At 34.9% G+C, this 72,089-nt stretch overlaps 3 protein-coding genes across 3 annotated transcripts; 1 reads left to right on the top strand and 2 right to left on the bottom strand.

The window, feature by feature from the left end:
• Positions 1 to 192: 192 nt before the first annotated feature.
• On the bottom strand, positions 193 to 1,422 carry LOC132254163 (receptor-like protein 7). The gene has a single exon (XM_059738929.1). The coding sequence runs from the start codon at positions 1,420 to 1,422 to the stop codon at positions 193 to 195; it is 1,230 nt and encodes a 409-aa protein (XP_059594912.1).
• Positions 1,423 to 5,111: 3,689 nt separating this feature from the next.
• Positions 5,112 to 9,287, bottom strand: LOC132254197 (uncharacterized). The gene is made up of 3 exons (XM_059739341.1): positions 8,231 to 9,287; positions 5,624 to 5,692; positions 5,112 to 5,377 (listed from the first exon to the last, which is right to left on the bottom strand). The coding sequence occupies exons 1-3, from the start codon at positions 9,285 to 9,287 to the stop codon at positions 5,112 to 5,114; spliced, it is 1,392 nt and encodes a 463-aa protein (XP_059595324.1).
• A 28,840-nt stretch (positions 9,288 to 38,127) lies between these two features.
• LOC104880033 (uncharacterized) lies at positions 38,128 to 44,228 on the top strand. Its single transcript, XM_010655134.1, has 2 exons — positions 38,128 to 38,573; positions 44,126 to 44,228. Exons 1-2 carry the CDS (start codon positions 38,128 to 38,130, stop codon positions 44,226 to 44,228), a joined length of 549 nt encoding a protein of 182 aa, XP_010653436.1.
• The last annotated feature ends 27,861 nt before the right edge of the window (positions 44,229 to 72,089 follow it).

Raw genomic sequence — 72,089 nt, 5'->3', positions numbered from 1 at the left:
ATTCCCAAGTTTTTGAAACTTGCTGAGCTCCACTGTTCCATTGAATTTGTTGGAAGATAGATCAAGGATGTAAAGACCCTGTAGTTCAAAAACAGATTCTGGTATGGGGCCTTCCAGATTGTTGCTACTCAAATCAAGGGTATGCAATACAGATGAAGACGCATTAAGCAAAATGTTGAACTGACCAGAAAATTAGTTGTTGGTTAGTTGTATCGTCTGCAGTGATGGAAAGGAAAACAGTGACAGCGGGATTGGACCAGAAAACTGATTTTCAGACAAGTCCAAGTAAACCAATTGAGTGAGGTCGGCCATGGAGTTTGGGATTGGCCCACTGAAATTACACCTTGCAAGCTCTATCCTGGTCAATATCTTGAGATTGCCTATTGAGTCAGGTACTTTCCCTGAAAATTTTGTATCTGAGAGGATCAGGGTTTCCAGAGCTCCATTCAGAGGGAATTCTGGCAGAGAACCCTCAAGTAACATGTTGTTTTCGATATCAAGAATCTGAAGGGTTGGTACCTGAAAGATCTTTTCAGGAAATGTTCCATATAATCCACAAAAACTGAGCCGCAAGCAAGTCAAATTTTGAAATTTCGCAAGGAATTCTGGAACTGGAGAGGAAAAATTATTGCCATCCAGACGAATTCTTGACAAATACTGAAGCTTCTCCAGAGAAGAATCAATGGGGCCTGAAAGAAAACATCTGGACAAGCTTAGCGCTTGGAGATTTGGCACTGAAGATGATAATGACTGGCACCACTCCTTTCCCTTGGCCGAAATGTTTACACCACTAAGATGAAGTTCCCTAAGCTCCTTGAGGTTCTGGACCAGCGTTGTCAGATTTGGGTTCTCAAGTTTCAGTTCTGGGATACCGGTGATGAAATAAAGGCTAGATAGATCAATAGTAACCAACCTTGTCAAGTAGGAAATCTCAATTGGAATCTGCCCAGAAAAGCCAGCGTTGGACAAATTCAGGTAATTTAAGTTTCCAAGCTTGTGGAATTCTGCTGGAATTTGAGAAGAGAAGGTGTTGTTAGCCAAATTCAAGCTCTGGAGATATTGTAGACTGAAAATGCTACTGGAGCTATTGAGTTCACCAGAAATGAATTCGCTACTGAGATCAAGAGAGACAACACGACCAGTGGCGTCCCATGTTACACCTCCCCAAGAACAGCAGTCCGCGCTTTGAATCCAGGAAACAAGTTTATTCGATGCAGCAGTATTAAATATGAGGCTGCTCTTCAGTTGCAGCAGCAACAACACCTCATCTTCCAGGCATACCCTCCCATCACTCAGACATTCGCCGGACACAGAAGTAACATGCATACCAAAAAAGATCGGGCATAAGGGCATGAATAAAATCCATAAAAAGAATAGAATTCTCATTGGCAGCAGCTGGGAGAGACTGCTAAGCCCAGACATGTTTAAACATTACTTTTACGGATGTTTCAAGAGGAGAAATGAATTAACTTTAGAAAGTGATACTAAATGAATCCAATATCCGCATTATTTCATTTTATTACTAAAAATATCAAAATATCTATAATTATAAAATTTATTAATTTGAATTCAACGGGATAAGTCATTGTCACTTGAGTAGATTAAAGTCTATATTCCCTCCAATGTGAAAATGGAAGTCTCCCTTTAGCCCAAACAACACACTAGTCAATGCTCGAATTCTTTAACAAGCATAACATTTTTCTTGTAATTTACTCAATTTAGTTTATATGTTAATCAAACATTATTTTGCCTCTCCTAAAATAATTGGATGAGGTTTCAATTTATTGTAGCTATCATCTCAAAAATCCATGTTTTAATTATAATTGTTACCTATTATCATGAATAAATATAAATAAGTATACATTTTATAACTATTTATATAGTAGTTTCTCTAATAGGAAGTATTTAAGTTAGTTGGGAGAGTGAAAGAAAAAGACTTGTGAATGTGATGTTTTTGGCATAATTGAGTGCATGACTTGTACATAGTTGTAGACCTCAAAGTCTTGCTACTAAAGGCGTTTTGAATTGGCAAGGTAATTGGAGGAAGAAAAGAGAGAAATTCAAGGTTCTCTACATCAAGTCAAGTTCAACGACCCTTATCTCTTCTCTTGGTTGATCTATTGTGGGAAAAAGAACAAGAAATTTAGATTATGTTTGATTCCCGGAAAGCAATAATGAAAGAAAAAAATATTAAAAAAAAATTGATTTTATCATATTTGATTGTCATGTGAAAAATACTAAAGAAAATCAAATATATATTAAAACTAGTTAGAAAATGATACAATTTCAAATTATTTAATCTTCATATGAAAGAGTTAAAATCAATAAAATAAGTTTGAAGTAGCATATAAAAATAATTTATTAACTTCAAATCTAGTTTTTATTTTCCTTTCTTTTTTCTTTCCTTCTACGTTTCCACTTTTTTTTTTCTCTCTCTCTCTTGCATTTTCCCTCAATTTTTTTAGGAATCAAACATAGTCTTAATAGCTCAAAAAACTTTTGGAAATGATTAAGAAAAAGGAAAAAAATTATTTATAAAGAAAGATAGTTCTTGATAAAAAAAAATAAAAAAAAGGAAAAAATGAGAGAAAAAATTAAAATGGTTAAAGATTTTCTTCTTAAATTCTTTTTAAAAGAATGTGAGAAAATTTTGAAAAAAAAAATTGAATTTGTGTTAAATTATTTTGTATTTTGTTATGGATAAATAAGAATAAAATATTATTATAATAATAATAACAATATTAATAATAATAAAGTTTCAAATTAGGATAAATGAATAAATTTTGAAAATTATATTTAAGACATAAATGAGTGATACACCATATAACTTCATATGATAGAACCTACATAATAAAAAAAATTAATATCCATGAAAATATTGGTAGTTTACATAAATGAAAATATTAATATCAATGAAAATTTTGATTAAAAAAATCTTGAAATTTGATTATATAAACTTTAAATGAAATTATGAAAATAATAAAACAATTAATAATGCACACATTAAATTAGTTTTTTACAAAAATAATATATCTATAGTAAATTGAGTGTCATTGGTTCAAAATAAAATGTCTATCAATAACAAACAAGACTTCAAAAATTAAATTTTCTTTCTGACCACACCCCAAAAGATGTTTCCCTCAAATAAATTAAAAGAAAAACATTCTTTATATTTTATTCTAAGGAGTAAATATTTCATTCGGAGTCATAAAATAGACTAAGTCTACTCATTCTAGTATTTGGGTTGGATGACTTTTGACCATTTGAAAGTGTGTTTGGAATGCTATTTCATAGAAGAACTACTTATGGCTAAATTCTTGGATTAGAATTTCATTTGTAACTAAATGGTGTTTCTCCAAAATGGTTGAAAGGGATTTTTATTTTCAAAATGTTGTTTGCCAAGAAGCGGATTAAAGATACCAATTTCATCCAATTTTATGGTGGTATGGTGAAGAATAGCATTTCAAGCTGTGATTATGAGTGGCCAAAAGTTGCCATCACGTTCTTTAAGATTCATGCTTAAGTGAGGGACAATTCTCTTTGGGACCCTCCATCATTTTGTTACTAGTACATAATATTTTTCTATTCATCACACTCCTCTCTTTTTTCCTTTTTGTGAAAAACAATTTTAACTTAAATTAATTTGTTTACCTTCATTAAACTATTCTTCTTTTATGCTTGTTCAATCTTAGCTTACAAAGAGTTTATGTCCAGTTCCACTTAAGAAACTACTATAGTCATAATTTATATAAACACACTTCCTTAAGATCACCTAATAAGACACTTTATCTTAATCCCATGAGATATGATGGTACCTTAATTAAGAATACCCATTGTTACATGTTTCCATCAATAGTGATCCAATCCATAAAGGAATACATGGTCACTTTAGGATCTCACTTGTAGGTTAAAGTCACTACTGATTTTACTATAAGCTTAATATTCACTCAAGGTTGAAAATAACACAATGAAATAACTTGGTGAAGTCGTGACTACTTTAGAGTCTTACATCATGACTCAACGTAGGTCATATCCAATGTGTAACCATACACACTAATACAAGAAACCCATCTGATAGCCAAAACCGGTAACCCCTATAATTAGAAGGTAATGCACTACAGTCTCTAATGGGTTGTCAAGGCATAGAAACTAGCTATGAACAAGTCATCCTCTTGCAAGGGACTCATAACTTAGATCTTCTGTATAACTCCTAATGCATCCAATTCATATACAATACAAGATATGTAAGCCATAATATATATTCATAAAGTATAATACATGAAATAAGAATAGATATAAGTAAAACTGGAACTTTATTAACAAATAATAAATTCTAAATTTTGTTATATCATGTCATGCTTTTAAAGGATTTATCCTAACATCTTATGAGTTGATGAGTTAGTTTACGATCGTTTTTTAGACTTAGTCAATCCATCAAAAGTCATAGTACACTACCTCTTAAGTGGTGGAATAACTTATATTGGTAATTAGGATAGGTTTACCACAATGAGTGTACTAGTGTATATGGTTACAGATTGAATATGACCTTTGGAGAATCATGACTAAAGAATTTGAAGACTAAAATATGAAGAATTTGAAGACAAACTATGGAGGAACACAGACTCAATTTATTCTATGATACCTTTTTTTTTTTTTTTACAATGAATGAAAGCATAAATAAATAGCCTACAGATATGAGACAATTCCGGAATGGTACACTATCACCGGACGGAATTTCCCTTACATGGAAAGTGAATAAACTCTTACATGGAAAGTGAATAAACTACCTTGCTAGAATTACTCCTAAATAAATTATAATAAAGGCTGTACATTACACTAATTCAGGGAAGTAAACAGAGGATGCTAAATATGGGGAGGAACATGCACAGGCAGGAAGGCGACGTGGGCTTGATTTCCAACACTCCCCCTCAAGCCGCGTTGTAAATGTTGATCATTCCAAGTTTTTCTGTCAGATTTTCGAAGTTAACTCGAGCAAGAGCTTTTGTGAGAATGTCAGCCGTTTGACAGTTTGTCGGAGTGTAGCTGACTTTGAAAACTCCTTCTTCAATCTTTTCCTTGATAAAGTGTCGATCTATCTCCACGTGCTTAGTTCAATCATGATGAACCGGATTCTTAGCGATACTGATGGCAGCTTGATTGTCGCAGTATAACACCATGGGATGCTTCAATGGAACCCGTAATTCTTCTAACAGCCTGTTCAACCAGATTCTCTCGCAGATACCTTGTGCCATAGCACGAAATTCTGCCTCAGCACTGCTATGAGCTACCACTGACTGTTTCTTGCTTCGCCATGTAACCAAGTTCCCCCAGACAAATGAACAATAACCTGAAGTTGATCTCCGATCAGTCACTAAACCTGCCCAATCTGCATCTGAAAAAATCTCAATCTCTTTCTTTGTTGTTCTTTGAAAGAAGAGACCCTTTCCCGGTGTCATCTTGAGGTACCTCAATATTCTGATCACAACAGTCATGTGTTTTTCGGTTGGATTATTCATGAATTGACTTACCACACTAACGGAGAAGCCGATGTCTGGCCTTGTATGAGAAAGATAGATGAGTTTCCCCACAAGACGTTGATATCTTCCTTTATCAACTGGCACACTTCCATCACTTTCTTCCAGTTTGACAGTTGTATCCATAGGTGTTTCTGCCGGCTTGCATACTAGCATTCCTGTTTCATTCAATAAGTCCAGAACGTATTTGTGTTGTGAGACTGCTATACCTTTCTTTGACCTAGCAATCTCCATTCCGAGAAAGTACTTGAGGGTTCCAAGATCCTTGATCTCAAATTCCTTTGTCAATAATTTTTTAAGTAAGTCAATTTTCTCTTCATGATCACCTGTCAAAATTATGTCGTCCACATATACAATGATAATTGCCAGCTTCCCTTCTGGGAAGTGTTTCACAAATAATGTGTGATCGGATTGACATTGAACGAATCCGTACCCTTTCACTACCTTAGTGAACTGTTCAAACCAAGCCCTGGGAGATTGTTTGAGACCATACAAGGATTTTCGGAGTCTGCAAACCTTGTTGAAATTTGATGTCGTCTCAAGTCCAACAGGAATGTCCATGTAAACTTCTTCCTTTAAATCACCATTGAGGAAGGCATTCTTCACATCAAGTTGGTGAAGCGACCAATCGAGATTAGCTGCCAAGGATAAAAGTACACGAACAGAATTGAGCTTGGCAACTGGAGCAAAAGTTTCTTGATAGTCAATGCCATAGGATTGGGTGAATCCTTTGGCGACCAACCGAGCCTTATACCTGTCCACATTACCATCTGCCTTGTACTTTACTGTGAAAATCCACTTACACCCAACTGGTTTCTTACCTCTTGGGAGGTTAGTAATTTCCCACGTACCATTCTTTTCCAGCGCCCGAACTTCCTCATCGACTGCCGCCTTCCACTTAGGATACTTGAAAGCTTCCTGAATATTCTGAGGAACTTGTATCTCTGTGATGCTAGAAGTGAATGCACGAAACGTAGGTGATAGCTTATCATAAGAAATAAAATTTCCAATGGGATGCTGAGTGCATGATCTAACTTCTTTCCTCCAAGCTATGGGCATATTAAGAATATCATTTTCTAACTCGGAATCAACAGTACCATCAGGAGCGTTGTTACTTGGAAGTTTGCTTGGATTAGGACCCAGTTCAGCCTCATGGGTTTGTTGAGAAAGTGCTCTTTCCTCCGTTTCCTCTTGGATGTGCTCCTTATCCCATAAGTCAACAATGGACTCGGGCTGATTAAATGACTCTAGAGGAATGTGATTTTCAGTGGTGATGGGTGACTCATTGAATGACTCAAGATCCCAAAATTGATATTCCTGAGTTGAATTCTCCCCTTGAATATCATTTTTAGGATAGTAAGGCTGGGTTTCAAAAAAGGTGATATCCATTGAATTGTAGAATTTTCTTGTGACCGGAGAGTAACACTTATACCCTTTTTGATTTGAAGAATACCTAAGAAAGATGCACTTGAGTGACCTAGGATCAAGTTTACTTCTATGTTGTTGATTGATATGAACAAAGACAGAGCACCCGAAAATTTTGGGTGGGATGGTGGAGATGAGACGAGTAGTCGGAAAGGATTTTAGGAGTGTTTGACAAGGTGTTTGGAATTTTAGTACCCTAGACGGCATCCTATTGATGAGGTAGGCTGCCGTAAGGACAGCTTGCCCCCAGAATAATTTTGGAACATTCATGGAGAACATTAGTGATCTAGCCACCTCTAACAAATGCCTATTTTTCCTTTCAGCGATTCCGTTTTGTTGTGGGGTATCAACACATGAACTTAAGTGAACTATCCCTTCTTATGCTAGAAATTCTCCTAGAATGGAGTTGAAATAATCCCTAGCATTATCAGACTTTAGAATTTGTATTTTTGACTGGAATTGGGTCTGAATCATATTTTTAAAATTTTTGAAAATTTGACTCGTTTCAGATTTTTCTTTCATGAGGAATACCCAAGTTAATCTAGTGTGATCATCTATGAAAGAGACAAACCACCTAGTACCAGTTACATTTTTTATTCTTGACGGACCCTAGATATCGCTATGAATCATTGAGAATGGACTAGACTCTTTATAGGGTTGAATGGGAAAATGAGACCGGACTTGTTTTGATAATTGACAGATTTCACACTCAAAGGATTTTGGATTTTTATTAAATAATGAAGGAAATAAATGCTTGAGATACATAACATTTGGATGACCTAAGCGATAGTGCCACAACCTAATTGCACTATCGTTATTTTGACATGAAACCGAAATAGAATTACTACCAACTATCATTTGAGGTTGTTCTTGTGGATCGTGGTGCTCCTTAAGGATGTAGAGTCCAGAGCATTTCTCAACATTGCCAATCGTCTTCCCCGAATCCAAATCCTGAAATTCACATGGAGTGGAGGAAAAATTAGTAATACACCTCTTTTCCTTAGTGAGTTTACTAATTGACAATAGATTACAGTCCAAGTTAGGAACAAGGAGAACAGAGTTGAGAGTAAGATCCCTTGATAACACAACTGAACCTGTTCCGGCAACCTTTGATAGTGAACCATCTGCTATTCGGACTGTTAAATTATTTGGAAATGAGCTATATGTATAAAAAATTGTCGCATCTCCCGTCATATGATCAGATGCTCCTGAGTCCACGATCCAAGGTTTTTTACGTTTCTTACTAGCAGTGAAGGCACTCAAAAAATTACCTTTGTGAGCCAAGGTTCCGGAACCAATGACTTGGTTGGAAGATGAGCCAGTTTGTGACTGTACTGACAAAAGAGGAGACAGTAGTTTCTGAAGCATCTCCATTTGCTCCTTATTAAAAGGGCTAGCTTCAGGTTGTGGCGATTGTTCATCGGTAGCCACATGATTGCCTCGTCCTTCTTTCTCAAGTGGTTGATGTGGCTTCCAATCTACTGGCTTTCCATGAATCTTCCAGCAAGTTTCTCTTGAGTGCCCCGGCTTTCTGCAATGATCACACCAAGGTCTACCTCCTTTAATTTTTTTACGGTTGTCAAAAGGAGCGAATTGAGTCTTAAGAGCCGAGCTTTCTGCCATATTCAGTTGTTGATGGGATCCCATCATGAGATTTTTCCGACTTTCTTCGCGACGGACTTCAGAGAATGCCTCTCTGAGGCTAGGTAGAGGTTTTACTCCCATGATTCTTCCTCTGATTTCATCAAGATTTTTGTTCAAGCCTAACAAAAATTTAAACACACGTTTCCCTTCGACAATCTTTTTATACAACAAACCATCTGTAACACAATTCCAGTTATGAACCTCAAACGTATCAAGTTGACGCCATAGACGAGTAAGAGTATTGAAATATTCAGTTACCGTAAGGTTTCCTTGACGCAAATCGTGGAAGATGCCTTCAATCTGGATGATTTCAGATGTGTTTTCCTTGTCTGAGAAAGTTTCTTTTGCAATGTCCCAGATTTCTTTGGCAGTATCAAATGACAGAAAATTTTCACCAATGTCAATGGTCATAGAGTTGACTAGCCAGGACATGACCATATTATTTTCTGCTATCCACTTTTTGTAGGTTGATGCTATGGTTTCTGGTGCCGCCGAAGCTCCGGTGATGTAGTCATCTTTCTCCTTTCCCCGTATAAACATTAATATGGACTGAGACCATTGCAAATAATTTTGCCCATTCAGTTTATGGGCTGTGATTGGAAGATGAGAGGTTTCCATCTGATGAGAGGATGAAGACGATGAGATGATGATATCAGAAGTAGAGGATGATGAGTTGGTAGCCATTCCAAAGGTTGGACCGTATTTAGGCATAAACTAGAAGAATGAATTGAGTAAGAAAAAAAATACTAACTAAAGATGAAGACGATGAGACAGGATTAAACCTGCTCTGATACCATGAAGAATTTGAAGACTAAAATATGAAGAATTTGAAGACAAACTATGGAGGAACACAAACTCAATTTATTCTGTGATACCTTTTTTTTTTTTTTACAATGAATGAAAGCATAAATAAATAGCCTACAGATATGAGACAATTCTGGAATGGTACACTATCACCGGACGAAATTTCCCTTACATGGAAAGTGAATAAACTACCTTGCTAGAATTACTCCTAAATCAATTATAATAAAAGCTGTACATTACACTAATTCAGGGAAGTAAACAGAGGATGCTAAATATGGGGAGGAACATGCACAGGCAGGAAGGCGACGTGGGCTTGATTTCCAACAATGACTAATGATTATTGGGTTGTCATAACTTCTCCAAACTACCAAATATTAATTGCATGGGTTCTCAACCTTTAGATAATATTATGCTAATGTCGAGGTCATCAATTACTTTGACCTATGGGTGAAATCCTAAAGTGATCATATATTCCCAAAGGATTGGGTGACCGACGGTTTTGGCAAGTAACAATAGATATTATGATCAATAGAGACACTATAATATCTCATGGATTTGAGACAATGTATCCCCTTGGACGATCCCAAGGATTTCAGATCATGTAGTGTATATGGCTATAGCAATTTCTTCAATGAAATTTGACATATATCCTTTGTGGACTAGAGTATGTTTAATTGTCATGGTATAGGAGGATTTAAGACTCAAGGAGTGAAAGGTGATCTTTAAAGGTTGATAACTACTACATTTTTTGGATTACAATCATTAGTTTATGGGGAACTTACATATAGTGGATAGTAAGTCATGGACCCAAGTTTTATATCTCAATCTAATATCATAAGATATTGGAGTGCAATTGACTCTCTTTAATGGAATGTTGAGTCAATTTTAGAATTTGATTCTAAGAGAGCTAGTACATACTTTCCAATGGGTTCTGGTGGTCCGACTAAAGCTCACACTTTTTGGTGGCATTTATTGAGAGTGTTTTTTAGTACTTAATTATGAGTATGCATAAGGATGCTTTTGTATTAGCAAAGGTTGTACAAGGACTTATGATTAAATGACTTATGGGTTTTCTTTTTAATCTATTTAATTAATTGAAGCCATTTAGGATAATTTATTAAATAAAACTCACTAGGCTAAGATTAAACAACTTAAGCCTATATGATTAGCCTTAGTCACTTAAACCCAATTAAGAGGTTGTATAAACCCTCTTAGGGTTTAGCGTTAGACTAACTGCTATCTTATATTTTGTTTGGAGAAAAATCATAAACAACACTTCCTCTAAATAGAGTTCCACACTTATTTATAGCCAAGATCCAAGAGAGAGTCATCAAGTAGAAGATCAAAATGAATTTGAGATTTCTACTACAAATTGGGAAAAAGATTTGGGAACATTCGAATCCAAGGGTATGTGTGGATCCGCATTTTTCACATGCGTCCCCACTCGATTAGCGAGACTCGCTTCTATTGGTGAAAATTTTAGTTTTGGAAAAAGTCGGAGTCGCCACTTATTTTATTTTATTTTAAAAAGGAAAATAGACCAAGAAAAAAAAACCCTGAAAAAGAGACTCCATAATTTTTGGAAAAACGTGTCTTTGAAAAACCCGAGTCTAGGTCCAGGGATTAGGTTACCTATTGGGAAGGTACCTCTAAAAATGTAGCACCCCTCTAAGCCTTACAAAGGTCTCTATTGACTAAGTTGAGGGAAATGCGACAATTAATTGGTTGATTAAGGGTGCTTAGGTAAACAAGGTGATTTCAAAAAATAGCATGCCAAACAAGAAAACCAATGACAATCATAAAGAAGATTTAGGGTGTGTACCTAGGCTGCTTCTTAAGCGCTATCACAAGACATCAAAATTAGTTCAAATAGTATATCATCCAACATGCGTTTTATCATAAATAATCGAACAATGAAACATATATATCAAGACACCTAAGCACTATCAAACATAGGTGTGGTTCGTACTGACAATCATATTTACGTAATTTAGAAGGTAGGTGATAGGGGGTGTACCTGGATAGTATAGATAACTTGTAATGTGCTTTCGCAAAACATGAGGGGTTAGATAATAAATAATAAAATAAAGAAATCTTAGCATGATTGTTATCTAATTAGCATAGCAAAAATGATCAAAGTATACGAAATCATCAATTATTACATACATCTTGTATATAATTTCTAAAAAAAATAGATATGATTGCAATCAATAGCAAAGGTGGCAGCAAAGATGAGTTTTAAAAAAATAATTTTATGTAGGGGTTTCACCAATTCCCCGATTGATATACATAAATCTAGCCTAGAATTATCCCATTTATTTAGGACCACTAGCTTGGATTTATGTCTTACTCGAAACCATAATTTTTATTGAAAACCGAGAAAGATGCGAACCAATCAAAACATGGTTGCATATTATTTGAAAAGAAAATGTGATTTTAATTCTAAACACTCTAAATGAATTTTTAAAATAGATTTTCAAAGGGATCTTATGAGAAAAAGTATTTTTACTTTAAAATAAAAGAAATTAATTTGAAAAACAACAGAATGTAGGAAACAAAATATCAAGCAAAACAAAAGAAAACGAAATCACAAAGTAAACTTTTTTAATAATCAACAAAAATGATAAAGGTGAGAGTAGAGGCCAATCTTCATGATTTTCCAATGGCCTTAAGCAAGATCACCAGATATCGATCAAGAACTAACCGTTGGAACTTTAAATGCATTTAAACTTAAGATAAATCAATCAATAGCTTATAAATGAGTTTTAGAATGAAACTAATAATACGAGATTATCACAAATTATCAACTTAGTTTCAAAGAAATAATAAACGTCATCGAGATCACCAAAACAACAACATATAATGGCATAAATCATAAAAAATCAATAACTTATTGCTTAGAGACGAATATAAATTAACATGGATTTTTAAAATTAACTACTAAGGATTCTGGGAAAAATAAAAATCAACATGGATCGATAAAAATTAATAATTTTAAAGGCAACTCAAATTTATGGGTCAATCAATACTAAAGCTAAAAAAATTTAAAACATGGATTTAATCAAATGGTCTAATAAGAATAATAACCTATAATCCTAAAAACGTAACCTAGAAAAATCAAAACTTGGAATCCATACAATGGTAATCCATGCAATTAAATAAATTTTTAAATTTAAACTCAATAAATTAAAAACAGAAACTTAGAATCGAGTCGATAATAATTAACTTATTTAGTTAAAGTTCTCAATAAAAATCAAAACTCAAAACAAAAAATAATCAATCAAGAATTCTTAAATATATCGTGTCGTTACACAATTAGATGGATACCAAAATTTAGATCGCCAAAACAACATATAATAATTTAAAGAACAACATATAAAGGCATAGATCTTCAAGAATTAATTATTGCTTAGAGACGAATATAAATTAACATGGATCTTTAAAATCAACGACTAAGGATTCTGAGAAAAAATGAAAATCAACATAGATCGATAAAAAAAATTTAATAATTTTAAGGACAACACAAATTTATGAGTCAATCAAAACTAAAAACTAATAATTTAAGGAGCAGTATAAATTAATAGGGATACTTAAAGTTAATAGCAAATGATTTTATGAAATGCACACACTGACCTAGCTATTCAAAATTAACAACTAAAAAAACCTCGAAACTTTGAAGCTGAACATAATCAATCAAAACTAAATTTAATAACTTGAAAACATGAATATAACCACATAAGATTAATTAAACTAGAAAAATAAATAAATAAAAAATTTAAAATACATAGGCTAAATGGGAATAATTTAAAACTAAATTTAATAAATTGATAGCATGAATATATTGATATTGGAAATAATTAAACTAAATAGCTAAAATTATAAAACAACTATGAATTGAATTGGATATTCATGAATCAAGACTAAAATAAAAAGAATTAACTTACCTTTTCATAAACGTATGGGCCACCTTCCACCAAAGTGCAAGTAGGATTTTTAAAATCAATTCCAAGGATGCATGGTGTGATGACTGCCAATGCACTGCATAGTTCCCAAAGCACTGCACGTTAATGGAGAGAAATTCCCCTTGACAGCGTGTATTCTCTTGTTATATTCAAAGACCACCCTCTCAATAATCTAGCACGTGTGTTCCCCACTCCATTAACAAAACCCAGATGCATCCCCATTAACAGAAAAGCTGCCATCCATCTACTTCACAAAGTTCATTCCCGAGGCTTGCATCATCCAACTTTAGTTCATCAAAAAACACTCCTCTCTCACAATGGTGCAGCTACACTTCTTTTGGAATCCAATATGCAACCCACCGTCTGTTCCTTGCTCACCCTAGCCGGCTACGTCTCTCACATGTAATGGTGCGGCTACTTCATTTCTTGTTGACTGGTGCTTGCTCTTCGGACAGTCGTGCCTCCCGCGGAAGTTCAATGGTGCGACTGCACTCTTTCCTTATCTCAACGGTGTGACTGCACCTCTCTACTTGTCGGAATCGATGGGTTTATGCTTTGTGAATGGACTGGCGGTGGGTGCAGTCTGTGGAGGTCATGTAGCTGTAGGTTGCAGCAAGGAATTGATGTTGAAAGTATGGACATAAATCTGGAATTTTCGATTTGATGATGATCAATACGGCCTTACTGGTGTTTTCTTGTTATGGTGATCGGTGAATGATCGAGCCAAGCCAACCCTTGAGTAGTGAAGTTGGTTCTCCTTTTCTATCCCCTTTGATGGTGTGGCTCCCTGATGCAGTAGTGCTTCTCGAAGCCTTTTATGGTATGACCCAACTCTCTCTTCTCTCCCAATCGATCTCACTCACGCTCCTAATCGTCATGCTCCCCTCTCCATCATCTTTCAACGATATCCTTTCCTAAAATGCGTCTTGAACTGCCTTAGAAAGTGGCCTGAATACTCTCCCAAACACGACCTGGAGTGCACCTCCAGATTATGGCCAAAAACTTTCCAGATTGTAGCCTAAAACAGTAAAACCCTTCTAAAAACTACCTGAGTCTCTTCCAAAACAAGGTTCCAAACATGGCTTGAATTCCTCATAATCTCACGATCTCAATATCATCAAACTTGGGGCCAAAATATCTCTCAAGACCAGCCTTTGTCCTCCCTAGAACATCTCTCAATATCTTCTTTCACAAATCTTTCAAAGTGTGTCCTTCTCTTCTTTCTTTGGTGCGGTCGTTTCTTTCTCCCTTCCAATGGTGCAACTGTACCTTTTCACCCTCCAGAATGGTGCTCGACTGATCTCTTTTTTCCCCTTAATCCTGCGGCTGCACCTTTCTCTCTTCCTTTTTGAATAGAGCGATGAATATCTCACCCAAAATTAGTGTCATGTCTTTCAAAACGTTCTCTGTATCTTCCCCAAAAGTCATATTAATTCCTCCACCAGCCTGTTATTCTTCTCCTCCACGTGCCGAAAATCATTTTTCTTTCCTCTCAATCATGCGGCTGCATCTCCCTCTTTTCCTTGAACACGACCTCACTCTCTGTCTACATACACGCTGCATCCTGCTCTTTTCACTTGCCAAAACCAACTATGGAAATTTTTCTTTCAGAAGGGAATCTCGCTATGCTCACCGGACTGATTCTCCATTTTCTAAAAAATCACAACCTTACTTCCCATAAACGTTCTATTGACTCCACCAGCTTGGAAATGACACCTCACCATGGATGAATCTAAACCTCTTCTCAAGATGCGTAATGCCTTTTCTCATTTGCAGTAGTGTTTTTTTTTTTTTTTTTTAATTTCCATATGCAGTCGTGGTGTGCCAGAATTTCCATATATCATGAAGCCCCACTGGCAAAGTCCATCTATGCATCCATCATGTGAAAAAGTCTTCACATGCATATTCTCCACCGAAAATCATAATTATAAAAAACCTCTCTAAAATTCCTCTATGGTGGTGCAGCTGCCGAAGAGAATTGAAATAGCATAGGATCACATGTTAACATTTAAGTATGCATTGAACGGCAAAAAATGAGCTGGTTACCTTGGTTTATGCCATGAAAAGCCATTTCTTCCTCCACTGGTATCCAAGAAGCTGCTCTAGGTGCGTGATGATACGAGAATTAGGGTTCAATGAGCTCTTCCTTTTTCTCCCAAAATTTAGTCCAAGTGTGTGTGTGCGTGCAGTGTGTGCTCTCCAAGAAGAAGAAAGGAGACCCCTTCCAAATGCACATATATCTATATATATATATATATATATATATATATATATATATATGTAAATAAATTCATATATATATTACACATTACACACATTATTTGGACTACTTGACTTAATGGCTAGTAAAGTGAATTAGGGTGAGCCCATAAAAAATCAAGCAATAATGTGTCAAATCCCATTATGGACCACAATGCAAAAATTAAATTAACATTGATTTATGATATTATCAAATTGATTATGTAAGTCCACACATAAAAATTCCAACAATTCTCCCACTTGGACTACATAATCAAACATCACAACATATACATAATCATAAATCAATGTCCCATAGAATCTCATCAAAAACAAATAATCAAAAGCAATCATATATGCTTCATTACTTGATTCATAGGGAAATATACAATAATAGCAATCCTTCCAACAATAGCATAATATTACAATACCAAAAGTGGCTCCCACTAACTTAATACAACCTAGGCTTCCAACAACCCCATTTGAGATACATGTTCCTGAAACACAATTATGGGTAAGCGTTTTGTTAATGGATCCGCCAATATACTTTTTATGAACATGTGTTCAATATCAATAAGAAACTTTGGCACTTTCTCCTTAACAAAATATAACTTTACATCAATTTGTTTGGAACAAGAAATACTTAGAGTGTTCTTAGAGAAAGCAACATCTGTGAAATTATCACAAATAATTTCAACGGTTTAGAAATGGAGTCAACAACTCCCAAAGTTGAAATAAAATTCCGCATCCATATAACATGACAACAAGCCTCATAACATGCCACACACTCCGCCTCCATAGTTGAGGATGTTGTAAGTGTTTTCTTGACACTTTTCCAAGATACATCTCCTCCTGCCATCATAAAAATATAGCTCATAGTGGATTTCTTATCATCTATGCAGCCAGCAAAACCAGCATCACAAAACCCAACTACATCAAGTAAACTGGTGTGCCGATATGTCAACATTAAGTCCTTAGTTCCTTGCAAATACCTAAGGACCTTCTTAGCGGCTTTCCAATGTTGACACCCAGGATTGCTCAAGTACCTTCCCAACATGCCCATAACAAAAGCAATATCAGGGCGTGTACATACTTGATCATACATAAGGCTACCAACCATAGATGAATAAGGAATGGTTCTCATTTCCTCTCGCTCATCATCATTTTGAGGACACTGAGCCTTTGAAAACTTATCACCCTTCACAATTGGCACTTTAGAAGATCTACAGTTGTGCATATTGAACCTCTTCAATATCTTCTCAATATAGGTTCTTTGAGACAATTTAAGCACTCCATTAGCCCTATCACAAAGAATCTTTATGCCCAAAACATAAGAAGCCTCACCAAGATCCTTCATGTCAAAATGGGTTGACAACATGTGCTTTGTCTCAATCAACAAGTCAGAATCATTTGATGCGAGTAGTATATCATCAACATATAAAACAAGAAATATGCAACTACTCCCACTGACCCTCAAACATATGCATCTATCAATAGTATTCTCTTTAAAACTATTTTGGGTGATAATCCTATCAAACTTCAGATACCACTGCCTCGAAGCCTGTTTAAGACCATAAATGGACTTATTAAGCTTGCAAACTAAATCTTTCTTTCCAACTTCTGCAAAACCAGTAGGTTGCTCCATATACACGTCCTCATCCAAATCACCATTCAAGAAAGGTGTCTTGACATCCATCTGATGTACCTCCAAATCAAAATGAGGTACTATGGCCATAATCACTCTAAAAGAGTCCTTGGTCGACACAGGTGAGAAGGTTTCTTTGAAATCAATTCTTTCTCTTTGACTATAACCTTTAACCATAAGTCTAGCTTTATATCTCTCTATTTGCCTGCTAGAATCACGTTTGGTCTTAAATACCCACTGCATCCAACTAGTTTACAACCATGTGGCAATTCCACCAAATCCCAAACACCATTCATATACATAGAGTTCATTTCATCATCCATGACTTTTTTCCAAGAAGTGAATTGAGGACAATGAATTGTTTCTTGATAAGTGACTGGATCAGAAGCATCATAACCATCATACTCATGCTCCTGCAAATAAATCATGTAATCATTTGAAATAGCCAGCCTACGAACCCTTTATGATCTTCTCAAAGGAACCCCATCAACAACATTATCATCAACAGGAATGTCAGGTTCCACTTGATCACCATGCTCTCCTTGATTAGTGGCTGGCTATTGGACAATAGGAACATCCACATTTGGAACATGAGACGTAGGAAAAGGAATCACAACATGCTCTTCTCCAAAAGGTATCTCACGAGGCATAAAATTTGGATCAGCATTAACTTCATCCTCAAAGTATACAACCCTATCTGACTTAATGATCCTGGTGGTATGAGATGGACAATAAAATCTGAAACCCCTTGATCCAATGTAATAGCCAACAAAGAAACCACTAATGGTTTTAGATCAAGTTTCTTTGATTGTGGGTTATAGGGCCTAACCTCAGCCTTACATCCCCAAACATGGAAATAATGAAGACTTGGGTTCTTCCCTGACCATAGCTCATAAGGTGTCTTAGGCACAGACTTACTGGGCACTTGATTCAAAATATATGCCGCAATATTTAAGGCTTCACCCCACAAAAATTATGGCAATGAGGAATTAGACAACATGCACCTCACCATATCTAATAATGTGTGATTCCTCCTTTCTGCAACTCCATTTTGTTGAGGAGTGCCTGGCATTGTATATCTAGCATCAATGTCGCATTCCAACAAAAACTTAGCGAATGGTTCATGATTCCGTCCAGTCTCATCATATCTCCCATAATACTCACCACTTCTATCAAACTTCACAGCTTTAATGGGCTTTCCCAACTGCAACTCCACCTTAGACTTAAAGGCTTTAAACACATTTAGGGAGTCAGATTTCTCATGGATTAGTTCAACATAACCATATCTAGAGAAATCATCAATAAAAGTGATGAAATATTTATAACCCCCTAAAGCAATTGGTGTCAAAGGACCACATATATCTGTGTGGATCAAATCTAAAGTGCCTCCACACCTATCAATCTTCTCATTTCTAGTCTTTGTTGTCATCTTCCCTTTTAAGCAAACAACACAAGTCTCGAAGTCTGAGAAATCAAGATTAGAAAGCACACCATCTTTAACCAATCTCTCTAATCTTTGCCTAGAAATATGACCCAGGCGTTTGTGCCACAACATGGAAGAACTCAAATTCATTATAGCATGCTTGCAGCCAACATCATAATTAACAGAAGATGAATCACATAAAGAACCATGATGAAAACTGAGACTATAAAGATTTCCAAACAAAACATCATTGTCAATTAAGACTGAGTTGCTAAAAATATCCACTTTTCCACCTCCAAAGTGAAAAAAATAACCATGTCTATCCAAAATAGATAAAGAAATCAGATTCCTTCGAAGTGAGGGTATGAAAGTCACATTGTGTAACAACAAAAAACTTTATGTGATCAACCTTAGCTTTATCATGTCAAAAAATTCCACTTTCACTTTGCTTCCATCACCCATATACACACTTTCTTCATGCTTTGATGACCTCCTTTTGTTTGTCATCTCCTGCAAAGAATTAGTGACATGAATAGTGGCACCGGTATCTAACCACCAAGAATTGGTATGAACATCAACAATATCAGTCTCAATCATGTTTGCATTCAAATTAACCATAACTGAAATTTCATATTTCTTTTTCTTCTCTAGCCAATTTTTAAACTTGAAGCAATCAGCCTGCTTGTGGCCAATCTTGTGGCAAAAGTTGCACTTCCCCTTGAATTAATCACTCTTTGCAGTATTAGAAGAAACAGATGCATTAGAGGTTCCTTGATTTGAATTCCCTTCCCTCTTGAACTGCTTAAAGCCTCCAAAATTCTTGTGTGAAGGTTTTTTCTTCATATTACTGACTTGCTCAATAACAGGAGCAAGGGAGTGAGTCTCATTTTTCTTCAGTGATACTTCATGTTGCACCACAATGGGACATCAACTCCTCTAGAGTCCATTCTTCCTTCAAGGCATTGTAAGTCAACTTCACTGCATCAAAGGAAACAGGAAAAGACTCAAGTATCAACCATTTCAAGAATTTTTCACCCAACTCCACTTTCATATCATTTGCCTTGTTGAAGTAGTGCTTTAACTTGATGATGTGATCTCTAACCCCACCTACTCCATCATACACAGTGGTTGTGAGAAGCTTCAAATAAGTTGTCATTTATGCCTTATCAATTTTCGTATAATTGGCCTTCACATATTCCAAGAAGTCTTTGGCCCTTTTCGTCTTTAGCACGCATTCTTTGATAGATTTATCCATAGTGTATTTCATCACCATCAAACAACTCCTATTGGAGTGCTCCCATCTTTCATAAAATGATCTTTCATCTACAGAGCTCACATCAGTGGGCCTACTTGGCTCATCAACCCTCAAAGTCAAGTCAAGATTATGTAGAGTCATATGCACATTGAAAGACTCAAAGCGTTCTTCAAAATTATTTCCAGTAAGAAGTTTGATGGCAGACAATTAAAGAGTAATACCAGGATTGCTAGTAGCTAGAAAGTAGCAAAATTCAGCAATATGCATGTTATTACAATATCATGCATTTGCTAGTTTCCAGAATTTCTTAATTTAGCAATAGCTTGGAATTTTTAAAATTCCACGGCAGTAAGAATAATTAATTAAATATCACAACCAAGATGTACTAATTTTATTACCGAAAGGGCAAATAAAATTAGTACGGTTCATAATATACAATTAATTTCCTTCACCAATCTAAGCATCCTACTAAGTATTATTATCATCGATAGGACAATTACAATACCCATATGGATCTTAGTAATCACAATAATAAAGAAACTAAAAGTGGGAGTTAAAATATCTCAACAAAGACAATTTGACACATATAGGATCACGATAGGCAACCACATATATGTTCACTATTGTCATTATAAACTCAAATATTTGATTTGCGCAACTTGACACACTTGGAATTGTGATAGGCAATCACACAAGTGTTATTTATTGCCATAATAAATTTAAATATTTAGCAAAAATGACCTTGGACAACATTATTGGTATAAGATATAAAGATAAAAATTATACCAAAAAAAACAATAATAACAATAATTGTTCCAATAAAGTCAAATTTAACAAATGCATAATAATTCTAACATATGCATAATCAATCCAAGAATACCAAGGCAACCAAAAAAGATTTTGTTTTTTTTTTAATGACGTCATCATGACATCAGTAGGGGCCTGTTCATTTTTTTCTCCAACTGAACATGCCCTAGTTTTGGAGAAGAAAGAAAAAAAAAATTGCCCAAAATTTTGCGCATTTTTTTTTGACAAAAACACATAGATTTCCATCCTCAAATATCAATCCTTCAATCTAAACCCAAAAATGCACAAAAAAACGCATAATAGGAAGAACCAAAATAAGCCCTGATTTTCGAAATCTCATCAAATGAGCTCCAAAAACCACAAAAATGATGGGTTTTGATCCAAACAATATTCTATACAAGTCTCCAACCTTAATCGGGCTTGAAAACCAAGAATAAACACCAAACGAAAAGAAGCCCAAAAAAAATGGCTTCCATAACCAGAAAACGAGAAACCAAAAAAAAAAAAAAAAAACCCAAAATTGTAGCTCAAATGTCATCCATGCTAGCTCTGATACCAATTGAAGAGAATTGAAATAGCATAGGATCACATGTTAACATTTAAGCATGCATTGAACGACAAAAAATGAGCTGGTTACCTTGGTTTATGCCATGAAAAGCCATTTCTTCCTCCACTGGTATCCAAGAAGTTGCTCCAGGTGCGTGATGGTACGAGAATTAGGGTTCAATGAGCTTTTCCCTTTTCTCCTAAAATTCAGTCCAAGTGTGTGTGTGCGTGCAGTGCGTGCTCTCCAAGAAGAAGAAATGAGACCCCTTCCAAATGCACATATATATATATATATATATATATATATATATATTACACATTATTTGGACTACTTGACTTAATGGGCCAGTCAAGTGAATTAGGGTGAGCCCATAAAAAATCAAACAACAATGTATCCAGCCTTATTATGGACCACAATGCAAAAATTAAATTAACACTAATTTATGACATTATCAAATTGATTATATAAGCCCACACATAAAAATTCCAACAACTGCTACTCTCTTAAATCTTTCCATTGGTGTACTTCCTTGGAAAATTTTAAAGGCAATAGATAAAATAAAGTAATAATAATAATCATGATAAAAAAAATGAGTAAAAGTAATAATAATAGTAAGAACAATAATAATAATAATAATAATGATAATGATAATAATAACAATAATAATAATAATAAAACATTTAAACAAACTTATTAAATTAAAATATATAAGGACAAATATTACGAAAAAGTGACAAAATAATAGGAAAATAAAATAAAAGAAGAAATAAACAAGACGGTAAATAAAATAAATAAAAATAAAATAACAAAAAGTCAAGTCATGCAACTTTATAATAAACGAGTCATGCAAGTCATGCAAGCCATACAAAAAATGCAATCCATACTAGCCATGCAAACATGCAAAAATTCCCTGAAAGGTGACCTAAGTGGGCCTAAGGCGGTGCCTAATGGGTCAAGTGTATCTAAATGGGCCTAGGGTGCCTAAGTGGGCCTAAGGTGGTGCTTAATGGGCCGAGTGCATCTAAATGGGCCTAGGGTGCCTAAGTGGGCCTAAAGTGGTGCCTAATGGGTCAAGTGCATCTAAATGGGCCTAGGGTGCCTAAGTGGGCTTAAGGCAGTGCCTAATGGGGCAAGTGTATCTAAATGGGCCTAGGATGCCTAAGTGGGCCTAAGTGGGACTAATGCGGTGCCTTAATGGGCCTAGGGTGCCTAAGTGGGCCTAAAGGGGTGCCTAATGGGCCAAGTGCATCTAAATGGGCCTAGGGTGCTTAAGTGGGCCTAAGACGGTGCCTAATGGGGCAAGTGTATCTAAATGGGCCTAGGATGCCTAAGTGGGACTAATGCGGTGCCTAATGGGCCAAATGCGTCTAAATGGGCCTAGGGTGCCTAAGTGGGCCTAAAGGGGTGCCTAATGGGCCAAGTGCGTCTAAATGGGCCTAGGGTGCTTAAGTGGATCTAAGGCGGTGCCTAATGGGGCAAGTGTATCTAAATGGGCCTAGGATGCCTAAGTGGGCCTAAGGTGGTGCCTAATGGGCCAAGTATAGTAAATGGGCCTAGGGTGCCTAAGTGGGCCTAAGGCTGTTCCTAATGGGCTGAATGCATCTAAATGAGCCTAGGGTGTCTAAGTGGGCCTAAAGTGGTTAAGTGGGCCTAAGGTGGCCTAGAATCACAATGGGGTCAGATGAGTCCCTCAACCAAAGTCTTCAAAGTGGTGTCTAATGGGCCACCAAGGAATTATTGTAAAGTACCAAACGAACACGTAATAGGATATGTGCTATGATGACAAAATGGAGGGTCTACAGTATGTTTATTAAGAACACCTTAAAATAAGTTTTTGAAAAATTAGGCATCTTCCACTACACTTGGGATTTTAGTTGCATGCACTCTTTAATCTAGATCTAGGGGTTGTTTTTCTAATAGTAACATAAAGATAGATGATTCATAGGAATGATGTGCAATAGAACGTTAAATTTCATTTGGTTTGTTTATAAATATTTTGTGTTTAAATTAATTAGAATAATCCTCTACGTGCTTTGGCATAGGTTAAGTATAAGGGATTCTTACTATGATGCTAGTGATGTTTAGGGATACATTGATCACTACTCAACTTGATTTGATCCACTGAGAGAAACTCTAGCAATCAAACATACATGATGGATGTCAGTAATGAAAGCATATAAACTCAAAATTGAAATAATGACATGTTAAATTTGTTTAAGAGAATAGTGCCTTAAATTTAAATATCAATGCTAGATGTAGATTGATCTTAAGATCTAATTCAATCCTGGTGAACTTTGATCTTTGTCTTAGGGTTAAAAGTTACTATCTCTATCTATGAATCTAAAATTAGATTTTTGAACTCTTCAAAAGTTTTTACTATAGATTTTATTATTTTCACCATAGCAATGTGATAAAAAATTAGTTTCATAAAAAAAACTTTGCTTTTAGACCTTTTCAATGTAGATAGACGATTTGCTTTTGTTGAATAGTCTAGCATATGGATCCTAGGGATGACAACCCAGATACTACAAGTCATGGTGATCTCATCTTTAGTTTTTCTTCATATGGGTTACCATGTATTTAGGCTTTAATACATTAATTATAAATATTTAGTTTGAGTGAACTTGGATTAACTTATTGAAGTAATGAAGGTTGATAAATTGAAGATTTCAAGTATGAGGTAATATCTTTGATTTTGGAATATAACTTTAGAATTGCTACACTTGTAATTGTCTTGTGATTGAATGCTATTGATTTCCACAAATTAAATTAATTTTAAAATTAGGAACTACAAGCTTAGATTACCTATTTGCCCCTTTTAAGATAGTTTCATATATCAAGACATAAACTCAAACCCCTATTCATGTCATTTCAAGTCACATAACAATTTATTAGTTTTTCAAGATTTTATGAGAATTTTTTTTGTACGTACTTTTCTTCTTCTTTTTTTTTTTATAAAAAAAAACATGTTTACTATAACTTTTATATCATTTTAATAAATAAAAAATGGAGTCTATACAAATTTTGTGGCATACAACATAAATAATAAATTCAATTTTATAGAGTTTTGCACGCATACATATTGAATTAACTTTAGAAAGTGATACTAAATGAATCCAATATCCACATTATTTCATTCCATTACTAAAAATATCAAAATATCTATAATGATAAAATTTATTAATTTGAATTCAATGGGATAAATCATTGTCACTTGAGAAATTAGATTCAACTCAATATTCCCACCAATGTGAAAATGGAAGTCTCCCTTCCATATTTTTTTTTCTTTGCCACCTTTTCTCTAGCCCAAACTGATTACTACCAAAAAGTGCTATTTTGTAGACCTAATTATAATGGTTTTAAGCACCTTAATTTGAGTAGTAATCATATTCATTTAACCCAATTAATTCATTAAGGTCCTTAGTAATTGGTTTTAACCATTTTGTGGCAAGTTTACATGTTTTTATCAGCTTATGAATCAATTCAAGCATGCCAAATGATGGAGGAGCTACTTGAACAAGTTATGGCAAAGCTTTTAGAAGCTCAAATTCATGAAGAACCAAAGCTTTGAAGTCCTTTGCCATAAGCAAATCCGGAATGCAAGGAGGGAAAGTAAAGAGAAATCTGCCATGAAGCATTCTTGATGACAGTCATGTCAGCCACTTTTGGAGCACTTCCCGAAGTCCATTTTCTACATACTATATACCATTTCAAAGCTCAGGAAGTCAAGAATCCAATGCTTCAAACGGGTTCAATTTGGATTTGAAACGAAGAAGTTACAGCCACTGCAAGTCAATCACTCTAAGCTGAAGAAAGCATTTTGCAAAGTGTTGCGGAATCACCCTTTTCTTGCGAAATGATTTCGCAGCCTTTTTGTACAGTGCTGTGAAATTCCTCCTGAAGTTGCCCGATATAAGCCGCAAGTTGGAAGCTGAGCACCTCAAGATGAAAGCCAACTTCGCAGCCCTACGAGAATAACCTTTTGCTGCGAAGTGATTTCGCAGCCCTTTTTGGATGTCTGCGAAATCTCGCAGACCTCGTTTTCACTTGCGAAATGGTCCTTAGTGCTTCCCGATATTTGCGACCGACACTTTGGGATATTTTTCTTCAGATATTTTTGTATGAATTTCCATTCTTCTCCTTGTAATCCACCAACCATAAGATTTCTTAGTTAGGAAGGTTGGAAAAACGTCTCTATATATATTCCCTTGCATCCACTGTAAGAAAAAGGATGTAATCGATCAATATATAGATATATCATATATAGAATCAACGAACAAAGCACTTGCTCTGTTTTTCTTATATATTCTTGTTTTCTCTTTAGTTTTCTTTCTAGCTAATCAAACTCTGAGGATTTTTCCTCAGAAGATGAGAGGCTAGGCTCTTTGTCTCTTGGAGTAAGGAAAGTCGGGTAAGTTTCCACATGCATAAATTGGAAGTTTTGTTGTTTTAGTTTTTAATGAAGAGAAAGTGTGACCCGTTAATGGTTTTTATCTTTTTAGTTAACTTAAAACGCCTTTAAATCACTTGGGCCAACACTTGGTAAGGCAAGTGATCTCCGTCCATGGAGATGCACTAGTTTACCCCTTGCGAGCCTTTGGGAGGTGACTTGAAGGTAGGATTTTCTAGAATAGCCAACACTTGGTAAGCTTTTGGACTCCAAGGAGACATCCATTAGTTATCTCTTGCGAGCTTTTGAAGGGAAGTCCAAGATTAAAGATCATCTTGAATGGCAAGTGCTAGGTGAGAGGTATGAGTCATTGCAAGGTGCATCAGTGAGAGGGATTTAGTGTTTGAACCCATTAATGGGAAGCATCTGTACAACACCGGTTGGAGAAGGAACTATATGTTAATTCTCTAATGCGAGGGAAAGAAACAAGTGACCGGAACTCCCTTTTTGTATGAGGAATCTGAGCCTAGTGATCCGAACTCCAAGAAACACTTTTCTTTGTAAGTAAAATCAGTTACTATTCTTTGTTAGTTTAAAATCAAACCTTTTTCATTTAAACATCTTTATGTTTTCTTTTAAAGCTAACCTTGAAATGAAAAGGCACCAATTCAGCTTTGAATTAATATCATTTACAAAGTGAAAACCCATCCCAGTGAACGATCCTAGAGCCACTATGCTATAGTAGCTTTGTCTTTGCTACCCTAGTTCATGGTATAATAGGTTATAAATTTTGTTGATTACTCCCTCAATCAAGGAGCACCAGCTGGACACGAATCAGTTGAGACACCAATTGGGCACGAACCAAATGGTGCCGTTGCCGGGGATTGAACCTCGAATCAAATGGTGCCATTGCCACTGCCGCTGCTAGGGACGAATCACAAACAACACACTAGTCAATGCTCAAATTCTTTAACAAGCATAACATTTTTCTTGTAATTTACTCAGTTTAGTTTATATGTCAATCAAACATTATTTTGCCTCTCCTAAAATAATTGGATGAGGTTTCAATTTATTGTAGCTATCATCTCAAAAATCCATGTTTTAATTATAATTGTTACCTATTATCATGAATAAATATAAATAAGTATACATTTTATAACTATTTATATAGTAGTTTCTCTAATAGGAAGTATTTAAGTTAGTTGGGAGAGTGAAAGAAAAAGACTTGTGAATGTGATGTTTTTGGCATAATTGAGTGCATGACTTGTACATAGTTGTAGACCTCAAAGTCTTGCTACTAAAGGCGTTTTGAATTGGCAAGGTAATTGGAGGAAGAAAAGAGAGAAATTCAAGGTTCTCTACATCAAGTCAAGTTCAACGACCCTTATCTATTCTCTTGGTTGATCTATTGTGGAAAAAAGAACAAGAAATTTAGATTATGTTTGATTCCCGGAAAGCAATAATGAAAGAAAAAAATATTAAAAAAAATTGATTTTATCATATTTGATTGTCATGTGAAAAATACTAAAGAAAATCAAATATATATTAAAACTAGTTAGAAAATGATACAATTTCAAATTATTTAATCTTCATATGAAAGAGTTAAAATCAATAAAATGAGTTTGAAGTTGTATATAAAAACAATTTATTAACTTCAAATCTATTTTTTATTTTTCTTCATTTTTTATTTCCTTCTACTTTTCCACTTTTTTTTTTTTTAGCTCTCTTGCATTTTCCCTCAAATATTTTAGGAATCAAACATAGTCTTAATGGCTCAAAAAACTTTTGGAAATTATTAAGAAAAAGGAAAAAAAAAATACTTATGAAGAAAGATAGTTCTTGATAAATAAAAAATTTTAAAAAAAGAAAAAAAAAGTGGTTAAAGATTTTCTTCTTAATTTTTTATAAAAGAATGTGAGAAAAATTTGAAAAAAAAAATCAAATTTGTATTAAATTATTTTTTATTTTGTTATGGATAAATAAAAGCAAAATATTATTAGAATAATAATAACAACAATAATAATAATAAAGTTTCAAATTAGGATAAATGAATAAATTTTGAAAATTATATTTAAGACATAAATGAGTGATACACCATATGATACAACCTACATAATAAAAAAAATTAATATCCATGAAAATGTTGGTAGTTTACATCAATGAAAATATTAATAACAATGAAAACTTTGATTAAAAAATCTTGAAATTTGACAATATAAACTTTAAATGAAATTATGAAAATAATAAAACAATTAATAATGCACATATTAAATTATTTTTTTACAAAAATAATATATCTATAGTAAATTGTGTGTCATTAGTTCAAAATAAAATGTCTATCAATAACAAACAAGACTTCAAAAATTAATAATAAATATTAATGTGGAAATAAAATTTGTATTTCATTGAATTCCAATACATGAAAACACATTAAAATATATTTAATATATAAATACTATTCTATGGCTATCATTTTTATGTTTTTTTAATACATTTTCAAAAATTTTGTACTTTTGTTTTCATGTTATACTTAACTTGAACTCAATTACTACATGAAAGAGATTTAAAAAATTTATTGATAGGAATATCATGATTATTTTTATGTATATAACATGCAAATTGATTAAATTTGATGAAATAATTGAAAATTATTTATATGTGGTTATATAAAGAATTTAGTTTAAAAATTTTTATTTTCTATACATTCAAATTAACCATATTAAAAAAAAAACAGACATTGCTCTTTCAATGAAACAATTTTTTGGTTTGTTGAAATTTGAGAAAAAGATATAGAAGGGGCTATAAAATTGTGGGTCAAAATATAATTCATAGGTTAGCTTTGCAGTAAGGCTACCTTATTCTTCAAGTTGAATCAAAAGAATCTTGCAAGTCAATATATTGATAAGAGTATTTTCCGCTATATAAATCTAAAAGCATGAACAAATTTTTTATTTTTTGGTTCCTTAGAAGGCAAATACTATTGAAATTATTTTGTTAATTTCATTAAAAAAAATTAATATGAAAGCATGGATAATGCATTTAAGATTTCTTTTTCTTTTTTCTTTTTGAGTTACATGGATAATGTATTTAATATAAAAGAAAGTTAATGTTATTCTTAATTTAAATATTAGTATTTATCTATTTATTATATATTAGTTTGAATTAGAGTAGAATATAGAATTTGAATTAGATGAGAAGTCTACTATTAGTTTGAATTATAGTAGAACTCAAATGTATTTCTATAAAAATATTCCTCTATATGGTATCAAAGCCTTTGAATCCTAAACCCTAGTCTCAACTTGGAGTAAATTTAGGGTGTAGGCTTAGGCCCTACATCACCTTCCTCAACCCCTACCACAAATGTTAGAGACCTTACTATGTCTATTTATTGTCAATGCCTCATTCCTTATAGACTCCTATGTAATATCTTGGTTTCAATGTCTCTTTCCCTACAATCTCTAATGCAGTATCTTGATTTCAATACCTCTTGACATCAAGAGCTTCAAATTTTCTTGTTTCAAACCTTCCACAATTTTCTTCTTCTTTGCTTCCTACCAATATTGGTTCCCTTAATTAAACATATACTTATTTATTATCTTCAACTTTGCCTCTCTCTCTTTCTCTAAAAGCTTCCTCAAATATTTGATTGTTTTCTAGCATGTCTTCGAAAAACAAACATGGTCATGTTCCTCTACCTCTACTTGAGATTTGCCTTATACTATTCCTTCCCTTTTAACTCCTATGTCATTTATTGCATTAACTTCTAAAACATTATCTAGTTTAATGCCAAATAAAGCTCTTAATCCTACTCTTCCTTTAACAAACATTTTTTTTTTCTATAAGTTCCTCAAAGATTTTAGAAATTCGACTTAGGAAGATCCCACTACTTTTGCCTAATCTTTTAGCCACGAAGTTGAATCCACTCATCGCCTAGACTCGGGGAAACCACCCTCCCCAAAAAAATTTGAATACATCGCAGTCTATTTATTTATTTATTTCTCTCAAGACCAAGATTTGAATCTCCAATCAATGCTACATCTTGCAAGGGCATATCAAAGAAAGTTAATGTTATTTGTAATTTAAATATTAGTATTTATCTATTTATTATATATTAGTTTGAATTAGAGTAGAATATACAATTTGAATTAGAGTAGAAGTTTACCATTAGTTTGAATTATAATAGAAGATAAAGTTTCAATTATAATATAACTCAACTGTATTTGTATATAAATATCCATCATCATCAATGAGAATTATATGTCATAATTTCCCATCTATTATTCCTCTATATTTAAGTTTTGTTTTTTTTTTGTTTTTTTAACATATTTTTAAGAAGGTGAATTCTCTTGAACTTATTTAGGTAATTTATTTTTATTTTTTAAAAAAAGTTTAATATGAAAGTATGGATAATGTATTTAAGTTTTTTATTTTTATTTTTGAAATAGACATGTTTATAAATTTAAGGCATGGTATAAAATATAGGACAAATTTCTACTTGATAATAGTTTTAAAATGGGCAAAATAAACATTAAATTTTTTATCAGCACCAAAGGTAATGATTTGCTCATAGTTCAAATTCATGTTAATAACATAATATTTAGTGCTTCTAACATCTCTCTTCGTCAAGGATTCTATAAGTGTATACAAAATGAATTTGAAATGAGTATATGATAAAAGAGCTCAATTACTTTCTTGATCTACAAGTTGAGCTATCAAAAAAATACATTATTAATAAAATAAAATATATTAAAGATCTTAAAAAGTCCAAGATGGAAGATATAAAGACTATGGAAACTTTAATGAGTTTATTTATCAAGCTTAACAAAGATGAACAAGGACAATCTATTAACCATACTCTTTTATAGTAACATGATTGATTCATTGTACTACTTACCATTAATAAGTTGGATATCATGCTTAGCATTTGCTTACATGCAAGATTTTATTCATGTCCTAAGAAATCTCATTCTGATGTCATATATAGAATTTTTAGATAACCATACTCTCTTATAGTGACATGATTGGTTCAATGTACTACCTTACCATTAATAAGTCAGATATCATGCTTTGTGTATGCTTGTGTACAAGATTTTAATCATGTCCTAAGAAATCTCATTCTAATGTTATAAATAGACTTTTTAGATATTCAAAAAGAATAATTATTTATTTTGGTTTAAGACATTGTAAGAGTACTAACTTTGACTTAATTATATATATAAGAAACACACTAGTGAAACACTCCTTGGGACCTCACTAGTTTCTTGGTTTAACAAAAGGTAAAATTTAGTTGCATTATCCACATATATAACAAAAGATGAATAAATTGTTGCTAGCTAATTTGTAAAACCAAGAGATTGCCATACATACACTCCTATTATTTAACCATTTGAAAATGCACATTTGGCATCCATTTAATATCAAATAATTTTTTTATAACATGTAAATGCAATCAACATGTTCATAATAGCCTTTAATCTAGAAAGAAAGTAGACGTGTTCTCATAATTTATACCTTTTTCTTGATGAAAACCTCCAATTACTAACCTACCCTTGTTTCTTACCCTTACAACATCTTCATTTATTTTATTTATAAATGCCCATTTGTGCCTATTATAGATTGATTAGAAGGTCCATAAGCTAGTTCTTGTCGTTCATTCCTTTTAAATTTATTTAGCTCTTCTAGCATAACATTTATCCAATTTCATCATTTTCAATCTCATGAATTTTTTTTTTTCTTTTGTTCAATTTGAGACAAGGAAACAAGAATGTTGCAAATATTTTTAAGAGATGATTTAGTTTTTTTCGTTCTAAATGGATTACCTATAATTCATTCTTGAGGATGATGGATGACAAACTTTCACTCTTTTGGAAGATCTCTAGAGTACTTGTCCCTTCTTATGGTGGAAACACAAGTGAAAGTTGCTCCTTTTTATAGGCTTTAGATTTTCTACTTCATGTCAAGGTTGAGTTTTATCCAAGTTGAGTTTGCTTAGCCTTTCTTAATGACTTATCTCATCATTAAGCTTGATGCTATCTTGAGAGAAAGGATTATATATTCATCAAATACAACATGCATAAACTTTCTACTTTAAAGGTCTTTTTGTTGAGAACTATACAACTTTTACTTACACAAGAATAACCAAGGAAAATCCTAATATCTAATTTTGAATCCCTTATCTTTTTAGTTTAAGATAAAACATTTGCACCAAAAAATTTTAAAATAATTAATATTGAATTTTTTATTTTTTCAAAACTCATAGAAATCAAAATGGATTACATTAAAATTTTATTTAAAATATAACAAGTAATATTAGTTGCTTTCACCCAAAATAATTTTGCGGATTATTTTCATTAAGCTAAGTTTTTGTCATTTCTTATAAAGTTCTACTTCTCTCTTTAACAACTCTTTGTTGAGGTATTTTAAGAGCTAAAAAATTATGTTCAATACATGATCACTACGAAAGGTTGCAAAATCAAAATTTTCAATTTCTCCCTTGCGATTACTTTCTCATGTATGTGATTGTGAAACATTTTTCATTTTTAACCTTTTTACAAAATTTTGAAAAAATAAAAATAAAATGTTCATTTTTGTGACTTAAAAATAGAACTCATATGTACCTAAGTCATTCATAATAACAAATGCATAATACTTTCCACCAAGATTAGATATCTTAGAAGGAGCATGTAAATCCATCCATAATGAGCGATTATAAAGATTTTGATGTAGAAATCATGTTTTTGTTTTTTGTTTTTTTTAAAAAAAAATTAATTTGCTTTTCCATTTGTCATGCTCCATGTATTCAAAATTTGATCAATCCTCGAATTGGAAAAGTTATTAGTTCACGATGCAATGATCAAACTACTATGGTCAAACTAATAATATCATAAATATATCATTTATATATTATTAAAATTAAAAATGATAAATGATAAATTCTATAGAATTTTTTATAGCAGCCACTTGTAATGTTAGACTTTCTTCCCCTTAAGTTAAGTATTATCCATTTATTATAAACCCAAAAAAATAATAGAAGTGAAATGGAAAAAGGAAATAGGGTTTCAGTTCTAAATTCTATTTTTTTAATGATCTAATTTTATTGAAAGACAAAGCAAAGTGATAAAACCAAGTCATAATATAAAAATATAATATTCCATAAAACTAATTCACTATTTTAGAGTTTGTTCTTTTTTTATGGACCCCTTAAAAAGGATTATTCATTACCTTGGTAAGAGTGGCAGGATTGTTGTTTGATTTTTTTTTTAAATATCCTTTTTTCTTGGATTAGTAGTCAAACTCATATGTCAAAAGTTCGGTATGAAATAAAAATACCTAAATATATTACATTTCATTTAAGACACTAAATTGGAACCCTTTTCATTTTATTTATTCAATTATTGATATTCATTTTATTTCTTTAATTAATGATAAGAACTAAGAAGTTCAATTTCATTCAAATTAGTTGTTTTGGCTAATTGATTTTACATAATTGATAAGTAAAATATTAGGACCTAGAATGGAGATTGCAATAGCAACAAATGCGAGAGTATTTACTTCCATAATATCATTTTTATTTTTATTTTTGGTAATAACTCGAGATTTAATCTCATAAAGATGATAAATCTTTCAACTATAATGTAAATTCAATGGTATGAATTACATCTCGATGATATTAAATCATATCAATATCACGAATAACAATATCTAAGCTATCAAATTGTTTATTCTTGAAAATTGGATAGTATAACATAGGAAGATCTTTTATCTGTAGCGACTCAAAATTACAACCTAGTCTGGTAATTACGTGTTTTTGAATCTTGAATCCCTTATGGCTTCAGATGTGTTAATTGGGCTGAATATGGGCCTAGCTACCTCAGTTGGTCATATGATGTACCAATCAGGCCCATATTTTTTGAATGACCCAAATCCAGCCAACCAAGTTTGACCCAACTCAAGCCCACATCCAGCCCAAAATTAGAATTTTATTTTGGGCACGTTTAACAACGTTATAGACTATAGTTTTGGCTTTGAATAAGAAGCTTGTCTGCACATGGGTAGAACAGATTTTTTTATTAAATATTATTTATATATATATATATATATATAGTTGGATCTCATGTTCAAACTTTTCCATAGCTTTGATTTTTTTTTTTTGAAAAAAAAAAATAGAGTTTTATACAATGATTGAAAAGGATTTTATGACTAAAATATTATGAAGCCAAAGAACTTTCAAGGTTATTTTTTGTTTTTTTTTTCCCCCGAATTTAAGATTTGATACTTTTGTAGAAAAGCTTTTGATGGGGTGGTTTCAGAATTTAAATTCTTTAATAAATTAAAAAAATATATGTTTAATAAAAGCTGGGAGTAAAGTTATTCGGAAAATCAAATTCTTATGATCCTCAAAAATCTTCACCATTATACCGTCCAAATATAAAGTTATGCATTCACCAGAAATTTATAGAAATCAAACCTAAATATACAATTTTTTCATTAATGGAAATAGACTATGACTAGCAACTACATCCCTCTGCACCACTGCTACATTCTCCGCCTCCCTGTGAGCTCTTCTTCCATCACTCGCTCTTCTTTGGTCTTGGTTATGGAGAATCCTTGAAAGAATTCTATCAACATGTTTGTAGTAGCTTTTCCTCCCATCTCCTGCACAACACTAGAGGCCAAATCACGATTCCCAACCCTGTCACAAATCCTATTTCAGGAGCTATGTATTCCCACTTAATCTCCATTCGGGAAGCTGAGTGCCTGTCATCAAACGTCGGTGATGGTGTTTCCTCTTCGCAATTTACACTCAAAGGTTGCCACACAATCCTTTGTTCCCTTGGAAAGTAGCTTCTGAAAATGTTTGAAATTGATTATCGCTTGGGATTGCCCCCACTAACTGATTGAAGGAGAGGTCCAGGACTGAAAGGAAAGTTAGGCTCACAAACTCTCTGGGGATCTTCCCTCTCAGGTGGTTGCGTGAGAGGTCTAATGACTCGAGCTGTCTCAGCTGCCCTATTGATGATGGGATTTGGCCTGTGAAACCATTACCGGATAAGTTGAGGACATATAGTGATGTGAAGTTTCCCATCTCTTCTGGTATCTGGCCTTCAAAGTTGTTGAAGGAGAAGTCGATGGAAGTGAAGAGAGTCAGGACCTTCACAAGCTCCATTTCTTGACCTTTGCTGGTGACTTACAGCATCCTGATAATACAATTCACTCATTTCTAGGACCTTAAATTGCATGTGATTTAGCTTTGATTGGACTCCATCTTCACTAGCCATCATTGCTTTCCAGGTCAAAAAGCCTTTTGCCGGGAATTTCCCACTAAAATTGTTGTAAGATAGGTCTACAATCTGAAGCTTTGCCCAGGTGGAATTGCTATTTGGACATCCAATGGGTCCATGGAATCTGTTGGCTCACAGAACAAGCACACGCAAACTTCTCATGTTCTTCAACCAGCAAGGGAAGTTGTCATCTATGTGATTATTTCCAAGGTTTAAAACCTCTAGCTCTTTGCAATTGGCTACGGATTCTGGAATTGTCCCTTCTAAAAGATTGCCATTGAGATCTAGAGTCTGTAAATTACAGTTTCCAGGAAAATTCCCAGATAAAGTGTCGCTAAACATGTTTCTCCGTAGATTCAGAACCGCAAGAGCCTCATTCTCAATCAAACATGAAGGTATTCCACCACTCAAAGCATTGTTAGAAAAGTCAAGAACTTGGAGGTAAGTTGCACTGCAGATGGATGCAGGCATGATTCCCGAGATTTTATTCTTTGAAACAGAGAAGAAAACAGTGAAGGACATGTAAGTACCAATATCATCTGGGATGGAAGAGAAGAAGTTGTTGTTTGAGTAATCCACATAGTTGGAAAATTGGGGTGGGGTGGGGATTCGTCCATGGAGCAGGTTGGAATGTAGGTCAAGTGTAGACAGAGATAAGGAGCAAAATTGGAGAAAAGTTGTTGCAGACCCACCAGCAAATTGTGAGAGATTCAAAAGCATAAGGAAGCTACTGCTGATCATCCAAACCCAATTAGGTATTTCCCCTTGAATTTGGTTTTGTGAAAGGTCTAAATATGTCAAAAACTTTGAGTGGTTCCTTAGATCAGGGAATTTTCTCAGGTTGCAAGAAGCCAATTTTAATGTGGTGAAATGCGGGGGTTTAGAAAAGGTGGAATTGAAACCATCCACATTGATTGACAACCTATAGTGTGAAAGACTCAGAATAGTAAGGTTCTCTAGTTTTTGAAATTTGCTTAGTTCAAGGGTGCCATTGAGTTTGTTGAAAGAAAGTTCAAGGATGTGAAGACCCCAAAGATCAAAGACATGTTAGAATAACTATGGACTCACAGATATGAAGCATAGTTTATGATTAAGCTATTTGCATATATATATTTAATTTATATTTGTTATAAAGTATGGGCCACTTTATGTGTAGAACCCAATACCATATGTGTCTCAAATGATGGGCCTAAGACACATATGGCCCAATATCCAAAGGGCATGGTTCCTAAGGCATAGAGGATATAAGGAATTCATCAGGTTGGTGTCTGTTCAAGATATATATATTTTTTGAAAAGAAAGAACGTTCGCTCTCCTGCATCCCATCACTAGAGAGATTAAGCAAAAGGTGGTTTCCTCTCTATTGCCTTAGAAGATCCATACTTCTTCAACACCCACAATGGACTCAGGTTAGTTCGGATTCTGTATGTTCGCATTCCGTAAAATGTTCAGGCACAATTTATTTATATGATTTACATGAGATTCCTATGTAGAATTTGGATTCATAATGGTTTTATTAACAATTGGTATTAGAGCAGCATGTTAAATCATTAAGAAATTGCCATTTTTTAAATCATCAAGTGATCGCCATGCTCTCAATTTCCTTCACCAAAACCCTCAACAGGCCTCTTTTCCGTGCCCCTGAACACCATGCGTTTTAGAAAATGAGCCACACCGTTGGTGGCGTTGCTCTCAAAGCGACTCCCGAAGTAGATCCAGACACCAACAACCGCAACACAGCTTGGGAGACTTGATTCGGTGGCGATTCGGAGGCCATTAGGGAGGGTGGTGATTCGGGTTTCTAGAGAGCAAAGAATGGCGCTCAGAGAAGCGTTGTGGCGTCGTTTGGTGCCTCTACCGGTGATAGTGGTGACACTGCTTCCACTACCCCGCCGCCTTGAGGAGCACTGCAAGCGCTGTTTTGGCAATCGGAGCAGCGCTGGATGCCATTCCGCCAGTCAATGACACCATTTTGGTGTCGTTAGGGGATCGAAAAAGCATTGTTCTAGTGTCGTTTTGGTGCCGTTGTAGGCGTTCCCCGCGATGCCGCCTAGAGAGGGTTGTTGGCGCCGTTTTAGGCGATCGGAAAGACGTTGTGGCCTCATTTGGCCCCACTACTGGGGTATTCGGCGTCGCCATGGGTCCTTCTTTTGTTGGTGTCCTTTGGCTTTAAGGCGCCAATGTCGGCATCGTTTGGAGCTTCATTTCTACAAAACACCACCCAATCAATCATATAGTAAGCCTTTAAGTATTGCAAATAGAAAAGCAACTTCAAGCCCAATAAAGTAATTATTGCCCATTTAAACATGAAATGTTTAAACATGACAACAATTCTATTTTCAAAAGGTACTTACTGCCGATTTTTTAAAAAAAAATGGGCACACAAAATAAGCAAAGTCAAAGTTCATGCCAAAACCAAATTAACTGCACGACACATATAAGCTCAATAAATTGTGCAATTTTGTAAGTACAGAATTCCTAAAACAATTAACAAAAACAAGGATATAAAAATAGGAGAAAAGTTATCCAGAGCACAAAACATGTTAAAGCCTAATTAAGTTTGAACCCACGACCACAAGGTTGAGAGTCTTGCACTCTACCAATTGAGCTACAGAACCCTTATGCTTGTTTATGATTTTGTACCATAAAAAATTATGATTTTGATAAATTTCTGTATTCTCTTTTCTGTACCACATTAAATATACGAATTTACCATTTCTTGTTGCATTTGTGTTTAATATTTTTAAAATAAATGAGTTATGTATATTTGTTGCCAAAGTGACTTATATTATATAATTTTATTTATTTTGAAATATGTAAACATGTTATTATTGTATAAAATAATTGGCCCAAAGGAAGATTATTTTAATATAATAATAAATAAAGTAGTCATAAATATGTGACATATAAAGTTTACCTTGCATGCTGTATGTCAGTCCAAAGATAGGCATATTGCTTTGGTTTTATTGTCAATATTTATGAACTAATTTTGTAAAAGGATACCAATTACAAGTTGATATTTTTGTCCAAAGACTGAATATTAATGTTTGTGCTAGGTATCTTGTAATAAGCCCACATGCATATATATATAAATATATATATATATATATATATATGTTAAATTTTTTATTTATTATGATATTTTTTGTGACTGATTGTGAGATTTAATGTTATGGATTCAGCATCTTCTATATTTGCTAATGTTAATAACATTCCTATGCTTAATGGCACAAACTTCAAGAAATGGAAGGACGACATTGTAATTGTGCTCGGGTGCATGGATTTGGACTATGCATTAAGAGAGGATCGCCCTACAGACCTCACTAGTGCCAGTACTGCTGAGCAAAGGGCTGCTATGGAAAAATGGAAGCGATCCAATCGCATGAGTCTAATGATAATGAAGCACTCAATTCCAAAAGCTATAAGGGGTGCAATACCTGAGAAGACCCGAGCCAAGACATTCTTGGACCAGATAGCAAACCAATTCGCTGCAAACGAAAAGGTTGACACAAGCGTTATTCTTAGTAAGCTTGTCTCCATGCGGTACAAAGGGAAAGAGAATATAAGGGAGTACATAATGGAAATGTCCAATCTTATGACTAGACTCAAGGCACTAAAGTTAGAGTTGTTAGAAGACATACTTGTGCACTTGGTCTTGATCTCTCTACCTACACAATTTAGTCTATTCAAGATCAGTTACAACACACTAAAGGAAAAATGGACTATGAATGAGCTTATTGCTCAATGTGTACAAGAAGAGGAGAGATTGAAACAAGAAAAGATAGAAAGTGCTCACTTGGCTTCCACATCTCAGGGATTTGGTACCAACAAGACAAGAAAAATGGACAATAAAGGAAAACAAACTGCATTTTCTGGGACATCTAAGCAAAAGGTGCAGAAAAAACAAGATAAGGAGATCACTTGTTTCTTTTGCAAGAAGGCTGGTCATATGAAGAAGACATGTACCAAATATGCCGCTTGGCGTGAAAGGAAAGGTACACTTCTCAACTTTGTTTGTTCAAAAATTAATTTAGCTATAGTGCCTATTGACACTTGGTGGATAGATACAGTGCAACTACTCACATTAGTGTCACGATGCAGGGTTGCCTAAGGAGCCGAATTCCAACTGATGATGAAAAATACATCTATGTGGGAAATGAAAATAAGGTTGCAGTGAAGGCTATTGGTCTTTTTAGATTACAGTTAAATTCTGGTTTTACTTTGGATTTAAAAGAGACTTTTGTGGTACAATCGTTTAGACGAAATTTAATTGCTGTATCATGTTTGGACAAATGTGGATATTATTGTTCATTTAGAAATGGAATGGTTAGTTTTTATTTAAATTCAAGTGTTATTGGTACCGGTAGTCTAAAAGATAAGTTATACAAATTGAACATAAAGGTCTCTAATGGTAATGAAACCTTGCATTCAAGCAATTATGGCATTAAGTGAAAAATTAACAAATGAGAATTCATCAATGCTATGGAATAAGCGTTTAGGTCATATTTCAAATCAACGTATTCAAAGGCTTGTGTTAGAAGGAATTCTTGATCCACTTAATTTGTCAAACTTTCAAGTTTGTATAGAGTGTATTAAGGGTAAACAAAAAAATGTGAAGAAAAAGGATGCCAATAGGTGAGGGTGACATCTTGGAATTGATACATACGAACATTTGTGGTCCATTTCCTACCCCTTCTTGGAATGGGCAACAACATTTTATCACTTTCATTAAAGATTACTCATGCTATGGCTATCTTTATTTGATTCATGAGAAGTCTCAATCATTGGATGTGTTCAAGAATTTTAAAGCTGAAGTTGAGAACCAACTAAGCAAGAAAATAAAGGTTGTTAGATTTGACCGTGGAGATGAATATTATGGTAGATATGACGGATCCGGTGAACAACGTCCAAGGCCATTCGCTAAATATTTTATGGAGTGTGGTATCATTCCTCAGTACACCATGTCGGGGAATCCAAGCCAAAATAGTGTAGCATAGAGGCGAAACCGTACTCTTAAGGATATGGTAAGAAGTATGATCAGTCATTCCACCTTACCAGAATCACTTTGGGGTGAAGCTATCAAAACTGCAGTTTACATTTTGAACAGAGTCCCAAGCAAAGCAGTAGCCAAAACCCCATATGAGTTATGGACTAACAAGAAACCTAGTATTAGGCATTTGCATGTTTGGGGTTGTCCAACTGAGGCTAGGCCTTATAAGCCAAATGAAAAGAAATTGGCCTCTAGAATAGTGAGCTGCTACTTTGTAGGGTATTCTGAAAGGTCGAGAGGTTTCAAGTTTTATAACCCCTCAACTAAGTCTTTCTTTGAAACGGGCAATGTTAAGTTCATTGAGAATGTTGAGTTAAGTGGGAGAGAGCCATTAAGAAAGGTGGTCTTTGAAGAAGAATCTGTTAGTATTCCTATTATTGCAACTAGACATGGTCATATTATGTTTGATGACACTATCCAGAATGTACAACCAATAACAGAGATTGTAGACACACCTGAAATTCCTCCTACTCAAGTTGTGGAACCAATTCAAGTTCATGAAAAGGTAACTCAACAACTTCAACAACCTCAAGTACAAGTACCATTGAGAAGATCCACTAGAGAAAGGAGAAGTACAATTTCAGATGATTATGTTGTATATCTCCAGGAACATGAGTTTGACATGGGTTTAAAAGATGATCCAATTTTAGTTAGTCAAGTCAAACAATGTTCTGACTCTGAAAAGTGGATAGAAGCCATGAAGGATGAGATGAAATCAATGAAACACAATGGTGTTTGGGACCTAGTAGAGTTGCCTAAAGATGTAAAACCGATTAGTTGTAAATGGATTTTTAAGACCAAGAAGGATTCAAAAGGCAACATTGTTAGGTATAAGGCACGCCTAGTCGCAAAAGGTTTTACTCAAAAAGAAGGTATTGATTACAAGGAGACCTTTTAACCGGTTTCGTCAAAGGACTCCTTTAGAATCATCATGGCATTTGTGGCTCATTATGATTTAGAGTTGCATCAAATGGACGTTAAAACTGCGTTTCTTAATGGTAACATTGATGAGACAATATACATGGTGCAACCGGAGAAATTTGAGTCTAATGAGTCAAAGCAACTTGTATGCACATTAAAAAGGTCCATATATGGTTTAAAACAAGCTTCTCGACAATGGTACCGAAAGTTTGATCAAGTGATTACTTCATTTAATTTTAAGGAGAACATCGTTGATCACTGCATATATCTCAAGTTCAGTGGGAGCAAATTCATTATCTTGGTGCTATATGTAGATGATATTCTACTTCCAAGTAGTGATGTGGAACTTTTGCATGAAACCAAGCGATTTCTATTCCGTAAATTTTACATGAAGGATCTTGATAATGCATCTTTTGTGCTGGGTATAAGAATATATAGGGATCGTTCAAGAGGTATACTTGGGCTATCATAAAAGTCCTACATCGATAATGTGTTAAGTAGGTTTGGCATGAGCAATTATGCACCAAGAGACATGCTTGTGGCAAAAGGCGATAAATTTAGCTTGCACCAATGTTTGAAAAATGAACTTGAGATGAAGAATATGGAGAGGTTTCCCTATGCCTCGACAATAGGAAGTCTCATGTATGCACAAGTTTGTATGCGTCCGGATATTGTGTACATTGTTGGAATGTTGGGCAGATATTTGAGTAACCCAGGTATGGATCACTGGAAAAAGGAAAAACGAGTTATGCGGTATTTACAAAGAACTAAAGATTAGATGCTCACATATCGAAGATCCAATCATTTAGAGATCGTGGGATATTCGGACTCCGATTTCGCGGGATGTCTTAACAATAGGAGATCCACTTCAGGCTACATCTTCATGTTGGCTGGAGGAGTAGTTTCTTGGAAAAGTGTTAAAAAAACACTTATTGCTTCTTCCACTATGGAGGCAGATGTCATAGCCTGCTATGAGGCATCAAACCATGGGATATGGCTACGGAATTTTATCACAGAATTGCAAATTGTTAATGGGATTGAGAAACCATTGAGAATCAATTGTGATAATAAGGTCGCAGAATTGTATTCTAAGAACAATCAAAGTTTGTCAAAGTTCGAACACATTGACATCAAGTTCTTGGTTGTGAAAGAAAGAGTTCAGAGTCTTCAAGTATCAATTGACCACATAAGCACAAACTCCATGATTGCGGATCCACTCACTAAGGGTTTGCCACCCAAAGTATATCATGAGTATGTCACACATATGGATGTTGTACATATTAATGATGTGCTAGTATAGTGGGAGTTTGTATTTAGGTTTTATGTTTGTTTTCTTGATGTATTGTTATGTTTGTGTTATCTGTATAGACTTTGGTTTTAAAGATTATTATGTTTGAATACTCTGAATTGAAATGATGACTTGTAGAAGCAGTTTAGCATCAAGTGTTGAAAGTGAAATTTGACTATTTTTAGTCATAAAGTAGGACCAATTAGATGGGATAGCAAAGATGAGCTCAATAAAGTACTATCATAAACATTGTTCGGTAATATATGTGGTACAAGTGGGAGATTGTTAGAATAACTATGGACTCACAGATATGAAGCATAGTTTATGATTAAGCTATTCGCATGTATATATTTAATTTATATTTGTTATAAAGTATAGGCCACCTTATGTGTAGAGCCCAATACCATATGTGTCTCAAATGATGGGCCAAAGACACATATGGCCCAATATCCAAAGGGTATGGTCCCTAAGGCATAGAGGATATAAGGAATTCATCAGGTTGGTGTTCGTTCAAGATATATATATTTTTTGAAAAGAAAGAACGCTCGCTCTCCTGCATCCCATAACCAGAGAGATTAAGCAAAAGGTGGTTTCCTCTCTATCGCCTTAGAAGATCCATACTTCTTCAACACCCACAATGGACTCAGGTTAGTTCGGATTTTGTATGTTTGCATTCCGTAAAATGTTCAAGCAAAATTTCTTTATATGATTTACATGAGATTTCTATGTAGAATTTGGATTCATAATGGTTTTATTAACAAGACAAACTTGGGTATTGGCCCTTGTAGATTGTTGCTACCCAAATCAAGGGCCTCCAGTACATAAGACACAGCTGAAAATTCATTGAGTTGACTAGAAAATTGGTTATTGCTAAGCCATATATTCTGCAGTGATAAGTGAGAAAATATGGACAGTGGAAGACCACCATGCAGCAAATTGTGATGCAAGTCCAGATTCACAAGATTCAAAAGACCTTCCCAGTGGTGGAAAATAATCTGAACAGTAAATTAGTTACGAGAAAGGTTTATATGGGTCAGATTCTTTGAAGAACGAAAGGATGGAATTGAACTAGCAAAGCCATTTGACGATAAGTCCAGGTAAAACAATCGAGTAAGATTTTCTATAAAGCTGGGGATTAGTCCACTGAAATTGCAACGTGCTAGTTCTATCCAGGACAACATCTCAAGTTTACCTATGGAATCTGGCATATGCCCAAAAAATTTTGTATCCGAAAGCACTAGAGTCCGTAGAGACCCACCCTAAGGAAACTCTAGCAAAGCACCCCAGAGTAACTGATTGTTAGACAAGTCAAGAATTTGCAAGGTTGGTACCTAAAAGATATTTTTTGGAATGCTCCATATAGTCCTCAACAACTGAGGCTTAAAGAAGTCAAATTTGAGAAATTTGCCAAAAAATCATAAATTGGAGTTGTGAAAATTTTATAATTAAGATGAATAACTGACAGGGAGTGAAGCTTCACCATGGAAGAATCAATAGGGCCTGAAAGAAAACACCAGGACAAGCTCAGAACTCAAAGATTAGGTACAGATGATGATAATGCCTGACACCACTCATTCCCCGGGGCTGATATGTCTACACCATTAAGATAGAGTTCTCTAAGCTCTGTTAGGTTTTGAACTAGCATTCTCAGATTTGGCTTCTCAAGTTTCAACGTAGGAACTCTAGGTAATTAAGACATGGAGAAATCAATAGTAACCAATTTCCTCAAGTGTGAGATCTCAATTGGAATCTACCTAAAAAACCCAGCGCTAGACAAATTCAGGTATATCAAACGGTCAAGCTTATCGAATCCAAATGGAATTTGAGAATAGTAGAAGGTGTTGCTAGCTAAATCCAAGCTCTACAAATACTGTAGACTGAAAATTCTACTGGAGCTATTGAATTCACCAGAAATGAATTCGCTACTGAGATCAAGAGACACAACATGACCAGTGGCATCCCAGGTTACACCGCCCCAAGAATAACAATCGGCACTTTGACTCTAGGAAACTAGTTTATTAGATGCAGCAACATTGAATTTGAGGGTACTCTTCAGTTGCAACAACAACATCCTCTCATCTTCCAAGCATACCCTCTCATTACTCAGACACTCGTCGGACACCAAAGCAACATGCATAAGAAAAAAGCTTGAGCATAAGGGCATGAAGAAAATCCATGAAAAGAGTAGAATTCCCATTGGAAATAGCTTGGAGATACTGCTAATCCTAAACATGCGTAAACATTACTTTTATGGATGGTTTTTTTCCTTATTCATGCCATTCTAAGTCGTATAACAATTTATTATTTTCTGAAGGTTGTGTGGAAAATTTTTTTTCCAACTTTTCTTCTTAAAAAACATGTGAACTACAATTTTTGTATTATTTTGATAAAATAATTTGAAACTACAAATTCTGTAGCATTCAACATTTAAGTAAATTCGATTGTATTCGATTATTGAAACATGGATAATTGATGCAATAAACTATAGAAAGAAAATGATATTAGATGAATTTAGTATCCACGCAATTTCATTCCATTAACAAAAATATCAAAATATGTATAATGATAGAATTTATTAATTTGGATTCAAGTTTCAACAAGATAATTCATGTCACTTGGAAATTTGGAATTCTATTGAGGGTTCCACGATCATGAAACAAACGGTCTCCATCCCATTAATTTCGTCTTTCTTTGCCAACTTTTCTATAGCCCAAACAACACGCCGGTCAATGGAAGATGATGATCAAAAACCTTGGAAACCTTAACCCCTAAAGGGGTATTTATAGAATTCCCCTATCGGGCTTAAAGTGACTTAAGCCCACATGGGTTTGGATCACTTAATCTAAACCAAAATAGGTTTTAATTGATTAAATAACCATATAGGGTTATTTAATTAATTAATTAATTAACCTAATCCCAAATCCTTGTTTGCTATCCCCTATGCAATCTTATGTAATTACCAAAATGTCCTTATACACAAGAGTGAACCTAGAATCAATCTAACCTTCATAACTCGTGTCATTAGGATATACGAGCTTAAAGTGGAGACCATTAAGACCTATAGGATTATCAATTCCCTCAAAATCCAATTCTGAAATTGATTCAACATCTTGATACAGAGAATCAACAACACTATATACATTATGTAAATAACAATAAGACAAAACTTGGGTTCGTGACTTACTATACATTCCATGCATACTTCCAATGAACTAGTGTTTGTAATCTAACAGGGTAATGTTATCATCTATCAAGATTATCTCTTCAATCCTTGAATTACATATCTCACTTATTATGTGATCAATTGGCATACTCTATTTGAAGATTATCTCTTCAAATAGCATATGTCAAATTTCTATTAAAGGAAATGTTACGGTCAGTCTTCTAGATCATATGTCTTTAGATTACCCAATGGGACACACTATTTCATTCCTATGAGATATCATGGTGCCTCTATTGAGAATACCTATTGTTACCAATCTTCATCAATAATGACTCAATCTACAAGGATATGTGACCACCTAAGGGTCTCCCCCATAAGTTATAGCCTCCTGTTAACTTTGGCACAAACTCAATATCCTTTCAAGGTTGAGAGTCCATGTAATATAGTAGTTTAGTGAATCATGAAAATCGATAGCTTACATCATGATTCACCATAGATCCTGTCCAATATGTAACCATACACATTAGTGCAATCATCATGAAAAAGTCATTCCGACGGCCAAGACAAGTTATCCCTCCAATTAGGAGCTAGTGCATTACAATCTCTACAAGATTGCCCAGATCTATGAACTGACTATGGACAACTTATCTACTTATAAAGATCCTATGACTTGTATTTTCTATGCAACAACTAATGCACCCAAGTCGTGAACAATGTAAAAGATTTGGGTGTGTATGCTCATATATGCAATTAATACAAACAGGATAAAGGAAATCCAAGAAATATGAATAAATAAAATTTATAAATGTATTTCAATCTATTACATCATATCATGTTTTCTAAGGCTACATCCCAACATATATTAAGGTACACTTGATGATGTTTGAAATCTTTGAAAGTTGATTGACATGAAGTTCATGGTCATGTAGAATAAATGTATATAAACCTTTTTAAATCTTGACCAATAAAAAAGAACACGTTATAAATCTTTAGACATGCTTGAAGCCCCTGAGAAAAGGTTATTTCTCTAGCCTAACAAAAAAATAATTGTGGACCCGCAATCTTCATGTGTGTTCCAACTCAATCAACAAGACTCACTTTCCAATGGTGAAAAATTAGTTTTGGAAAAGTCAGAGTCACCACTTATTTTATTTTATTTTAAAATGGAAAATAAAACAAGAAAGAAAACCTTAAAAAAATGACTTCATAGTTTTGAAAAAAGTGTGTCTTTGAAAAACCCGAGTCTAGGTCCAAGGATCAGGTTACTTATTGGGAAGGTACCTCAAAGAGGTAGTACCCCTCTAAGCCCTAAAGAGGTCTCTATTGCCTAAGTCGAGGGAAATGTGGCAATTAATCGATTGATTGAAGTTATCTAGGTAGACTAAGGTGATTTCAAATTTCTATTATCACTAGCATGCCAAATGAAAAAAAATCAAATCAAATCAAATCACAATCATAAAGAAGAGTTAGGGTGTGTACTTAGACTGCTTCTCAAACGCTATCATAAGACATCAAAGTTAGCTCAGAAATATGACACACAACATGCATTTTTATCAAAGATAATCAAGTATGACATCGAACATGGGTATTGCTCATAATATTCTGCATATTCATGGATTTTGAAGAGTGGGTGATAGAGAGCATACCTGGGTAGCAAACGTCAGCACTTCTATAGAAACAAGGTTAGCTCAATAACAGGTGCAAAATAATCTCATGTATCACAAAGGGGATCGATATCAATCAAACATCAAACAAACACCTCACTTGAATCAATATCAAAGAAAACGTCATGGATGTTGGGCCCCCACTAAGACCCAATTTATTTTTGCATGAATTAATGCCATGAGTTCCATTGTTTGGAACTATCAAATTTATTCATGCCTATTGAAAATTGAGAACATCAAGTGAATAGTTGAAAATTAAATAAAATAGTGAAAATGCATGCTAGAAGAAAAATTGGCAGCTAAAAGTTTGTTGAAATCTAGATTTTAATGTCTATGAACTCCTAAGGATGGAATTTTAAAGATAACTGGAGTTATTTAATGGAAAAGATTTTGAAATCCAGATTTAAAATGTGTATGTTCACAAGAAAGAGAAGAAGTAATAAGAGGAGGACGGTGTGCACCAAGGTGGCAACTGTATGGGTGGAGCCTGAGACTTGACTGAGACTGCCTTGCTGGTGTTGAATCCCTAACTGCATTATGCTCTCTTTTGGCACTTTCCAAGGCTCCCTGTTGTTCAAAGTTTTATTGATTTCCAATGCCATGTTGAGCCATTAACTCCTACATCTCGGCATTAGAGATGACGGCAATGCTTTTCGGAACTGGCTTGATTGTTGATATTCCAGTTTGACAATTCTACATCTTATGACTTTGAGTTGTTGGGGATCCTAAGACAGTAGTGCCAAAATGGATTTCTTCTTTGGGAGTAAACTTGTAGAAACCACAAACAGTTCTTCAGTTCTACTTTCAATAGTTTCTTTGAGGATGTTCCATCACCCACTTCCAATGGTTGCAACTTCACCCCCATTACCAAACAATCTGGTTACCTCAGTCTTCGTCAATGACCTTATCCAATCCCAGAAGTTCAAAGTTGTTGATCTCTACCATTTTCATGTTTTTTTTTTCAGTCATTGATGAGGAGAAATTTTGGTTCCCCATTTGAACTCATGAATCCTGATACTTAGACCAAACCCAATGGAGGAGGTTCAGGAAGTAAATATTTTTGTTCAATAATAGCTTATGTAGAGTCTTTAAAGATTTGGATACTCTACCTTGGTCATTTCCTTGCCTTTGTCTATGAGACTTGAGATCTATGCCTTTAGATCAAGTTCTCTATCACGTAATTCACCTGCCTTCTCAGAATCTTGGCTTCATATTGCTTTGTTCTTCTCTTTGGTGTTCTATTTGAGCACTTTCTTAAGCTCTCTTGCTTCCTCAGGAAACTATGTGTGACGAAGTCGAACCTGAGAACTAGTTTCAATAATCAAGTCAGTTGCCTTATCAGGATTGTGATAGATCTCATTCCTCTCCTGACGCTCTTTCAAAATTCACATGGTTTCATCCACGGATGGTTCAATCACTCATGATTAATGCTACAAAACCATATTTTCAGCAGTCACATGCTCCAGATTTCATCATAGAACTTTGCAAGATTGGTCGATAGTACATGCAAACATCCATTGTCATGACTTCTAGTGATGGGTTGTAAGCAAGCCATACATTGTGGTATGGTTGGTGATTGGTGGGATTAGCATAGAGGCTAAGACGTGGGCCATTTTGATTCTAGGGTAGCCTAGATGAACTCCCATTCAAGTTTGTCATATTGTCTTTTCCAAAATATCCATTGTTCCAATGGAACTGAAATTCTTGCTTCTTTGGACTGTGGATCTGATTTTCTATTGGCTGCAGGTGATTTCTATTATGCGCTCCTTTGTCTAGCCTCTCTAAAAGCTTTTTCTAGGGTAGAAGAAGTAGGAGAAATTTCACCATTAAGTTCTTGGGTGGAATCTGTTTCATTTGGTTATTGCTTATAACAATGTTTGTAAAACCACCACACTTCTATGGGGTTGAGTTTTCCATTTATATATACGTATACAAGAAGTTTGAATACAGAGATAAATTAGAAAAGATAATTACAAATGGAAAATGTATCTCCTACAATCAAGGAGGATGTCGTAAATCAAGAACTGATTTACTGGAATCCTCTACAGCCCCCCGCAAGCGAAGAGTGGGATTAACACAAACTCGGAGCTTGGAGCGAAAGAAGACATAAAGATCCCGTGAGACACTCTTGGTGAAGACGTCCGCTAATTGTAAGTGAGACGGGATATGTTGAAGACGAAGAGTGCCAGCAACAATGAGCTCACGTAGGAAATGATAATCAAGGTCGATGTGCTTGGCGCGCTTATGGGACACGGGATTAGAGCTCAAGAAAAGTGCACTCTTGTTGTCACAAAGAAGGAGAGGTCGGTGAGTTAAAGTAACCCGAAGGTCACGGAAGAGATGAGTGAGCCATAAAACTTCAGCAGCAAAAGGAACCAAGGTCGTCGTAGAGGCAGATACGGGCGAGACCGCAGCTGAAGAAGATGTGGACTCCGTAGCAGAAGAGGAAACCTGCAAGGGCTCAACAGCAAAATCATCCGCACAAAATTGGCAAGGAGGAGAAGGAGGGACCCGTGTAGTAGTAGGAGATGATGTGCTAGGAGATGGTTCAAGGGCGCAGGGTTCAAAAAAATTTGAGAGACTGATGTCAGCAATAGAAGTGGCACTGGAAGTATTTGAAAAAGGGAAAAAATGTTCATCAAAGCGAGCATGCCGTGTAATATATGTGCGAGAAGTTGTGGTGTCAAAACAACGAAAACCTTTATGTGAGGAACTATAACCAAGAAAAATACACGGTAAGCTACGGGGAGAAAATTTGTGAGGTGCGTAATCCCGTAAGCATGGGTAAACACGACAACCAAAAGGATGGAAATTCTCATAATTAGGAGACTTACCAAATAAAACTTCAAAAGGTGAAAGACCACCAAGAACAGGCAGAGGCAGCCGGTTGATAATGTAGGTTGCTGTGCTGAAAGCGTCAACCCAATACCGAGGAGGAACGTGGGAATGAAAAAGGAGAGCAAGGCCAGTTTCCGTGACATGACGATGTTTGCGCTCAGCTCGACCATTTTGGGAAGGAGTGTATGGGCAAGACATTTGGTGGTGGATGCCAAATTGTTGAAGATGAGATTGAAAACGGTTGCTTGTAAATTCGGCACCGCCATCGCTTTGAAAAATCTTGATTTTGGTGGAGTATTGATTTTCAACCAATTTTTGAAATTGGAGGAAAATATCAAAGAAATCGGATTTTAATTTTAGTGGATAAAGCCAAGTAAATTGAGAATAATCATCGATAAATAACACATAATAGTTAAATCCCAAATTAGATTTGACGGGAGCGGGACCCCAAATATCGCAATGGACGAGACCTAAAACAACATTAGATCGAGTAGTATTCGAGGAAAAAGGCAAGCGATGGCTCTTAGCGAGTTGACAAGTGGAGCAAAGAGAGGGAGTAGGCAATAAAGAAGTGAGAAATAATTGTCCTTTTTTATTCAAAAAAGATAAAATAGAGTGATTTACATGACCAAGACAAGCATGCCATAATTCAAAGGACGCATGTAAATTCTTATTTCTAAGGACAGAAACAAATGCAGAGTGACCACGTTCCATCACATACAAACCACCTGCGTGTTTACCTTTTGCCACTGCCATTCCTGTTATTCGATTCAGGACAACAAAATTATCATGAGAAAATGTGACAAAGAGAGGAAAATCAGACGTCAGTTTGCTTATGGACAACAAGTTTTTGGTAAGACGGGGAACAACAAGAACATCTAAAAGTTGAAAATTGGAAGAGGAAGAGAGCGTGCCAGTGTGTGTAATAGGAAGAGAAGCACCATTTCCTACTATTACACAGTCCTTACCATGATAAGGCTCAACCTTGTCCAACTGAGAAGGATCAGGGGTCATGTGAGCGGATGCTCCGGTATCGGTGAACCAATCAGATTCCAAGCCATTAGAGAGAGAACAGGCTGTGGTGAAGGCTTCAGCAAGTTGTGTTGTAGGTTCAGCACGATCGTAACAGCTCCTGCATCGATTAGCAGTGTGACCTTCAGTCTTGCAGATTTGACACCGAGGAATATAGGAACCACATTTACCACGTCCATGGCCTCCATGGTAGCCACCGCGAGAACGACGGGACTTGGAGGAACTACCACCCCGAGATGAAGAAAACGATCCATTGGTGGCAGTAAAAGCAGCAAAGGAAACAAAGGAAACAGGGAAGGAGGACCCGAGTGACTTCTGGAAAATCTCAAAGCTTTTAGCTTTAGGAACCAAGTCTTTGAAAACCGGTAATGGGGTGAGAGACATTTGGGCAGTGGAAAAATTAGCAAAATCAGCGCCCAATCCTCTGAGATACCAGTGGACTTTGTCGGTGTCATCAACTGAGCGGCCCATTGCAGTGAGCTGATCGCATAAAGCCTTGAATGAACGAGAATATTCAGTGACACTTCGGGTGCCACGTTTGATGAGCTGCAAATCATCTTTGATGCGAAGCTCACGAGTCTTGGAAATATGGCTGAAGGAATTTTCCAAGGCAAGCCAAACATCACGAGCGATGGTGAGACCAAGAACTTCGGCCATGGCTTCTTCAGTCAAGGAGGAGAAGAGGAGACTGAGAAGACGTTGGTCTTGGAGTTGCCATGCCACATATTGAGGATTCGGTTGAGAAGAAGAAGAATCAACAGCTATAGTGATTGGAGACGGCGCAACGGAACCATCGACATGGCTAAGGAGATTCTGACATTGAAGAAGAGGGAGAAGTTGATTTCGCCAGAGAAGATAATTTGTGGAGGAGAGTTTAATAGTGATCATGTGGATCATGGTGTTGAAGGAGAAGGAAGAATCGGCCATGGGAGGATCGAGGAGGTTAATCCAAAAATGCTCTGATACCATAACAATGTTTATAAAACCACCACACTTCTATGGGGTTGAGTTTTCCATTTATATATACGTATACAAGAAGTTTGAATACAGAGATAAATTAGAAAAGATAATTACAAATGGAAAATGTATCTCCTACAATCAAAGAGGATGCCGTAAATCAAGAACTGATTTACTGGAATCCTCTACAGTCCTACAATCAAGGAGGATGCCGTAAATCAAGAACTGATTTACTGGAATCCTCTACAGCTTACCCTTCTTAGCAGAGTTGTCGGGTCCCTTGATTGAGTTGAAGGCACACTTAGGATTTCTTTAATACAACATGGGGTGCAATTTCTTCATCTGTGTATTCTTATGGAGAAGTAGGTGGAAGCCAGTCATTAAAAACCTTGTAATGCCTAGAAGGAAACACATAGTAGGCAGAATGGCTCTTAAGTGGACAATCACGTACATAAGATATCAGCATGCTAACCAATGATACCAAGATATTGATCCACATAGGTTTCTTCAATAATTTTGTGAACTTTACTATCACCTCTCGTCTTTGTCATCTACCATAGTTTCCAATTTCTATGAGTTAGAATTCCAAAAAATCTCAATGGACTTTCTAGGAAAAGCTTATTGGAGAGAGAGCTCTTTCCAAAAGAAATTATAGTAATTCACAAGCTAGGCTTCAAAAAATCTTGAAACTCGTATTTTTTTCTTGATGAATCTCACTCGATCCTCCTGGTTGGAACTAGTTCTAAGCTTTGTGGCTCCTTCAAGAATAAAAGCTTCATAAATTGAATTAGCAAAAGAATCCTCTTCAAACTCAAAATTTGCTCCCACACTCCTTATATTCAGAATCTGAATTTAGTTATAATTGGCCCATATTATTTTTCCACTATTGTCATTTCCATAACACTTCCTTCATCATAGCCAATTATGATTTGATATGAACCTTGAAAGTACCTCAACAAAGCCCTAGTTTTTCCACTTGAGCATGGATCAATTCCACTACATATACCCAAGCATTCATCGAACACATCGTTTAAAAGAATCGGGTACATGAAATCATTTGCATACACCCTACTATCCATCTGGGTCTGTATGCAATTGTGTAACATTCACCATTATGACCAATGAATATGCACATGGAAGCACCAACTTCCCTTTTGAATGACCACACATGAACCTTCAACGAGTTGCTTTCTCGGTGCACTACAAGCTACAAATCATAGGTATCATGTTAAGAGTGGGTCCCACATCCCCAACCTTATTTTAGAGTTGTGAGGTACCAATCTCCAAAGCAAATTCAGGGCCATAATTTCAAATCAATTATATAATTGAACGTGAGAGAAAGCTTCGTCGAGCAATAGGTTGACCATGGAGCTTCAAAACATAAATGGCTTTCAATCTAAACATGAAGCAAAATCTGGAGAACCGAATTTCCTATTTGATCGATCAGAATGAGCAAAACCAATCTTTGGAAGCAACTTTGAGTCTTTATCTTCCTCTTTTGCATTCGGATAACCTAGCAACACGCTTGAATACCTTAATTACAGCGTCCATTGCAAGTGATTATGGTGCTTCTAACTTTTCTGTTCTAGAAATCCCCCATACAGTGACCCATCTGTGTTGAGACCTTGCAAAACATGCTATCTTGGAGAATGGAATGTTCCACAGGTGCATCTGTAGTAGGAATTCCCAATCTATCCAAGAGCTTTTTCAACTACAATTGCATAATCTGCAAGGTTACTTCTAGTTCCAAATCTTTTGCAAACTTTCCAAAGCTTAATTGCAACAACCTCAAACTGGGTAATGGGTTTTGGAGAAAACAAGATCAATCGACAATCTTCTTCTTTGGTTCATCATAAGTGAAGTTAGACGCTTTCATGGTCTTCTCTACATTTTCTCTCCAAAATCACGGTTCTTACTATGAACATTTCAATGGTTTTCGAGAACTAGAAAAATTAGTGCTTTAGAATCTGTTATCCAAACTATTGGAATGAGATTTTGTTCAGAGCCAACTCATAAGCAAAAAATCCAACAACTATCGGGGTCAGTTCTAGAAATTCCCGTAACAAGCACTAATGCTCCTTCTAATGATCATCGATTACTCATAACCCCAGATTCAGGCATATTAAAGGTAAAATGTCTTCAAGTGTCAGGAAAACAAAGTATATCATCTTAGCTTTCAGGCCAACCGTCTAAAGATCTCGAAAAAGCACTCATCAAGAAGAAAGACTTGCTCATTCTGTGCAAATAGCCTACCTTCACATGGTTCCTGAAGTGTATCGCCTTCAAACGAAATTAACTCCATTCCAACAGCGGTTTTTATTCTCTGATCATATCATCAACCTGCGAGATTCTTATCCGATAAAGACCATCAAGAAAATACCTCAACTTCCTCTGCTTCTTCTCTATTCTGGTTTCTTTTTCTAGCTCTATCTCAAAGCCAACTTCTTCCACCAAGATTAATCATACCAATGTATTGACCAGATTGACCAACCTAAATGCTCAGAGTCTCATCTTTTCTACAATATATAGCTTATTAAACCCAGATACAAAGCAATCCCAAATGCAAGACTCCAACGCAATTTTGTGACCCATGTTTTGAACTAATAGATTGGAGCATAGATGCAAAAATAGGAACCTCACATCGAGTTCATTTTCCTCCACAACCTCACTTATTCAGTCCTGGAAATTTGGACATTAACAATATCACCACTGCCCGCCAAAAACTAAGCAATAAACAGAGAAGAGTAAAATAGAAACAGAGGATAAAACCAACTAAGAACTATCAACCAAGTCCCATCTCATGCTGAGATCAATGGGCTTGGCCTAGTGAAAAAAAACCAGACATAAACAAAGCAAAGAAAATGTAGTCAATATCTCTAGACACACCTACAATGAATATGATATAGTCTCGCCCCTCTCAAGTCAAACTAAGTAAGACAAGAGTAGAACTGACAGCATAGGCATATGAAAACCAATCCTAGAAATCAAGCGAAATAGTGTGAAGAAATAATAATAATAATAATAAATAATAAATAATAATATGCATATCACAATGGTCATACCTGGGGTCTTTCCTCTCGAGCAAGATTTACTCATCTTCAAAATTTCATGCCTTTTATTCCTCTTTTCTCGTTTTTTTCCCTACCCTAGCCTTCTTCTCACGAAAACCAAAACCTTCTGCTCCTCTCCCTTGTTCTCTTCCAAAACCTCTGCTCTTCAATTCTATCTTCTCCCCCAAGGATGTATGTCGTCTGCTTTGCCCTAAAAAAAAATCTGAATCTCTTTTTTATTCGGATAAAGAGAATCCATTCCTTTTTCACTTGTTATTGACCCTCTCTGTTGAAGAAAGAACCCTTGCCAGCCTGCTATCCTTCTTTTAAAGGTGCATGAATCCCATATGATAAGTCTATTGTATCTTTCAAGAATCTCTTCTTCTTGTGCTTCAGTCATGCCTTTCTTTCTTAAAGAGAATACTTCACATGGCAGCCACAGGTCTGGAGAATTCCACCTTCCCATCCAAATCTTTTTCCTTCTAAAACCAGGATCCCTTTAGTGCGTGAATATCCTCAATATTGCACTCCATTTGCAGTTGTGGACTTTTCTTTGTCAAAAATTTTGGTGATCCTCTTTCCAAATAACTAGTAGTTTTTTTCCTCATGCAAGAAATAAAATAAAGATTAAAATCAATAAATATCATGAAATTGAAAATCAAAAGAAATTAAAATCATGCAACTAAAAAAATAAAAATCAACCACATTCAAACCATAAGAGCCATGCAAAAATACGAGCCATGCAACCATGTAAAAACGCCTAAAGGTGACCTAAGGTGTGTCTAAGTGTCCTAGGGTGAACTAAGTGGAATCTAACCTAAAGTGCACTCAAGTGAAGCCTAACTTAAACTCGAAGGGCTACCAAGGTCACAATGGGGGCCTAAATAAATCCTTTAACCAAAGTCTCCAAGGTGGCTCAAAAAAGGTAAGTTGTATGAGTAGCAACAGGCCACCAAGGAACTACTGTAAGTACTAAAAGAGCACTTAAAGACATGTGTTAAAGAGACAAAATGGAGGGTCTACAAATATGCCCCTACTCAGTAGAAATCACAAGTGTAAGGAATATGAGTAGAAATATGAGTAATAAGTGGAACGAAGTGAACTATAGCGAAGAACTAAAAATGACCAAAAATTTTATCCTAACACATGACAAGGGTAAGCTCGGACCACGAGGTTGCAACAACAAAGATGGAACAACTCTATGGGAAAAAATGACAATAAAAGGGGAAAAGTACGTGATGAGTAGCACAGGATAGAAAAAGGTGGAAAGAACAACTCTAAGTCATAAATGAAAACGGACAACTCTGGGTCACGGATAAGATGTACAACTTTGGGTCAGAAATAGGATAAACAACTCTGGGTTGACATGCTACAAATGACTTCAGTTCAGAAGCTCTAAACTCTAAATGTTATGAATGACTTTGGGTCAAAGGTGAGATAAATGACTCTAGGTCGGGAACTCAGGGCTTTAAATGCTATGAATGACTCTAGGTCAAGGACGAGATGAAAGACTCTGGGTTAAGGACGAGATGAATTACTTTGGGTTAAGGACGAGATGAATGACTCTGGGTCAAAGACAAGATGAATGACTCCGAGTCATGAAATAGGTGAATGACACTAGGTCATGAGCTCAAGGCTCTAAATGCTATGAATAACTCAAGGTCACGAATGAGAAGAACGATACTAGGTTGCAAGCTCGAGGCTTTAAATAGATAGTTGATCAAGATGCTTTCCGACTCATGTGTTGAGTCAAGACCACTCATGAGTGGCTAGAATGATGAAAACAAAACATCTTAGGAATGTAAAGGATATGAACAACTTCGGGTTGTGAGCTCAGGACTCCAAAATGCCATGAATTACTTAGGGCTCTGTGAACAACTTGGGGCTATGAGTTCCGAGCTTTATGACTAATCAACTAGAAGGAGAGTGTGATACGTAAACTCTAGGTCAAACCACTCATGGACAACCAAATGATAAAGGCTCAACTCAGGTTGGAAAGGCTTTGGGCCTAAAGAAATGATAGCTCGAGGCGACAAGGCTCAAGGCTTAAGGGAAGGAGAATAACTTAGGGCTACCAAGCTCAGGGCTTAGAAAGAATGGATAGCTTAGGGTTACGAGACTTGGGGTCTAAGAGAAGAAAGATATCTGAAAGCTACGAGGCTTAGGGCTTAAAACGAAATGATGGCTCAAGGCAGCGTGGCTTAAGGCCTAAGAGAAGAAGATAGCTTAGGGCTACGAGGCTCAAGGCCTAGAAGGAAATGATGGCTCAAAGCGACAAGGCTTAAGACTTAAAAGAAACTGATAAAGAAGGCTAACTCAAAAATTAATAGGGAATAAAAGGGGTCAAAGTTGTAGACTCTAAATGCCAAGGATTTCACTATTGGGCTTGAGAGGAGGAATATGCCCTAGTATCCGAGGTACTCACATTGCTGAAACAACCAGTAAATCAATCATCTACTGAAATTAATGGGTCAAAAATCGATGCATCATGACAAAAACCTCTGAAAAATCTGAACTAAAAGAACTCTTTGTGTCTCAAAAGCTACTCTATCGACGAATCTCAAAAGATAAATCTCGAAGTGTGTACACCACAACTCATCTAAAAAGGAAGCTCAAAGTGCACAAAATACTGCTCATTTGGATAACCCAATCTGTGGAACAATTATAGCAATAACAATCTATCTCATAAACACTCCACAGAAGAATCCATCAGTCCAGTGGATAAAACCCGATGCAATCTATCTCTATCTCAATAAAACCATGTGAGAAAGCCCTGATATCATAAATCATCGAAAGTCCAAAGCTAGCACTCAATCTGAAACCAAACAAGCCACTATCTCAATCTCAAAGATACTAAAAGAAAATGGGGAAATATGTCCCAGTATAAGATCTGATGTCAAAGTCATGAGGTAAACAACTAACACTAATCATCCATCCTCGTACCACTTCCCAAACAAAACTCATCAAGGAGAGGGGAATATGCCTCGATATGGATATCTGATGCACGATAAAGAACCTGTCAACATCAATCAAACATCTCTGTAACCATGAGTAAGGATAGCCATACAACCCAATCAGTAACTAGGAATCTCAGAGAAAGGGGAAAATATGCCCTAGTGTGGATATTTGATGCACAACAAAATGATGAATCCAACATCATCAATCAACTATCTCCAACTCAATAATAATCCACTATGAAGTCAGAATGAAGTATCTGCCAATGTCTCAAGGGAGACACTCTAAATCTAATCTCAAATGAATAACCAAAATGATGAGGGATGTGATAATCTCAAGAGTAGAAACACTTCTGTAATGAATCCCTAACTGAATCTAACAAGAATCCGGTAACCTCGAAATGGGGAAATATGCCCCAATATACAGGATATATACACTGCACTAAAAACTTTCTCCAACTCAGTAATAATCCACTAGTCTATCTCAGAAGTACTTCATAAATGGAACCCAGAATCATGAAAACTATCAATGAGCTCAGCAATGCTCCATTATAACTAATATCATCTCAACATACTCCAATAGGAATCTCTAATCGGTGAAAATGCCCAAGCTCAAAGAAAGTGCTCCACTAGGGGCTCATCTCAACCAAATGAAAGAGGAATATGTCCTAGTATAGCAAATGATGCAAGGTCATAAGGTACCTCAAATGACACTAACCCATCATCTCTATATTCGAGGATGAGACAACCAACTCAAAAGGTATATGTGAAATGACCCACCATGCTAGCTCAAAAGCAAAGCCCGCCAAGAATAAAAAATCATCATACTAATCTACTCCATTAAGAATATGGATGAAAACATGTCTCACTAAGTTAGATCCATTAAGAATAATGAGGATATCGAAAAGTATGAGTGTGATCAATGACTCGGGAGAAACTCCACTAGAGAATCATAACGAAACCACACTATCAAATCTACATCTATCATCATAAACAAAGTGACCATGTGAACCAATAACAATCTGTCAATCTCATCAAATGAGGGATATGCCCCAGTATGATAGCTAATGCATAGTAGAGGGAAATCAGAAAACATCAAATATCCTCCATAACATGAAGCGATCGTCTACATCCATCACTAAATCACCTCCAAGCATCAAAGAAGCATATCCCAGAAGAAGAAACAAGACGACGTCTACATATCAACCAAATCCCAAACACCAGCTTAAGTAAAGGCTGCCAAATATAACGCCTGATCTCATGGCCTTAGGGTGGTCTTAAGACACAAGACATAACGTAGGCCAGGGTGATAAGGTAAAGAAATAAAGGGAAACTAGGCTCAAATACCCAATAATCAAACTTATACCCTCGTGTATAAGATGTAATGTGTGGAAAAAATCTCATGAGCCATAAACCTAAAAGTAACCAAAGGAAATGTCGATGGTAAAAAAAGAAAAATGAGAGGTGGTTAAACTATCAATAAAGTATGAGAATAATGTGAACAAGGTATCGAATCAAAAATGTGTATCGATATAAGAAATGAATAAAAGGCAGGATCAATATCAAGAAAAAAAGTCATGGAAAAACATAGAAAGCCATAGAGAAATAAAAATGAATGATGATCAACCCATATCAATGCAATGAAGGAAGAGTCATATCACTAATGGTAGAGAAAACAATGATCTAGAGACCTTAGTAAGAAGTCACTCATCTCTCCCACCCATAATACATCTCAACCATGATCCAAAAAGAGAAGGATCTCAAAGAACTCTCACATGATATCCGAACACTCCAAATGCATAGAAATCTCAAGAAGCAAGAAGCAACAACTCTCATAGAAATCTCATAAGAACCCTCAATGATAAATATACCCAATAAACGGTCCTCAAAAAGTGATATAAGTGCCCAAATGAATAAGAGATCATATATAAACATATCAATGCACTTTCTTTCTTTCTTTCTTTCTTTTTTGTCTTTTGTTTTTTTTTTTTTTTGAATGAGTGAATGAATGTGCATACTCTAACCATCAATGAATCATACCCTAATGATAAAATATACAAGGAATGGGCAAACTCTCCCCAATCACTAATGAGAATGTGAACCCCCACCTATGAGATAACCTCTCTAGTTAACATCTCTTAATCAATGCCAAATGATGCGATAAAGGGAGTGATATGACTACCCTTTTTATACCAAGATGTGAAGAATCATCAATCCAAGAAAGATAAGAGATAAAATGAAGCAAATAATGATAAGAGTGAGGAAGAAAATGAAAACACGATAATAGTACAATACAACAAATGAGGTGACAAAGAGATGGTAATAAGGATGAGAAAATAGGCCTATAAGTCCAAAGCTTATGAGACTTTCCTAGCAAAGCATACATATACATCAAAGGGCCCTAACCCTGGTATAGAGAAGGTAAGCAAGGCTATAAGAAATAAAAGGTCATAATGTACCAGACGAGGCTCAATGGGCTAACAATGGTCTAAATATCAATAAGGATAATAAAATATAAGGCTAACTAAAATGATGGCCACCCATCCTACGAACGTATTCTCAAATGTAATACTTCTTCAACTGACCTACGCTAGTTGGGTCTATGAACTGGTCTCCATCTAGATATGTCAATCATAATTCCTTTCTAGGATCAACTCTCTAATGACATGTGTTGTATTGCAAGTAGGCCTCTAAGACCTCCTAGAATAGATGAATCTCCATGACCATAATTGGGCTCACATCGCCCTTAAACATATCATCAACATAGGCAGGATGCCCTAGCAACTCTAAAGCAGAAACAAACTAAACTTCTCTAAACTCTCGATAACAATGACCTCAAACATATCAAGAGAATGAACTATCTCTGGCTAATTTTTGTTGACCATTTAAATGTCATCCCATACATCCATCTCAGGCTCATGATGAAGAAAACCATGTCAATCAAATCTGCCATCTTAGAGAGAAAACTAACATCCTCCACAAGAACTCTCATTTGATATAACAGGCTTTGGCTCAATATCCACTAATCTCATCATACGTACAATGTCATCTTCAACAATATCATTGATTGGCTACGTGGTGAGGGTGGGCGCCAATGAATCATACAACATCTTATCCTGAACTCTGGCTATCTATCTTGCTATCCATCAATCCTCTGGCTTAAACCTAACAGTACATCCTGAATAGAAATCATGGCAACTGTAACATGCTGAGGAATCATATCTGATTACTCTAAAACCTTGATCAATCTATCTCTAACTCTAATCTAAAAAATCAAACCCACACCAAAACAAATAACACTCCTATAAGGTACAAGAGAAATAACATGAAGGGAGCTCCGAAGATATGGAAATGCACTAATCACGATGCAAATAGGTGGCCCAAATGAAACTCAAACATGTAGCAATCTTTGAGCACAACAAAAAGAGATTATGGAAAGGGTAGCTAAACCCAATTGTGACTAAGGCAGCTTTGAAGGTCCATAGATGCACCCACGTGTAGGAGTGAAATCTTAATTGGGTCTAAGGTAGCCTACAAGACCAAAGTGGCTCTATAAGACAAATCAGGTGGGTTAAAGAATCCCTAACAGAAGTGATCATACCCTTCGGCGATACGCAACTGTCTACAAGCCTCCGGGAAAACGGGGTGCTTCCATGCAAGGTGGTCATCACCTAGAGATGGTGATAGGGCGGGTTTGGGATGGGCTCCCTCTATCCCATTCTCGTCCCAAAATATATAACTATTTTCCATCCTCGTCCCAAACCTAGGACGGGATGGGGTTCGTGGTTCCGTTCCCGTTTTCAAATAACCATTGAAATCCTATCCCCAGCCCGTCCTGACCCGTGTATGTGTTTTTGGGGTAGGCCAGCCTAGGCTGGGCCGAAATGAGGCGAGGTTGGGCTGGGTTGTTGTATAAGAAAATGATGTCCAGAGAAATGTTGGGTTGGGTTGCTCTAAAAGAAACTCAAATTCTGACAATTCTATTAAATTCATTTTTCACATATTTATTATAATACATATTTCAGATAACATTAAGAAATGGCATTTTATCCCCTACTAGATTGTTGCCAAGATCAGCATCTTCATCCCCAGTTAGACTAAGTTTTCTCAAAGATATGTTGTCATACTCTAAAGTCTTTTAAGAGCCAGAAATGGATCCATGATACACATATAGGAACACAAGAAAAATTGCCACCATGCACACAGTCTTCTTTGTGATCCATCTGATCTTTCTCTCATTGTTCAGTTTAAAAACTTCCCAAATAAAACTTCTCACTTTCAAGTCAACAAATGGGGATTAGAATGAGGGTCCCATAGCTGAAATTGCCAATAGTAAAAACCAATAAGATTTTTTTTTTTTTTTTTTAATGTCAAATTCACAATCCAAAATAAGCCTGTATATCATGCTTTTACAAGGTATCAGTTCCAATAGATAAAAGTATGAATACCTTTAAGATGTATCAAAACCAAACCCTAAAAAAATTCAACCCAAAAACTATCAAAGAAATTTGCAAAGCATACAAGCATTATAAGCAATAGTAAAACAAGCTCTTGAATATGCATTTTCAGCAAAACATCCAAATGATTTTTTTATGCATGTTGGGTAACCCATGAAATCTAACCAAATTAAAATCCTTCCACAAAGAAATCATATAGTGTCTTGCAATCAATTGTTGTTGCATCATAACCACAAAATTAAGGGAAATATTGTATTCTTCCAACCACACAGGAAATATAATAAGAGGAAAAATATAGTCAATTCCAATCTAACCAGGCCACAAAGGAATAGCAAAAATATAGTATACATACGAAAAATCTTTAACAAATATTAATATTTTTACCCAATTTTTCTATCAAATAAAAGAAATAAAAAACAATTTCTAATTAACATGACAAATATATTCCAGTCTAATGCCTAATTGCTTCTGTAAGTAAGCATCTATACAAAGCTAACGATCCTACATAAAGTGTTGTATGACATTATTGAAATAGAGTTTTGAGTTTGTCTCAAATGACTCTGTAGGGACTAAAGACAAGGGGCCATCATAATAAGTCTGTGACAATTAACCCGTGTTTGATTAATAGAACAAGACCTTTGGAGTTGTAATTCCTATTTCATTGTTAGTTGCCATAAGGTACCAATGGGTTTGGAATCAAATATAAATTCCATAGATCCCAGGTTCATAAAAAGGAACTCTTGTACAAAACCAAGATTTCCAAAATCAAACTTAAGTTTGCAGAACCAAATGTCAATTGAAAGGGTAATCATCGACACTTTCCAACTCATAAGTTGACAACCAGTCATCAAAGTGATTGCTATCTAGACAGGGAATTAATTCAAAATGGCGATCATCACAAACCTTCAAAATCAAAAGCAGAAAACATGACACCATTAATAAAAGAAAATTGAATATAAGAAGCAAAATTAAACAAGTCAAAATGTTTCTATTTGAATAAGCGGATAGTACTAGTGCTGCTTCTAGCTTAACTATTAGAAACTTACTGGAAAGCTCTTTGGTATGACATCATCTTCAAGCTGGAAACAAGCATATCTAACTTGTTAAAAGGTAAGGGAAATAATTATGCAAATGGTTAACAGCAGGAAATGAAAATGGGGGAAATGGAATGACATGGAATTTTCTAAAAAGTTTTATGTACCCATTAGCTTGCAACAGTTTTGAATTATAGAAATGGCCACAAAGAATCATTTTCACTCTACAAATATCAATAACTAGACCATATACCAGCAAGCTATAAGTCACAAAACCATGACCAGCATGAGCCAAACAAAGTAAAATAAAATTGAGAAACAGTTTTAGTGTTCATGAACAAATGTGGTCATTCACCACCAACTTTGAAACTACCACAATTTAGAAAATATAAAGAAAATCATGTGTTTATTTATAAAAAAAAAAACACATTTCAAATAGAAAAAATATAAGAATTATGTGATCAATTCAATGAAGCAATTTTCAACTAAACCAACATTTTTTATTTCAGAACCCAGGAAAAAAAATTATAAAAGAATAAAAGAAAACAAAAGAAGAAAATAAAAGAAAGCACTTATAAAATCAATTGTCTCATTCTTGGTTTCTTCTAAGCTAATAGCTCTATTAGTAGCCATCTTTTTCTTTTCTTTAGCTCAAACAAAAACAAAAACATCAACATTGCAATCCAACATCAGAATATGGGCAGTATCATATAATATCCAACATTGCAATCCAACATTTTTACCGGTGTCCAATTCCACACCTTTGGCTTCACATTTGGATTTCACGCCTTTGGCTTCATAGACTTGTCATACTTGCAAAATTTAAATACTTATAAATTTGGAAAAGAAAAGAAAAGTTCATAAAACTCATGAGTTTTTTCACAACCCCATGTCATTTTGTTCTTCTTATTATCATTGTAATATATGTGGCCTAAACAGGACAACAAAGATTGAACTGGACCTAAACAATGCTGATGTGCAGATTATAAGCATGAAAAATGAAGTCATCTCAGTGTGCATTTGCTCAACAACACCATTCAAAGTAGTGTCAAATCCCATAATTCTTTACTATGGTTGGGTTCTTCTTAAAAATCTGCAGTGACATGTAGTTAACCAACAGTCAGAATATACTCCCCAATATCTCATGACATGATATGCATTTCCATAATCATCCCAATAAAGCGAACAAAAAGTAGAGAAAAAACTTACCAGTATGGTATAGGATTAACGTGAATAAGATTGACCAGCAGTAGAAAGAGCCATAAATGAAACATCAAGGTACTTCATGGAGCTAAACCAGTGCCAGATTCCATGGTACCTATTGCATAAACAAGACTAAATTAAGGCTACATTCTTAGAAAGAATTCAGTTTAAAAAGATTGTATACATTCTTATCATTGCATTCTTCAAGAAATATCTTACCATTGCTTTTTAAATATAAACTTTTGTAGGTAAAAGCAACATTTGCAACCATTGCACTTATAAAACTAGTCTAATTAATATTGGTAGTGATTAACAATTCAACATATAGGACATCCTAAAATACAACATCCAAAATTAAAAGATATCCATAAACTTAACAACATTGAAAATGAAGAAAAAAAAAAAGACATTACAAAGATAATGTTAACATCCCAAAATATGTCTCTAACATAATCTCAAGTAAAAAACCTAAAGCACGAGTGAATCATCATCTTCATCTATAATTGTGAGTTGGAGCTGTGACTATGAATCGAAGAATCACCTAATAAAAAAAAATAAACACCCAAAAACATACAAGTCACTTTACTAAATATTTTAATACAAAACCATTCATAAAATTAATAATTTTGTAAATTGGTTACCTTCCATTTCTTTCCATAACCAACTTTGAGCACACATTAAGGCCTCCAAAGTATCTGGATGAAGCCTACTGCGATGTTTTGATACCATCCTACCACAAGTGCTAAAGGTCGACTCTGATGCAACTGTAGATACCGGAATAGCATAGATATCTCGAACAATCATTTACAAAGTTGGATACTTTATATCATTTTTCTTCCACCAACTTAAAACATCAAAATCTAAAGTCCTTAGCAGAATAGACTCTTTTAAGTAATAATCCAACTCCGACTTTGCATGACTTTCTCTATAGTACTATGAACAAATAAGTCAAACTTTGAAAGAGGATCTTGTTCATCATAGTTGAACACTGAAAGAGTTGAACCTCATGAAGTACCATAGGATGCAGTTTCTTACCCCAACTTAGACTTTGATTGGTACTCAGAAAGCAACTCATAACACATTCCACGAATTTTTTTCTATCTCATTTGAAGCACCTGTACATTATTGGGAAGTAAAACTCTAAAATCTTCATTTTGTAGCTTAGGTCAAATATAGTTGCTATTGCCATCACAATATGACACCCACTCTAATACTTGCCAAACTTTTGCAACATACTTGATGTCATCGTTTTCACAACATCATTTACGCAGATCAACCAATAATACAATGCCTTTTTAATCTCACAAACTTTGATGAAGAAAATATTTGCAATAGGATAATTTTGCCTTGAGAAAACTCCGTTATGTTGTAAAACAATTTCAATCTTCCACATATTTCTTTTGCCATATTCCATTCTTTCTTCTAATGGCACAACCATATAGTGTTTTTCATGTTGCTTCAAACGTGGGAACACATATGTATATGTTATAGTTATTGATAACATCAAGTATGTAGAATTCCATCTTGTTCTACAATCAAGAGTTAACTTCTTATTACATGGAATAGGTAATTGGTGATCTGCATCTTCAAACTTTTCAACTCTTGATGGTGTTGTCGACCAATATGCAACACTATCACGAATATTTTCAATTTTTTTTCGATGACGTCCAAACCTTCCTTCACAATTAAGTTCAAGACATGTGTCGCACATCGCATATGAAAATTTTTTCCATTCAGCAAAAATGAACCCCTCAAAGACAATTTCTCTATAAGAATATCAATCATTATGTCATTACTTGAGCAATTATCCACAGTAATTGTAGATATTTTTCTATCCATATTCCAATCTAACAAGAAATCCATTAACACATCTAAAAGAACTTTTTTTGTGTGTGGAGGAGGCATATAAACAAACCTACATTAAAAATATATATAAAAAAACATATAATTAATACAAAGTGATATCACTAAATGATCAAATAAAAAAAACTTAGGAAGTTAAAAAAAGAAAAAAAAACATAGCTAACCTTACAATATGATGTTGCAATAAGCAAGACTCATACGTGTAATGTACGGTGATAGCCATGTAGCCTTTGTTTTTATTTGATGTCCACATATCAGTTGTGATTGCAATTCTACTTTTAAGTATCTCCAAGTAGCTAATCATTTTCTCTTTCTCAACCTCATAAATCTTCATTATGTCATCCTTAATTGTATTACAGGAAACCATCTTAAACAAAGGTTGGAGACTAGTAGCAAAATCTCTAAACCCCACATGGTCAACTATTGAAAGCGGGTACTCATGCAATATAATTACACGTGCAAGCTTCTCTCTTGAAATATCTTGATCAAAAGTAAAACCACCAATTTGAACTTTTCCATGACCTTTTCTCTCTACTGCTAATAATTGTTGCCTAATATCAACATTTCTTCATTTCATGCACCTATCTATGTGTACATGTAAATGTTTTGTTCCATTCTTGCTATTGGCCTTGAGTTTTCCTTTACAATGCTTACAAATAGCATAATCTTGTCCATCTTCTATGACTTTATCAAAATCATTACAAACAACCAAAGTCAGTTTTCTTCTTTTAGATCCCAATGTTCTATCAGTAGTTGAAGTACTAACCGTAATTGGATTTGAACCCGCACTTGGTATGGAAAAGTTTTCCCATTTTTCTGATGTCATTTTTCTTATAATGAAATAAATCCTATAATTAAAACATTCAAACAAATAAGAGGATCCTATTTACATTCAAACCAACCCAAGTAAACCCTATATAAATAAGCCTCTATTACCACAAAAATAGACCATAAAAATATAAAATAAAAATCTATGATTCTAATTTTCAATTCATTTCTATTCTTTTCCCACACTTTCTTGGAAATCAAACAGAACATAGAGAAAAAAATGAAAAAAAAAATGATTACGGATTATGGAGTTGTTAAATTCTAAATAGCACTTAAACGAAATCTATGTGAAATGGAAAATTTGAAAATAAATACAAAAATAAAAATTATCAGAAATATTGATTACAAATTTCAAACTAGGGTTAAAGCAAAGAATTTTTTTTTTTTTTTACAATTAATGAGTTGATAAAAGGGAGATAAAAATCTTAAAATCATTCATTGTTTTCATGCATGTGAAGCCACTAAATCAAATCGGTTTGGCTTTGACAATAACAAATTACATGGATATTTTAGGCAAGAACAAGAAAAAGGAATTCGAGCAAATAAAACCTAGAAATTTAAGGGTTTTTTTTAACCTAAAAACAAGAAATCCAAACAAAAACCAAAGCCTTTAGACCTCGGATTTTGGTACTCTAGGTGAGCTTCGACTTCATTTTCTTCGTGTTTCAAGAAGGCATAAAATGAAGCTAGAGGGATTGTCTTCTCCACAAGCTGTGAGCCCTATCTCTTTTCTCCCCTAACGGCTCAAAATGTGAGATAGAAATTTTTTGAGTTGGGAAAATCAATCTGAGAGCTAGACGTTTGAAAACAATGAGAATGAGAGATTTTTGTGTTAAAGGTGAGTAACCCTAAGGAAGAGACAAGAAACAAATATTTATAGGTGGAGTTTTTTTAGTATTTTGTAAGATATAAAGGGTAAACTTGTAATTTTATATCCGGGGCAGGGCAGATTATTACAAAACCCGAACCCGCCCTGAACTCGATTTGAGTTTTAAAAATTAAGTCCAAACCTGTCCCATCCCCGATTACTATGCTCTCATACCCATCCTAATTGGGGCGGGTGACCGAAATTTCTCTATTGTACCAAAATACTTAGCCTTTTTACGTAGTAACTCTGGTCAAGAAAAACTAGAGAAAGAGTCACTACGGCTTTTGTAGTATTCCGGGTATCGTTCTCAAGGACTGGCTTATGAAAATTGTCAATACTAGAATAAATGAATTGTTTTTGTTTAAATCCTTAAGTGAAAAACAATATGTGAATAATGTGAAACTAAGTAAAAGAAATTAAATTAATAAGAGAAAATGAATATTGATTTTAAATTCAATTGATTCAAGTTTGGGGTTTTCCACAATCCAACCTAAGGTGTAGAAATTATAGAAAACAAGGGTATTTTAAGTAATATGATCTTAGGGTTTTGGGATCCTTGACCACTCGCGATCAAGTTGAGTTCTATAACTCAAAATTGCATCCGAAACCTAATTTTTCATTTTTAAAACAGATTCCTAAAACCATCAAATGAATGAGATTGATTATCAATTTAAGATTTGGATTTTTAACTATTCCCACTCCTTATAGCTTTGTTTAGGGGTAAATAACGGTAGGTAAGATGAGGATAACTAATGATCAAGATTTACCAAGAATCACTAGTATCAAGTAATAACCTACCGTATCATTCCCTAAACGAACTCACAAGGATAGGATAAAAAAAATTGATAAATTGTCACTCAACCAATAATTAATCTCATTGTTATAATAATTTACCCATTGTCCCTATAGGTTTCCTAGCCCTTAGGTTTTCATGCTTCAAGCCCCAAGTCGGCTCTTAGCCTCTCATGGGGGTGATGTCACATTCACAATCCATAATAGGGTAAAAATCCATAATTTGAATCAAAAGAAACTAAAAACAATATATTTAATAAAGAAGAAAAAGAAAACAAACCAAAGTTCTCGTCTTCTTCCACCTTCAATGTCAAACTCTCCAGAAAAAATCCAAGATCCCCAAAACCTAGAATTGAGAGAGTTTATATAATATCCTCAATTACCTAACATGTGGCACACTCTCATTGGCCACTTATTACAAAATAATTTCCTAAAAATGATTAAAAAATAATGAAATGGTGATTTCTAGTCGTGTGGGGTCCACCTAGGGCGGATGGAGTGCTTTAGATGCAATTCCCGAGGTAGAGGAGGCGGAACATCAAAGTGGCAGTGGGTGAATTCGAAATTGGTGTCATTTCGAAGTGGATTTCGAATTCATAAGTTGAATTTCGAAATCATAAGTTGAATTTCGAAATCATTTCGAAATGACCCTCCAGCTTGGTGCAGTTGTCTTCAAATGGCCATAACTTCTTCATTTTAGCTTCGATTTGCAAACCGTTTGAAGCGTTGGACTCCTGACTTCCCGAGCTTCGAAACGATATATAGTATGTATATAATAGACTCCAGAAAGTGCTCCAAATTTGTCCTCAAAGTCAGAGTATATAATGTCATCAGATTTTTGAGTTCTAAATTTCCATGCAGCTAAAAAAAGTGACTCCATAGTTTTGAAAAAATATGTTTTTGAAAAACCCGTGATGAGGTTTAGGGATCAGGTTACCTATTGGGAAGGTACCTCAATGATGTAGTACCCTTTTAAGCCCTAAAAAGGCCTCTACTGGCTAAGTTAAGGGGAATATGACTATTAATCATTTAATTAAAGGTACCTAGTTAGACTAAGATGATTTCAAAGTTAGCATGCCAAAGAAGGAAGTCAATCACAAACATAAAGAAGAGTTAGGATGTGTACCTGGACTGCTTCTCAAGCGCTATCACAAGACATCAAAGTTAGTTTAGAAATATGATACACGACATGCTTTTTATCCGAGCAAATCAAATAAACATCAAGACATCTAAAGATAATATAAAACATGGACATAACGCATAATAACATATATGTTCATAGAATTCTGAACATAGGTGATAGAGAGTGTACTTGGGTAGCAAGCATCAACACTTCTATAGAAACAGGGTTAGCTCAATAACATGTGCAAAACAATCACATGTATCACAGAAATAAATCAAAATCAATCAAATATCAAACAAATACCTCATTTGAACCATTATCAAAGAAGATGTTAAGAATGTCAAGCCCCACCAAAGCCCAAATTAATTTTGCATGAGTTAATTCTATGAATTCCATTGTTTGGAATCAAGAAGTTTATTCATGCTTGTTAAAAATCAACAAAACCATGAAAATAGTTGAAAACAAAATAAAATAGTGAAAATGCACCCACAAAGGAAAGTGGCAACAAAAGATTTGTTGAAATATGGATTTTATGCTTAGAAATTCCTAATTATGGAATTTTTAAAGAAAATTGGAATTATTTAATGAAAAAGGTTCGTTGAAATCCAAATTTTAAAGGTGTAAGATCACAGGGAAAACAAAAATGATTAGGAGAAAGGTAATGTGTACCAAAATGCCTATGTAAGAATAAAGCCTAGGAGTGTACTTGAGACTGTACTGCTGGTGGTTGTAGTTGTTGCTAAATCCTCATTACTTGAATATTGCAGACCCAAGTTGTGAAGGGAACTGGTGATATGACTAGAAGTTGATGTCTCATTGATTTGTCTAGTTAGGATCTATGATATTAAATATCAACTATCAGCCTAAACTTCTATAGGTGAACACGGATAGCTATAGATGCCAATGCCAGAAAGCTTTAATGGTGTGTAAGCCCTTCATTTTGTCCACTTAGCACTTATGACACTAGGTGTATGCTTGTACTTCTCTATTGATTCGAAGCCATCCCTTGGTTGCCTATCAAGCTAAGTTTAGGCCTCACTCAGTTCTTTTTGAGGATAGGTTCCACTTGGATGCTTTTGTAGGCTTAATTTACTTGGGTTAGTTTTTGAGTTTGATTACTTGATTTTAAGTGTAAGTGAGCTTGGGTTTGATTTTAGATCTTTGATTGCATGAGATGAATTTTCGATCTTCGATTTGTACAAGTTTGATATTTTTATTTTTATCTATTCATTTATTTTTATTTTTATTTTTTTATTATTGTTTATTAAGTTCGTTTAACATCTTAATTCATTGGATTGCAAACGTGATATTTATGTCTGTGTTTTATTTATTTATTTATTTATTTCTTATATCTTTTTATTTATTTATTTTATTTTCATTATTATTATTATTATTATTATTATTATTATTATTATTATTATTATTATTATTATTATTATTATTATTGCATGAGATTCGCACTTTGATTTCTTTTGCACATGAGTGATTAATCATTGATTTTAAATATACATGCAATTGACATATTAATTTTTTTTATTGCATAATTTTTATGTTTAATTTTCAAATTGCATTATTCCTACTTACATCCTCATTTTATTTTGCATGGGACTTGAATACTATAAATTGGAAATTGAGGACTACCACTTCCATAAAACGTCCATGGCAAGCTACTAGTATCGCAAAGGTCAAAGTGCAACATTGTCAATATTGGAACTACATCTCAGCTACGCCTCACCAATCACTTAAGTTTGTTTGTTTTTTTGGGTCCCACCTTTGCATGGTCATTTAAGTACATGTCATCCTCTCCATGTGCATGGAGTCAACTAGGCATGATCCACCAGAATTTGAAAGGTAAGGGAAGAGAAAAGAAAATAGAGGATTGGAAAAGAAGAAATGGAGGATTTCTGAAGGGTTGTTGCATAAGAAAGGGGGTAAGACTAGATTTCCAAAGCATTTTTGCATGGGAAAAATATAGGATTTTGGAAAAATAAAAAAACCAAAAGGGTTATTTTTAGGACTAAATATTCTCATATAAGAATGATTAAAAAG

Source organism: Vitis vinifera, chromosome 8 (assembly GCF_030704535.1).
Source record: "Vitis vinifera cultivar Pinot Noir 40024 chromosome 8, ASM3070453v1".
NCBI classification, from domain to species: Eukaryota; Viridiplantae; Streptophyta; class Magnoliopsida; order Vitales; family Vitaceae; genus Vitis; species Vitis vinifera.
The sequence above is the reverse complement of the archived record's forward strand: the minus strand, read 5'-3'. Positions and strand labels throughout refer to the sequence as shown.

Coding starts and splice junctions, on each gene's coding strand:
- LOC132254163 (XM_059738929.1), bottom strand. CDS start 1,422: ATGTCTGGGCTTAGCAGTCTCTCCCAGCTGCTGCCAATGAGAATTCTA.
- LOC132254197 (XM_059739341.1), bottom strand. CDS start 9,287: ATGGCTACCAACTCATCATCCTCTACTTCTGATATCATCATCTCATCG. Junction 5,693..8,230: donor CGGAACCTTGGCTCACAAAG/GTAATTTTTTGA, acceptor TGAATGAAACAG/GAATGCTAGTATGCAAGCCG. Junction 5,378..5,623: donor ACTGGAAGAAAGTGATGGAA/GTGTGCCAGTTG, acceptor CAGATTGGGCAG/GTTTAGTGACTGATCGGAGA.
- LOC104880033 (XM_010655134.1), top strand. CDS start 38,128: ATGGATTCAGCATCTTCTATATTTGCTAATGTTAATAACATTCCTATG. Junction 38,574..44,125: donor ACTAGACTCAAGGCACTAAA/GTTAGAGTTGTT, acceptor TGAATTCACCAG/AAATGAATTCGCTACTGAGA.